Raw genomic sequence first — 72,089 nt, forward strand, 5'->3', positions numbered from 1 at the left:
GGCATGTACTATGTACTCTAAGTACAGCATTGGAAGTATAGTATTTAATGATATTTGGCACAGACAAACCAGACATGCCTCTGAACTTCAGTGGCCAATCAATGGTAGTTTTGAGATCCCTCGCATTGAATATTTGGAGTCAGTCTTGTTGAAGAAAAAGGCTAGACCTGCAGCATTTGATGTTTTGCAGAATTGGAAAAAAGAAGTGTTTCAACAACTTAAAGGTAGAGAGAAACATGCACGTCGTCATAAAATGAACGCTGAAAAAGCATTGTTATATGACCAAAACAAACAGTCCGAGGCGACAAAAAATATGGATAGGGCTTTCTCACTTGGAATTCAGAAAATATATCCTTCTAAAGATTTTCATATTTCTGGTGAGTTTATTGACAAAATATTAAATGAACGAAGGCCTGGTGCCTCTGCGCCACCTCCGTATGTTCCTCTTCCCACTGCTGTACCTCTTCCTGCTGTTATTCCTGCTCTTCCTACTCAAACGGTTGGTCGTACTCCTCCGGTTTTTGTCCATCCACCAGCACCTCTGCCTCTTTTTATCGCACCAGTTATAGTCCTCCATCGAATTTGCCTGCTCCCTCTCTTCCAAGTGGTCCTGAGCCGCTTGTAATCGATCGAGGTAGGGGAACAAAAGTTGTCACTCGCAATACTGTACCGCCGGAGAAGAAACGTGAGTTAATTTCATGGGCTAAGCATTGTATGGAGAAGGATGATCAAGCTTTTGCCACACTTTGTAATACGGATAATTTTCCTGAGAAAAATGTTTTTATTGAAGGTTTAGGGATTCAGTTATGTATAATGTGGGGAAGATTAAATAATACAGTTGTTCCGCAAGGGTTGAGGGATCTAAATACTCTAGCACTTTCCAGAGACACTGTGGAGAAGGTAAATGAGCATGTCGAGAGGTTATTTGGGTATAGAAAGGAGTTAGAAAAGATACAGAATGATGATGATGAAGAGGAGAATATGTATGTACAGAAACAGTTCCTTCCGTGTCGTAAACCAATATCGGAGGAAATGCGAATTTGTAAGAAAGATGCGATTGGATGGATTTCAGACATATCGATAACTCCAGTTGAGGTATATGACACATATAGTCAATATACGTTGGAAATGCAGAGGAAAGTTATACAGGTAATGGTAGAGTAGCTGCAGGATGAATGTGTAAAAAGGAAGATTAGTTGTCCCACAGAGTTATTGAGTATTTATAAGAGAGCTTTTTCACTTGACACTTCTTCGTCTGCTTTCGCACTCGACTTGGCTCGGTTGCTTAGTAAGCGTTCGGAGTTGCCTACATCTCAGTTGCCTATGAGAGAGGTTCCTCCGACATTTGTCCCGAAGGTTGAGGTTGCGGCCGATGCTGCACAGGGTATACTCGCTGTAAACATTCCTGCACATTATGTATCACAGTTTGTTCACGTCCCGTTCTCACGGCAGGAAGTGAACACCATTAGACAGTCTATTCCTGACATAAGGAAAAATCCGACAGGGTTCTATAAAGAGATGGAATCTGTTTTGCAATCCTCAGTGTTCACCTTAGGTGACATTGATTTGTTGTTTCCTGTACTCCTGCCCGTAGATTTATGGAAACAAGTTAGAACTATTGACGATGTACCCAGGTTGGGAGATATATGGGCGAATATAACTAGACTCGATGGGGAAAGACCACAACAGGTGATATTAACTCTGCCTGATTGAATCATTGCTAAATTAAAAACCACAATTCCTGAAAAGAGAATTATTTGGCACAAGCTTACGGCCTGTGTCCAAGGAAAGTCTGAAGGAGCTACCGAGTTCTTTAATCGGTTCAAACAGGTATTCTCAGATTTCAGTGGACAAGACTTAGGCACAAAGTCTGGAAAAAGATTATTTGTGGACAAATTTGTACGTGGATTACTGCCTGACATCCAGTCACCGATTATGTCTTCTGAGAGTGCTTGGCAAGCAAAATCACAATCAGAAGTACTGCACATGGCTCAGTACTATGAGAACCGTGTCAATAATGAAAAAGATAGGATTGAAAAACAGAAAGGCGATTTAAAAACTAAAGTGCTTTTGCAGCAAATTGTTAGGGGCCCCAGAGAGGGTAATTCTCAGGTTAGAGGTCAGTATTTCCCGCAGGGGAATGTGCCCTTGGGTCCTGTGAATATTAATCAGTGTGCTTATTGTCGCCGAGGGGGTCATGCCCCGTCCTTCAACAAAGGTCGAATAATACATTTGGTAATATGAGTAGGCAGATCCAGAGGTTGCCCGGGCTTTGGAGGCCCTGGTAGAAGTCAGTTTACACAGGACCCTCAACAATCTTTTTCGCAGGACAATCAGACTCCGAGTGCGGACACTAGGAATATATTTGATCATCCTTCAACTGCATATTTATCTGAAGAGCTTCCTTTTGATGATATTCTGTTTCATTAGGATTGCCGAAGCAGGACAATTGGGACCTACACCTATTCCCATCAATCAGAAAGGCAATTGGAACCTACACCTATTCCCGTCAATCAGAAAGGTCCCTACGTTGAAATGGTGGTGGGAAATAGGAAACATCAGTTTTTGATAGACACTGGAGCACAGAAGTGTTCCATTGATCATTCACGGGTTCCAAACATTCCACTGTCAGGACAAACCAATGTTTCTGTAGGGTTTTCCGGTACGCCAGTTGTTTGTCCGGTTTCTATGCCGGTACCTATTTCTTTGGGACCCTTTACGGACCAGTGTCCTTTTCTGTTGACTTCGGATTGCGGAGAGAACTTGCTGGGGTTGAATTTGTTAAAAGAATTAAATGCAGTGATTTTAATGTTCTTCTGATGGAGTGCGCTTGACGATTTCACCACAGCAATTTTCTGCCTCGCAATTTTTGACTAGACCTTTGCCTCCAGAATTCATTGACGTACCAGAGAGCTTGTGGGCTGTCGACGAAAATGATGTCAGTGTTTTACAGATCGAGCCTGTTAAGATAGTTTTGAAACATGGAATTGAGTTGCCACGCATTCCCCAGTATAAGATTTTGTTTGAGGGTGTGCGGGCTTTGAAATGTATTGTTTCCGATTTTGTGCATCGCGGTGTGATTGAAGAAAGTTCAGGAAGTTTGTGTAATAGTCCGATTTTAGCCGTGTACAAGAAAGGCGATAATGTAATTCCATTCCGTTTTATAATTAATTTACGTGCCATTAATAAAGTTGTGGCACCACAATTTCCAATTGTGCCTGATGTAACGACAATCCTAACCATGATTCCAGCTACAGCTACTTACTTTGGTGTTGTGGACTTAAATAATGCGTTCTTTAGTATTCCTATACACAAGGATAGTAGATATTTGTTTGCGTTCACCTTAGGGGGATGCTCGTTTACATTTACTCGTGCACCTCAAGGGTACACAGAGAGTCCTAGTATTTACAGTAGGGCTTTGAAAGAACAACTTGATACCCTTGAATTGCCCTCTACCTGTACTTTGCTTCAGTACGTTGACGATTTGCTTCTAGCTGCTGACTCTGAGAGTGCCTGTAAGGAGGGCACTGTGTTATTACTTATTCATCTAGCTAGGCATGGTCACAAAGCTTTGCTTAAAAAAATTCAATATTGTTGTCAGGAGGTCACCTATTTAGGCTATCTCCTGTCAAAGGAGGGATAAAGATTGTCACCTGAAAGAATAAAACACATTTCTGGCATGTCTGTCCCAAATACACAGAAGGAAGTTAGGGCCTTGATAGGTATGGCTTCTTACTGTAGGTTGTGGATCCCGAATTTCCCACTAGTGATCTAACCGATGGTGGCTTTGACAAAGAAGGACATTCCTTTGCCATTGCCATGGAACGCGGTACACCAGCAGTCGTTTGACTTGCTTAAGACTGCATTATGCTCTGCACCAGTTTTGGGCACACCAAACTATGAAAAGGCCTTTGTATTGTTAAGGCCTTTGTATTGTTTGTGCATGAATGTGATGGATGTGCTTTGGCTGTATTAACGCAGGAACATGGAGGGAAGAATAGGCCATGCGGTTACTATTCTTCCGCCCTTGATCCTGTAGCATGCGCTTTGCCAATATGTTTGCGCGCTGTCGCTGCTGCTGCCGCCTCTGTAAAACAGAGTGAGGGAATGGTCTTAGGCCATGAGCTAACCCTGATGGTGCCTCACTCTGTAGATGTTCTATTGAACCGAACTCAAACGCAACACTTCACTTCTACACGGTTGACAAGATATGAATTGATCTTGTTTGCACCTCACATTCAAATTAAGAGGTGTTGTGTCCTTAATCCGGCTGAACTCCTACCTTTTCCGCAAGATACTACTTACGGCGATGAAGAGTCACATGATTGTTTGTATACGACCGAACAAGAAACAAAGGGCAGAATTGATTTGAAAGATACTCCTTTGGATAATCCGCAAGGAGAGCTGTTTTGTGACAGCTCCTGCTTTAAACTTTCGGATGGTACATCCACAGCCGCTTATGCAATCACTACATTGAGCACGGTTGTGGAAACTAAGAGAATTATGCATAATTCTGCGCAGGCCGCAGAGATTAGAGCATTGACCCGAGCTTGTGAACTCTCCGAAGGGCTTGCAGTAAATATATATACTGATAGTCAGTATGCCTTTGGGGTGGTTCACAACTTTGGGAGACTTTGGTCAGAAAGAGGGTTCCTAACCTCGCATGGCACCAAGATTCAACATGGCTCCCTAATAGTGCAACTACTCTCAGCGCTTGCGCTCCCTACTCAATTAGCAGTTATGAAATGTGCAGCACTTCGAAAGATCGTGGATGATATTGGAAAAGGGAACGCTTTCGCTGATCAGATAGCTAGACAAACTGCCACAGATCTTTTCACGGAAATGTATGTTGCAAGGGAGACTGTAGATGCCTATGTAATGGATGAGGGTGTTGGGTCTGTATGGGATATCCAAGCTGCTGCCACACTGGAAGAGTCTAAGAGGTGGGCTGAAGGCTTGGGAAAACTTGATGATGATGGGTGATGGGTGGACATGGTCGAAGGAAAATGGCTGTTACCTGACGCCTATGTCATGATGATGGTTGTAATGGCACACGGCCCTACACATGTTTGTGCCCAGCAGGTTACGAAAATGTTAGAAAAAGTTTGGGCAAATGACAAGATTTTGAAAATTTCCTAGCACTACGTCCAGAACTGCATGATTTGCCTACAACACAATGTGGGAAAGGGGACATCAACTCCAAGGGGAACTTTTGGCACACCTTCTGTCCCCTTCGAGATTATTCACTTTGATTTCATTGAAATGGAACGGTGTAACAATTTAAAGTATGTCCTTGTGGTCATTTGTGCCTTTAGTAAATGGGTTGAGGCTTTCCCTGTTAAAGATGCTACAGCCATGACCACTGTGAAAACCATGTTAAAGGAGTACTTCCCCCGGTTCGGTTTGCCGAGAGTTATCTGGTCGGACAATGGTCCACATTTTGTCGCCGCTGTAATCCTACAGATATGTACAGCGTTACGAATTGACAAACGGTTCCATTCGGCCAGATATCCTCAGAGCGCCGGACTAGTAGAAAGACACAACGGTATCATCAAGAACAAGCTCACTAAAACGTGTGCCGGCACCAAACTAAAATGGGCGGACAGCTTATCGATCGTGTTACTAGCCATGCGTACAACCCCTCAAACTAAGACTGGGCTCTCTCCATTTGAGGTGGTAATGGGGAGACCTGCCAATATCTGGAATCTTCCAAAATGCTGAAATTTAAAGAATGTTGAAAATGTACTACTTTCAGATTATTGTAGCCATTTGACTAAAAACCTGTATTTGATTTACCACCAGGTATGAGAAGCTTTACCTATGCGATACGAGGGCCCGGGCCACGGCATATGACCTGGGAGCTGGGTGCTTGTCAAATCATTTGAGCGCACCTCCTGCCTCGCGCCTCGCTGGCGTGGGCCATACAAGGTCTTGTTGGTCACCCAGACAGTGGTGTGGGTAGCTGGACGAAAGAACTGGATCCACGCGTCACACATCAAGAAACTTCCTCGCCCTGTGCCACATGCTACAGAAGAAACGGAACCCCTCGCTGATACTGCAACCAATGATCCCAAAGCAGTAAGGAGCACTGAGAGTGTGTCGGAGAATATCTCTGAGCCCAGGAGGCTTGATGAAGCTGCCATTTTGTCTCCACACTCACCGCAAATTTTGCACCCGGAAACGACTGTTTAAAATTCAGCCTCCGCACTTGCCTCTGACACATTGCTTCCAGCAGGAAGTGACAACAGATTGTTTCTGGATCAATCAGTACCAGGAAAAGTATGATACAACTTGCGACCACAAAGATAGACTTACGGCACGGTTCGGCTGTGCATTCGGAGAAGGAAAAGAGTCATCAAGGGCTTGCTTTTGCCCAAATTTGAGAAAGGGGATTCTGTTGGCTAGGGTTGTGGAAGGACTAAGAAATCGCGCGACCGGGGGGTCACCAGCAACGAACATTGGGGTTTCCATCTGAAGACTACAATGTCTGCTACCGCCGCCACTCATATTAGACTTGTAAATAAGGGGGTGACCAACCGGGACAATGGACAAAATGCCTGGGCCCCGAAAACGTATTGCTGTATTCTTGTAATTATATTTGTTTTTTTTTATAGTCGCTGCCTTAGGATTATGGTACCTTGAGGAAACTCATTCTTTAGAACTTTTTTTGCCTACTGAAAGTGCACCCATTGTTCCTACTCCCTTTGTACATTTGCACACTTTATCCCCTCGGGATTCACAGCACAGACAAAGGTACCATAATAACACTCTACTACTTATCATAAATGCTAAACATGCCATTTTTAATAAATCCAATTGCTGGGTCTGCTCACATTTACCACAACACGGGGATAAGGGGCTAGGTTGGTATATTCATCCCTTACCGTTGACCACTGCCTGCTATGCTTCTCTTAGAGCACTGTTCTTTGGCCGATGGAATGATAGCATCTAAGGGAACTTTGATGGCACCAATTTGAATAGTTTTGAGAAACGTATTTTGACTCCCCTGGGATGCTCCCTTTTTGCAAATAGGAGTAAACCGAATGTTGCTTCTATTAGGCCTTCTGACAAACTGTCTCGTCCTTTCCAATCTTTGATTTCTTTTAAAATGGCTCCGATAGGCAATAAGGATGCCATGCCCCCTTCTTACACTGTTAACCACAGCCCCGATTCAGTTTCTTTTTGCATACAGAGGAATGGAACTCAGTCAATGGGAAAATGTTTAGGTTGTGCCAACGTTGCAAATTTGACTGGAAAGAACAGGCCTTTGTATGTAGGCGAACCTATCTACTTTGTCTGCGGTAATGTAGCATTCCCATAGTTGCCCAGGGATTGGCAGGGAACCTGTTATTTAGGAATCCTGCTACATGGGGTATTTATAGCTAGTACATAAGAAGTTTAGAAGGCTCGTCCATGGCGGGATGAGAATGGTGACACCCCGGCACAAGTATTGGGAGATATAGCAAAATCAGTTGTGCCATTTTGGAGGCAGATAGCAAACTCAGAAGATATCAGAAAACTAGCGAGAGTACTGGAGAGAACCATCAACCGGACCACGGACATACTCTGTAATATGACATTAGAACAAAAGGAGATAAGATTAGTAGCACTTCAAAATCGAATGGCATTAGATGTCATTCTAGCTGAGCGTGGTGGAGTATGCAAATTAGTGGGGTCCGCTTGCTGTGTTTTCGTACCAGATTCCTCCCCAACTATCTTTAAGGCAATACAAAATCTGCACGTCCCTAGTTCTGAAGTGCATGTTCCCGAGGGAAACTGGGATCTAAGCGCTTGCTTCTTGGACTTCTTGCGGTCTTGGAGTTGGAAGGTGCTTTCGGTCTTATTGATTATTTTGGGAATACTGTTGTTTCTTTGTTGTTGTATTCAGTGTCTGCCAGGTATGTGTTCAATACTAGGGGGATGTTGCGCACAAGCGATAGGTTCGATAGGACATAAAGTATATGCCCCAGATAAGACTGCCAAAGAATATGTATTGAAGGATATTTTAGCAAAAGACCTAATGGCAATAGATATTTCTGATAGTGATTCATGGTGCATGGAAAATGATGCATGGAGTTATTTGCAAGGAGATCCAAAATAGTTTTAGCACTTGGCATAGGCCAAAAGGAGGGTTTGTCGAAATAGAAAGTATAACGTGCCTCCTATTTGTAATAGATATATTTAATATGGGCCTACGCCAAGTTGCTCGAAAATCGCTTGCGAAAGAAATCTGTGTTGCAAGGTCCTGACCTTAAATCCATGTAGGCCGCCATTTTAGGTCAAACCGCCATTTTAGGATTCTTTGTGTAAAAGTCACCCTGTGAGCTAAAATGGTGGACGATGTCATTGAAAAATACAACATGGCCGTCTTGACCTCTGTACATAGCTAATGTGTAATCTGCCTACAGGCCACTTGTTGAGGTCATGAACTGAGACCTTGTCCTTCACTGACCTATGTGTAGAAGGATTACTTGTGCAATGAAAACTAATCCACGAGCATATGTCGAGACAATGTATTCAAATACTGAACAAAGAACATCTGTTTAACTACATTGTATTAATGTTTAAGAAGGCCTGCATGGAAAACTTTAAAATATACAGCTATTGCATACGCCTGTTGATACATATATTAAAGGCAAACCAGTTATATGCGGTTATTTGAGACTTGGCACAAACCCTAGATCAGTGATATATTGAAAGGAATATTAACCTGAAGTGGGGCTGGGCATCGCGCCCACAAAATGTATAAAAAGCAAATGCATTCTAATGTACAGTGTCTCTCACTGAACACACTGAACCACGCTGGAGTTTGTTGTGTTGTACTGAGGGCCGATAGCTATCTGACTTTGCACTGTTTTTGTAATTGGATTCAGTATAGAATAAAGTACTTTGTATGTTCCTTTGCAACCCGTGTCTGGTGTATTTTCCTTTTGGGGTACTCAGCCTCAATATTATTTTTCTGTTTTCACACTGGGACATACCAGCTGACAATTAATGATGATGGCATAAGGGACAGTCAACTGTCACAACCATACCAGCCTCAGATTGGTCACCTGGTATTGTTACATTGTGTGCATCCCTACCTGCTGAAAGACAACCAATGCCGTGTCACAAAAAAACACACATTTATGCTGCATGAATGACTACCCCATTGCAAAATACAACATGAAAATAGCGCCATGTCACCCAACCCCTCCCCAGCTCCGCCACCCAACACACCATAGCATGTCATGCAATGTGAAAGCAAACAAAGCAATGCATAAGACCTGACACAAGTGTCACAAAGTGCACTGTCACAAATGGAAACTGCCCACAGACAATATGCTCCCAGTAATCAATAACAAACAGCACACATGAGCAAATACTTACCACCAACACAATACAGCAACACACCATGAAACATTGCAAAAACATGACAGTACTAACTCAAAGTAGTGGTAGTCTTACAACCTGAATAAGCCAGCACATCGGCCCCTTCCAACTGTAGAGTGTTGCTGCCACGCAAATGTGTCAGTGTACTGCATACAACATTAACTCCATCTGCAAAGGAGACGGCCTTGTGAAGACATGAGGAAGGAACCTGCAAATTAGGAGGAAGACATGGATGCACAAGCACATATCAATACACCATGCAGTGTACAATACAACAACAATACCCACTAGGGATGTACACACAGTATTGACTACAGACTGCCCACACAGCTCATGGGAGCCCAATGCCACTGTGTAAGTCACTGTCACTTGGTCACACCCTTTACAAGCCCATGGAACGGGGAGCAGGAGGGGTGTGTGTGTCACGAACCCAAGCATCTACCCCAAACTCAGGACAAGCCTGCATGTGCCCAGCCGGAATACAGTGGATGCCCACGAGAGCCACACAAGGCAACACACTGTAAAAAAAAAAAAAAAAAGAAAATGGCCATGTGGGGGCCAGGGGGGGAGGCCACCCAGGAGGTTCGAGGACAGGGTGCACACCAACACCCACCTGCTATGCCATTGTGGGAGAACTGCTGTCGGTCTCTTCACCCTCTGCTGCTGCATCAGGAGGTGGTGGCACTATGGGAGGCAGCCCACGCAAAGCCCTGGTATGGTCCTCCATGGCAGCAAGCATGCGGGTCTGGAAGGTCTGATTCTGGAGGATTAAAGTGCGGAGATCCCCATGCAGCACGTCACGGGTTGCCTGCACTTCTGCACGCATGGCCTCGCAGGATGCCTGGATCTCCTCACGTGTTGCCTGCAGCTCAGCTGAGAGCGAACGTGTGAGCTGCTCCAGCTGCTGTTCTGCCCTAACATTTTGGGAAGACTCATGTTCAAGCAGACTCTGCCTGAGGTTATGGAGTTCCACCCTCAGGGCTTCCCTGTGGCCCTGTGACTCTATTGATATGGATTCGCACAGAGTCTCCAGTGCCGCCCGTCGGTCCCTGTTGGACGCCAACATGTCTTCCCTGTGTGATTGGCAAATGGAGTGTGTTGACTGCTGTTGTTGCTCCATCTGCCTTTCAGTGGGGATAATAGAAGTGGCCACCCTCTCCATTGCCTGAGCCATCATTTCTACTGATGCTGCCTGTTGGGTTGCCATACCATACATGGAGTTTTCCCATACAGTATTGCCTGGTGGCGCACGGCCACCGCGTCGGCGCCACCACACCTGTTTGGGGCAAGGGGATCTGCACCTTGCTGTGCTGGCACTGCCTGAGGCTGCAGGACTGCATTCTCTCAGGATCAGATGCTGTGGAGTGTGACCCTGCATCCGTAACAGCCAAAGGTGGACCTACCAACACTGACATCCCCATAGAGGGTTCTACCCCTGGTCCAGGTGGGTTGGACAGAACAGAATCCCTGTCAGAAGCACTGACCTGCGACAGCACATAAGTCTCATCATCCGACTCAGCACCTGAATAGAGGTCTGGGGAGCTGCACCCAGAGCCACCCCTCGACAGTATGGTCTGGTGCCTGGTCATGGCTGAGAATCCTACTGGGTCTGCACCATCTCCTGAACCTCACCAGCATCAAGTGCGTTGTCACCTGCAAAAACATGAAACCCAAGAAATGGAAACAGGCAGGGGCACCATAGCACACACATAGGCCTGACAAGACAGAGATCCTGTACATGGTTAACACATTTCCCACATTACTATAACCCTGGCATGCATGCACTGTCAATGATTCTGAAGGGGTGTCAAAAAGCCAGACAATGAGGACACCAAGATGGAAAAGCAACACATTCGCAGCATGTCATGTAGCACTGGCATCACACATCAGCCTGTGAGTGGCATGTCCAATACACATACATGACACATGCCAGCACACAGATGTCATGTTGCATAGCCATGGTAAATTAGACAACTACAGCGAAATGTCAGTGAATGAGTACTGTCACACATCCATGTCACATGGACATGATGAGAAGATTAATGCAGAATAGTGTTGCAAAATATGCAAGTGCCGCACACTGCAACACATCCAGTGTACAATTAGACAGTGATTGTAGGCAGATGTACACATCAATGGTTGCTCACTTCAACATGACAGGAAACAACTATCATGTTCCACTAGCAAACAGGCCCTAAAAATACATTTCAGCAGCCCAATACTCCCTCGCCCTGAATGGTTTAAACATTCACATAACCAGGTAACTAAAGTGGCACAATGTGGGGTGTAAACAATGACAGAAGCATGTCACATATGTGGCATTAGGGATGAAAAAAGCATATGAAAAATGGGATAATCTAAACAATCAGCCTGAATGAACACAGAAAAAATCAGAATAATGTTGTTGCAAGACGATAGTTCAAGTGCAACAGCAGTAATGTGGGGCTAATTGGCTACTGTGGGCAGAAGGGATACTGTCATACCCAAATCAAAGGCACATGAATGGATTGGAGGAAGCACATGGGTGACCCATTACACTCAGGAGTACACACCCTCACCTGGCACTCAATCAGAACCTGTCACCCAAACAACATACACATGGATTACACACACATGCATGGGCACTCACCAGACAATGCCTCATAATCAGGTAGCTCTCCCACGCCTTGGATCTGTTCCTCTGTGACGAAGGTCCCAGCAACAGACTCATGTTCAGTGAGTTTGTTGTCCTCTGATGGAGACCCACCACCAGTCACCAGAGTAGCGGCATGATTTTAGGCCAGCTTGTTCTTTGCTCTGTGCTTCAGGTCATTCCACCGCTTGTAGCAATAATCAGCTGTGCACCTCACAAATCCAAGGGTACGTATGCGGTCCGCGATGGTCTGCCAGTGTGCCTTACGTTGACCAGGTGTGGTCTTGCACCCTGCGGGTTACCACCATTTCACGGCTATGTGCCGACACATAGGTCACAAGTGCATCAAGTTCGGGGTCATTAAAGATAGGCTTCCTTGACGTGCCGGACTGTGTAGCCGTGTCTGAGGTCTCAGCCTGTAGTGCCAGAGCACCCTTCTTCCTCTTCTTCAAAGGTGGAGCAGAGCCTGAGTGGCTTTCGCCACTCTGGTCAGTAGGGGCAGAAGCGCAGGTGGACTGGGTACTGGGAGTGTGTGAATGCACAATGACCATAGGTCTTGGTGCAGGCATTGGCTGAAGTGTGATATTGGCAGGGGCAACATCAGTTTGATGGACCAGGACAGACACTGTGCAGGCTGGGAGACTCAGAGCTGGGGTGGATAGAGCTGCAGCGGCCCCTGCCTACTTGGGGCAGCCTCCCCACCCTGCCTACTTGGGGCAGCAGATGACATTGCTGCCCCAGATCCACGTGGCCTGGTGACACCAACTTGCACTGGCACACATGGCTTAGATTTGCTGACCTGGAAGTCAGCCTGGGAGTCATCCTGTGCTGGGTCAGGTGCCACAATGGGCTTGTCCAACAAGGGCTGAGCTGGGATGGTGTCAGCCACATTTCCCTCAACCATGGGGGGGAGCATGGGTGTCCCTGATTGGTCCTCCACACATGGGGGTCTAGGGGCACCCTGCAAATCATGGCCATGTCCCCTACCGCGCCCACCACACCCACCTTTTGGAGGTCGGCCACCTTTGCCTCCCTTACCGCTTGGTCGCCTCCCAACCATGGCACTGATGTTGTTGTGCGTATGGGAGTTGCAGTAAACAATTGTCCTGGGCAATTGGGGGTGAAAGGGGTAGGGTACCAGATGGAATTCGTACCCTAGTGCTCTAGCAGGCTGTCTGTGACCCCTGGGGGAAGATGACGGGTCACACAATGCATAGGCACCCCAAAAACAAAAAGTTACGTGCACGCAACCCCTCGTAGACCACGTGAGTGGAAAAATGAACCCGCACTATGCTGTGGCACCCAGAAACACAAAAACAAGCGTACGCGTGTTACACACAGCCTACAATAACCTCTGAAGGGGTACGCGACACACGGGGCAAGCACAGTTGGTAAATTCACGCGCGACTCACCGTCTGCCTGGAAAGATAACATGAAAAAAACGCGCGTGTGCGCGTAGGCAACACCCCCGCCAAAAGAAGAAGTGTACGCTGTCTGAGGAGACAGGACAAAAGAAGAAGTGAACGCTGTTTGAGGAAACAGGCCCAAAAAAGGTAAAAGGGAGTTACGAACTTGAAACGCTGTGAAGTAATCATGTGTTAACCGACAAGAAGTACAGAATTCACCCACTCGCTCTCCACGAAAAGCACGTACAAGGGAATGGGGTCCTACACGTACCTTTTAAAGCAGCCCACACGTACAGCGTCACTTACGCGAGTACGCGCTAAGGCCCTTTCCTCCAATTACACGAGCTGACACTCGGACTTGCAGTTTTTGGACGTGTATGATGAACATGCACCCGTGTTGATGGAAACGCCTGCGCGCGTCACGTCACTTACGCGCGTAGGCCCTTTCCTCAGATTACACGCATTCACACGCGAACGTGCAGTTTTTTCACGCGCGCTGAACCACTATGCCCACGTCACGAAGGAAACGCCCACGCGAGTCATGTCACAGAAGCGCTCACGCGCTAAGGGCTTTTGGTCCAATGAAACCGCGTACGTGTGCTAACGCGCGAAGGGCCTTTCCTCGAATTACACGCTGATGTGCAAGATTTTCACATGCCAAATCACTCCGTATCAAGCTGGCCACGCAACAACACACGGAAGACCATGCTCAAGCCCAGAAGGCCGAATTACTGGCCCGCAGAGCCCCGAGCACGCTCCAAACTGCCATCTGCTGCTGCCTGACTGCCTGCTGCCCACGTGCCCTGCTATTTGCTGCCTGCACATCACCCAGGGGTGCAGTTGCTGTGACCACCCCTGCTGGAACGAAGACTCCCGACTGGGATACTATCGCTCCACAGCCCAGCCCCAGGACACAGTTGCCCACCCACTCCTGCCTCTGGGGTTGCCATGTCGGGTACAACACCATCTGGCACCACTGGCAACCCCCAGTCAGAGAGGCAGAGGGCCACATAGCTTCAGTGCCAGGGAAGTTGGTGTCCTGGTGGAGCAAGTCTTGGGGCAGTATGATGCCCTCTTTGGAAGTTTGCGTGCCGACAATGAAGGACGGACCAGGATCTGGATGGACATTGTGACTGCCATCAACGCGGAGGGGGTGGCAGTCCGCTACTTACAACATGTCAATAAGCGCTGGGAGGACTTCAGGTCCAGGACCCTCAACAAAGCCCGGCACCTCTTGAAGACAGTGGATGCCAAGGGGCGCCGGGGCCACCTGTCCAACCACCAAATGAGGGAACTGGAACACATATGCGCAGCGCTCCACATCCAGGTCCTTGAGAGGCAGACCTGTCTTGAGTCGAGCGGTAAGTGCACATGCATACTGATTGGACGCTGTGCGTGTGGTGGTGTGCCAGTAGTGTGCAGGTTGCACATGTGTTTTCGTAGGGCCATGTAGGAATGTGTATGAACAGGGGCGTGAAGCTGCCACATGTGAGTCCTCTTAGGTGTGAGACACATCGATGGTGTATGTGTTGGTAAAAATGCTGTGCAAATGCAGGTGTGGGAGCACACATGTTTGATTTTCTGTGTATGTAGGTTGGCATGGTTGTGGTGTCACACATGGATGGTGGTTCCTGCTGCATCTATCTGTACTGTGTACATGTGCAGGGGTGTGTGTATTTGACAAGTGTGCAACTGTGATGCAATATGGATGCACATGACACTGATATGTAGAAGGCTAAATGCCAGATGTGACATGTATGGTGATCGCATCACTGCGACAGTTGGAGGAGATGTAGACATGCATGTAAGTGTGGTGGTGTGTGTGCATGTCACTCCCTGTGTTTCATGTGATGTCAGGCTCACCTTCGGCTGTCCATGCTGTTGTATGTGTATGGATGGTGCTGCCTGGTGCAATATTGCTGTGGAAATTCTCATGTGTGTGAGTTGAAATGCCATGTCTGAAGTTTGACACTGCCACTCATGTGCAACTGTCATGTGTGTATCAGTCCATTGTACAGTGCCCTGATGTCTGTGTTTTATCTCTCCCTGTCTGCAGCGTCAACTGATGAAGAGGGCGGAGAGGGTGCTGTGGAGCACAGCAGCAGGGATCGCACCACCTGCCAGAGACGCAAGGCCCGGCTCCCCTCCGAGATTGTCATCTCATCGGGGAGTGAGGAGTCTAGTGCCATGTCCCAGGCCGCAGCTGCCGAGGGTAGGTCTAAGGGGCGGAGGTCGGAGGGGGTCTCCTCGGCAGCAGAAGGGGCAGCTGGGACCCCACAGGGTCCAACGGAGGAAGATGGCACGGAGTCATCCAGGTTGGTGGGGGGTTTGGTGGAGGAGGAGGCCACGGAAGGGACACAAACGGGGTCTGGAGGTGGGGATTCCACTGGTGTTAGTGGTGCAGTGCAGGAGCAGGGACAGGAGGCAGCACAGGCTGCCGCGGAGCTGCCTGTGTGCAATCCTATCCCTGATCCTGTCACTGCATCATCTGGCACCAGCAAGGATGCCTACGTCCAGACCCGTTTTCTGGGAGGGGATGAGCACACAACAACTGGCCTTCCTCTCCCTGCGGACGTGGCTATCCGGGACCATGTTGAGCATGTCCTGAGTGGGATAGCGTTGCGTCAACGGGGCATGCAAGGTGACCTGCGGTCCTTTCGTGAAGCGACTGCACGTCATCTCGGATGCCTCTTTGACCACGTTGACCTGCTCGAAGGGGTCACCGGTGCTGGATTCCTCCGTGTGCTGGACCTTCTTGCGACCCCCTCCTCACCTGAACCCCCTACGCGCCATTCGTCCTCCATGCCATCTTCCCACCCATGTATCACCTGGGTACCCTGTGGAGCTGCCTCTGACCCAGCGGCCAGGCTGGTGGAAGACACATCCCTGCCACAGTCAGGAGTCAGACGTCCAGCAGGGGTGGCCACCATGACAATGCACCCCAGCCGGAGGAGGACGCGCATGCAGCAAGAGCCAGGGCGCAGGCACAGGCACAACAGCAGCAGCAAAATGGTGGGAGCAATGATGGCTCGGGGCCTTCAACATCGGAGGGGCAGGCATCGGCCAGAGGGCAGGAGGACCCAGGATTCCAAGTGTCTTCTGTGTGGCAGCAGTTGGGCCACGCCATAGATGCAGAGCGGCAGTGGGCGGAAGAGGCACGGCTCACAATGGTCAGGGTGGAGAACTCTATGCGGAGGGCACTGAGGTGGGCCGAGTGCCTCAAGGCAATTAGCAGGGATTTTGAGGTGAACATGTCGTCGTCCCTGAGAACCCTCGGGGCCATGGAAGAGGACTGCTTCCAGGACATTGAGCGGGAGTTCAATGATGCCCTGGCCCGGGACATCAAAAAGTGAGCCATCGGACTAGCCCGCTGCTATTGTAAATAGTTTTTAGAGTTAGATTTCCTTTTCCTTTTTCTTTGATTTGTGGTGAATGGACTATGCCACACACATTTGTATATAGTTTATTTATTAGGTAGTTTATTAGGTAGGTTTCATTTCTTTCGTTGGGCTCATGGACCCTTGACAATGGATTGTACATAGTTGGACAATGGATTATTTCGACCTTTTTCATTTGATTTCACCATGGATCAATGGATTTTTCTTTTTACGTTTCCTTTGGATTTGCGTTGTTGGAGGGAGAGTTTGGACTGTTTTTCTTTCAGATTTTTTTGGATTGGTTATACTTTTCATTTACTCATCTTTTGCACATGCTTTTCATGTCATGTTTGCTGTTTTTTATGCTTTCATGTCATTTTTTTTTTGTACATAATACATTTTCATATTTTAGTTCCATTTGTGGGATTCGCTCATTGGGTTGATGCATGTGAAAATGTGGGTTTACACAATCAATGCCAACCAGCGTGTGTGACGGACATGTGTTGATGTACATAGTTGACTATTGGTTTGTGTCTTGAGATAGGCATGTCAGTGTGGGGTGGATTGGGAAATCATTGCGTCTCAAGAATGGGGTGGCGTGCTGGGGTATTTTGGCGTAGAAGTGGGACATGATTGTGCATCTGTAATTCATGTAGGGGGGACATGAGTGGGGGCCTGCTGGCAGGTGCCCCTGACTGCTGGGGGGAGGGGGTGCTGGGGGACATGAGTGGGGGCCTGCTGGCAGGTGCCCCTGATTGCTGGGGGGTGGGGGTGCTGGTGGACATGAGTGGGGGTCTGCTGGCAGGTTCCCCTGACTGCTGGGGGGTGAGGGTGCTGGGGGACATGAGTGTTACATGAGTGGGGGCCTGCTGGCAGGTGCCCCTGACTGCTGGAGGGTTGGGGTGCTGGGGGACATGAGTGGGGGCCTGCTGGCAGGTGCCCCTGACTGCTGGGGGGGCTGGGGGTGCTGGTGGACATGAGTGGGACATGAGTGGGGGCCTGCTGGCAGGTGACCCTGACTGCTGGTGGGTGGCGGTGCTGGGGGACATGAGTGGGGGCCTGCTGGCAGGTGCCTCTGACTACTGGGGGGTGGGGGTGCTGGGGACATGAGTGGGACATGTGTAGGGTCCTGCTGGCAGGTGCCCCTGACTGCTGGGGGGTAGGGGTGCTGGGGGACATGAGTGGGACATGAGTGGGGGCCTGCTGGCAGGTGCCCCTGACTGCTGGGGGGTCGGGGCGCTGGGGGACATGAGTGGGACATGAGTGGGGCTCTGCTGGCAGGTGCCCCTGACTGCTGGGGGGTGGGGGTACTGGGGGACATGAGTGGGACATGAGTGGGGGCCTGCTGGCAGGTGTCCCTGACTGGTGGGGGGTGGGGGTGCTGGGGGACATGAATGGGGGCCTGCTGGCAGGTGCTCCTGACTGCTGGGGGGTGGGGTTCTGGGGGACATGAGTGGGGGCCTGCTGGCAGGTGCCCCTGACTGCTGGGGGGTACGGGTGCTGGGGGACATGAGTGGGACATGAGTACGGGCCTGCTGGCAGGTGCCCCTGACTGCTGGGGGGTGGTGGTGCTGGGGGACTTGAGTGGGACATGAGTGGGGGCCTGCTGGCAGGTGCCCCTGACTGCTCGGGGTGGGGGTGCTGGGGGACATGAGTGGAGGCCTGCTGGCAGGTGCCCCTGACTGCTGGGGGGTGGGGGTGCTGGTGGATATGAGTGGGACATGAGTGGGGGCCTGCTGGCAGGTGCCCCTGACTGCTGGGGGTTGGGGTGCTGGGGGACATGAGCGGGACATGAGTGGGGGCCTGCTGGAAGGTGCCCCTGACTGCTGGGGGGTGGGGGTGCTGGGGGACATGAATGAGGGCCTGCTGGTAGGTGCCCCTGACTTCTGGGGGGTGGGGGTGCTGGGGGACATGAGTGGGACATGAGTGGGGGCCTGATGGCAGGTGCCCCTGACTTCTGGAGGGTGGGGGTGCTGGCCCCAGGACCCAGTTGCCCACCCACTCCTGCCTCTGGGTTGCCATGTCGGGCACAACACCATCTGGCACCACTGGCAACCCCCAGCCAGATAGGCAGAGGGCCACCAGCTTCAGTGCCAGGGATGTTCGTGTCCTGGTGGAGCAAGTCCTGGGGCAGTATGATGCCCTCTTTGGAAGTTCGCGCACCGACAATGAAGGACGGACCAGGATCTGAATGGACATTGTGAGTGCCATCAACACGGAGGGGGTGGCAGTCCGTGACTTACAACATGTCAAGAAGCGCTGGGAGGACTTCAGGTCCAGGACCCTCAACAAGGCCCGGCACCTCTTGAAGGTAGCATATGCCAAGGGGCGCCGGGGCCACCTGTCAAACCACCAAATGAGGGTCCTGGAACACATATGCCCAGCGCTCCACATCCAGGTCCTTGAGAGGCAGACCCGTCTGGAGTCGAGCGGTAAGTGTACATGCATACTGATTGGATGCTGTGCGTGTGGTGGTGTGCAGGCCCGGCTCCAGGAATTTTTATCTGGGTGGGCCGGGTTTGTGACCAGGGGGGCCCACATTCCAATGGGTGTGGGTCTAGGAGTACCCTAAATAAAGTGCTGGCGTTGAACCAGATTTCCCACATCCTTGACCCAGCAAAAAATGTATTTCCAAGTCTGGAAAAATGCATTTGCACCCCTCTATAAAAAACAGTACAGAGCAAAAAGAGCAGCAAGGAACATAGTGTTGCAACATCAAGCTACCTATCTTCCCTTCACATCTGCTCTTCCCTTTCTATTATATCCATTCCTCCTTCACCTTTCACCCCAAGTCACCTTCCTTCAGCTCCTCTAACCACCATTCCCATTTACCTCCACTCCCCTCTACTCCCACCAGCCCCCAGCATGCCTTTCTTGGCCTGGCTGGGGAAAATCGAGGGTGATGCCTCCTCCTCCCCCTCTGAGAGGGCTGAGCAGTGAGGCCCCCAGTCTTTGTACCATCTCAGATGGTGTTCGCCCAACAATGCCTTTCTGAACACTGTGGCTACTCCCAGCAGGCCCAGGAGGAGGTGCTTGTGCTACCTCCATCTTGTTGTGAAAGATTGACCCTCCCCCCTCCAGAATACTGAAGCAAGGAATAGGAGATTTTGTTTCTTACAAAACTAAATTTTAAACATACCATCTTATATGTTGTTGCATTTTTGCAGCACATTTTAATTAAGTTGAGGGTGAGAGATAGTGATGGCATGTAGGATAGAATGCTAGGGCTTGGAGAGCTGCATCAGGAGGCAGATGATGCAGGTTGAGGTGTTTTCAGCCTCTTGGTATTGCTCCTGGTGGGGTGTGGCAGGGAGGAGACTGCCTGGCTCACCTGACATGCCCCTGTACATCATTGTCTGGTACATACTATATAAATACTGTTGATAATATGCAATTTTCCATAATGACTTTTTGTTTGATGTGTTTACTTTGATTTGTTATTGAATTACACGCTTTTGTTCAATAAATGTCGCCTGATATTTTCTAAGAAAGATGTGGATGTATGTTGTTGGTGGGTCCTAATGCCTGTGCTGCCCAACTATTAAACCTTTAGCAAGACTTTTTGGAATAGCTTATAATGCGAACTGAATCACTTCTAGGGCCACCTATTTTTAGTAGGCACGGCATAGTAAAATTAAATAATTTGTCCAGGATCACACACTTTGGTTATATGGTAAAGCCAGAATTTGAGCCTAGCCTGAAATTTAGATTCTTAACCACACATCTTCCAAGCTCAAGTTGGTACAAATATGTGTTGAAGTTTGGTTTTGAATGCCTAAAATAATACTCCATTTGATAAAGATTACTTAAAACATGCACAAGTCACTTGATAAATCAACCTGACAATGTATTCATCATTGTAGAAACGTGTTGATGAAAAGAGTAAGGGGGCATTTTATTTTGAATCTTAAATTGTACAGGAAGGGACCACTCCTGTTTCCACTTTTTTTCAAAAGGGACCATTCATTAATGTTCATGTTTCCACCAAGTACTGGAAAAGTAAAGAGTAAAACACAGGTGAAAATCGCCTTTGCTCTTCACCTTTTACCATGTGTCTGGAAAAATGTAAATCACTTCCACAATTAACGATTGTGGGAATCATCCACAATGAATTCCTTTGGAATCTGCCTGCTTTTACCAGTTATAAAAGTCAGGCAGATCCCATAGGAATCCATTGGTTTTCTGCCAACTTAAAAATACATGCTGCTTTCTCGGAACACTTTCTTTTACCATTGTTTAATCTATACTATTGTAAAGGTTTCACTGCATTATGTTTATGAAGTTATGACTTTATGATTGTATACTACATACCTTAATAAAAAAAAAAATTATCAAAATGAAAAAAAAAAAAAAAAAAACAAAAAAAAAAAATACATGCTGGTGGAAAGCCAATCAGATTTGGTAGGGGGGACTTGTTAACTCCCATCTTCTCTCCAACTTCGCCTGCCAAATCATACAGAATCCTGCAGCTCATAACAAGTGGTGATAAATACATCCACTCTGCTTGGCTTGGAAAATGACCCCCTAAGATTGTAGCTTTATTTTCCCTATCCTGAATGGAAGCCTACAAGCTGGAGCATAGAAATCAATGAGAACATACAAAACATCTCATACAGACACAATGAAATGCATGATATGGTTGTTGTTTCACACAGCTTGTTCTTTGTCCCCTTAGTTTCTAATCACCCAACAATCACACTTAAATAGCTTGTTAAAACCCTATATAATTTAAATAAAAAACGGCCACAACAATGGCCACTGCCTTTTACCTTTTGTCATCTCCAATCACTTCCTGTTGTAAATAATCTGTCTCTGATACACGTTAAAAAGATAACACCTCACTGGGTGGGCCTGTGCACCCTTGGCTGTTTGTATTTGAGGGGAGAAAGGCAAAGCAGGGGGGCATGGGCATTGTCCAAATGTTAAATCCATAAATGTAATTCGTAAATTACTAAAACAGTATGAGGTTATGAAGTCAGTTTGAATCATGAAAAATGTCTGCAGAGTAGACTAGGCTTCCACACAGACCAAGATACATTCTATTTAGGTCAGACCCCCACTGAAAAGTAATCATGAGAAGATCTGAAACTGGTCCATACTTGACATGCTAGCCTTATCATTTTCAGGCAGGGTCTTGTTGAATCAACTCAGTGAGGCGCAGCTTGATTTCCTAGGCGTAGCAAGCAAGGCACCCGCATCTGGGCATATACACGTTCACTTAGGGAGACAAACTGAAGACAACATGTATTGGTGAAGCGAACAGCTTTGGGGTTTGATTAGGCATGGATAGGCATTTGCCAGGCACTGCCATAAGGGTATGTGGCGTATGGAGTACGGAGATGGACAAGGTGGTATCATTTTGGCTATAGACTTGTATTCAAATAAGGAAAAGAACCTGTCTCTGCCTATTTGAAGAGGGGTTTTCCCTACCTCAAACACAAAATAACTTGAGTGCTCATCAGGATGTAAGTCAAAAGAAACCATAATACTGTTCTCTGTCCAAACCACCTACTCTATCCCCGACACTAACAAATAAACCAAGAAGAAAAGGGTTCAATGAACACACAGTCCACGTCCAGGCCACACCACTGCTGAATTCTTCCTGCTTCAGCAGCAAGTCGGGTTTGCTCTGGCTCATGTAATTCCTTTCAGCTTCTTCTTCGGAGACCAACTGTCTCTCAGCGCTTCGGGCAGAGTGGGTTTGAATTTCCCAGACCCTGCACTATGGACAGCAGAGTCCCTTACTACTCTTCCTGCTCCCGAACACACTTAGTCCTTCCTTGGTCTTTACTTTATATTGCTGGGCCTGCCCCAGCGTAGTGGCAATGTTTGTCGTAAATGTCGTATGATGCACCTTCTGCAGAAATCGGTGTTCAGGCAACATCACCTGTCATTGATTGTTTGATATGGTTAACCATATTATTAAGCATGATGTGAAAATATGCTATATACCCATAAAAGAGAAACTTACTTTAAATTACAGAAACTGAAATTGTGATTTTAGTTTTGAGAAAATAGTGGGCAGCATGCTTGAATAAATGTGCTACCCCACTTAAAGATGTGAATGGCCCTCCATCTCCCTGGTCATTTGTGCTTTCATGTTGCGGAGCATCAATCATTGTCTAGGGCAAACAAAATCCTGGCCGGGCCTCCTGCAGTTCAGCCTCTCAGAATGATGTCTCTGAAATTGGTGCAAGGCTCGGACTGGCCTATAGGGCAATAGGCCCATGGCCAAACCAAAAACGCAAAATGCTTGCGTGGGGCAGTTTTTTTGGGTCAAAGTGGGTCCGTTTTTGGCCCACTTGGGCCAGTTTGATGAGTTACTTCACTATGCGGTTAGAAGTTTTGACCAGTGTTGTTTGATAAATATTCTTTTAAATGCACAATTTGCATCACATTTTATCAACAATAAAAACCTTGGGTACTACTCAAAACAGTGTCAGAAAAGGAATGAATTCCCATTTTCCACTGTGGGCCACTTTTCCATTGGTGCCCGAGACAATGTTATGCCCCAGTTCGACCCTGGTTGCTGCTGCATGTGTAGAGTGAAATCCACCCCTCACTCCCATACTCCCTCGGGATTCCAGTGCTGTTTACCACCACTGGCATTGCCCCTTTCTAGGGGGGCCAAGGGGTGGCCTTGGGGGGGCCTGGCGCCCCTTGCTCCCCTGCTAGAGCCGAGCCCAGTAGTGTGCAGGTTGCACATGTGTTTTCGTAGGGCCATGTAGGAATGTGTATGAACATGGGCGTGAGGCTGCCACATGTGAGTCCTCTTAGGTTTGAGACACATCGATGGTGTATGTGTTGGTAAGCATGCTGTGCAAATGCAGGTGTAGGAGCACACATGTTTGATTTTCTGTGTATGTACGTTGGCATGGTTGTGGTGTCACACATGGATGGTGGTTCCTGCTGCATCTATCTGCACTGTGTACATGTGCAGGGGTGTGTGTATTTGACAAGTGTGCAACTGTGATGCAACATGGATGCACGTGACACTGATATGTAGAAGGCTGAATGCCAGATGTGACATGTATGGCGATCGCATCACTGCAACAGTTGGAGGAGATGTAGACATGCATGTAAGTGTGGTTTTGTGTGTGCATGTCTAGTGCACTCCCTGTGTTTCGTGTGATTTCAGGCTCACATTCGGCTGTCCATGTTGTTGTATGTGTATGGATGGTGCTGCCTGGTGCAATATTGCTATGGAAATGCTCATGTGTGTGAGTTGAAATGACATGTGTGTCGTGGAGTGTGATGCCATGTCTGAAGTTTGACATTGCCACTCATGTGCAACTATCATGTGTGTATCAGTCCAATGTACAGTGCCCTGATGTCTGTGTTTTATCTCTCCCTGTCTGCAGCATCAACTGATGAAGAGGGCAGAGAGGGTGCTGTGGAGCCCAGCGGCAGTGATCGCACCACCAGCCGGAGACGCAAGGCCCGGCTCCCCTCCCAGATTGTTATCTCGTCGGGGAGTGAGGAGTCTAGTGCTGCGTCCCAGGCCGCAGCTGCTGAGGGTAGGTCCAAGAGGCGGAGGTCGGAGGGGGACTCCTTGGCAGCAGAAGGGGCACCTGAGACCCCACAGGGTCCAACGGAGGAAGATGGCATGGAGTTATCCAGGTTGGTGGGGGGTTTGGTAGAGGAGGAGGCCGCGGAAGGGACACAAATGGGGTCTGGAGGTGGGGATTCCACTGGAGCTAGTGGTGCAGTGCAGGAGCAGGGACAGGAGGCAGCACAGGCTGCTGCGGAGGTGCCTGTGTGCAATCCTGTCCCTGATCCTGTCACTGCATCATCTGGCACCAGCAAGGATGCCTACGTCCAGACCCGTTTTCAGGGAGGGGATGAGCACACAACAACTGGCCTTCCTCTCCCTGTGGACGTGGCTATCCGGGACCGTGTTGAGCCTGTCCTGAGTGGGATAGCGTTGCGTCAACGGGGCATGCGAGGTGACCTGCGTTTTTTTCGTGAAGAGACTGCACGTCATCTCGGATGCCTCTTTGACCACGTTGACCTGCTGGGAGGGGTCACCGGTGCTGGATTCCTCCGTGTGCTGGACCTTCTTGCGACCCCCTCCTCACCTGAACCCCCTACGCGCCAGTCGTCCTCCCTGCCATCTTCCCACCCATGTATCACCTGGGTACCCTTCGGAGCTGCCTCTGACCCAGCGGCCAGGCTGTTGGAGGACACATCCCTGCCACAGTCGGGAGTCGGACGTCCAGCAGGGGAGGCCACCATGACAACTGCAGCCCAGCCGGAGGAGGACGTGCAGGCAGCAAGAGCCAGGGCGCAGGCACAGGCACAGCAGCAGCAGCAACATGGTGGGAGCAATGATGGCTCGGGGCCTTCAACATCGGAGGGGCGGGCATCGGCCAGAGGGCAGGAGGACCCAGGATTCCAAGTGTCTTCCGTGTGGCAGCAGTTGGGCCACGCCATAGATGCGGAGCGGCAGCGGGCGGAAGAGGCACGGCTCACAATGGTCAGGGCGGAGAACTCCATGCGGAGGGCACTGAGGCGGGCCGAGTGCCTCGAGGCAATTAGCAGGGAGTTTGAGGTGAACATGTCGTCGTCCCTGAGAACCCTCGGGGCCATGGAAGAGGACCGCTTCCAGGACATTGAGCGGGAGTTCAATGATGCCCTGGCCGGGACATCAAAAAGTGAGCCGTCGGACTAGCCCGCTGTTAGGCAGAAACCTGTGCAGTTCCCTCTGGGACCACTGCAAAAAGTTTAAGTCTACAGGAGTTAGCAGTAAACCCAATTGGTAGCAGTCTGCACCACCCAGATTTACCTGGTAGCTGTGGCTGAGCAGTCAGACTTCTCTCAAGACGAGTTAGGCAGTATTTGGAGTATACAAGATAGGGCAATTTACACAGTAGAACAAGCAGACACTGATCAGAGCTTGGGTGTAAAGAAATATAATTATTTATTTAAAAACACATCTACGAAAAACAGACTGGCACTAATATGGCAAACACTTTCAATCACAGTTACTATAAGTATATATCAATCCCATACAATATTTTGACAAGTCTAGGTTCAACGGCACCACTTATTTGCAGAAAGAGGTGAGTGCTTTCACCTAGATGGCACTCTAATATTTGTTAGAACGGGAGGGAAAAAGGCAGGGTATGAAACCAACTCAGTACCAACTTTTTTACGAAACAAATGCAAGGCAAGTAAGGCAGGGTCTGCTGTAGGTCAAAGTTCAGAGACCAGGCCCACTCGGAGAGAGGCAAGGCGATATGTTCCAAAAGATACCACAGTGGAAATGCACTTCAAGTCTTTGTAGCAAAATATCACAGAAAGGTTGGACCAGTTTTAGAACAAAAGTTAAGAAGGTCTGGAGGCGACCCAGTGGAAAGGTAAGGATTTAAGACACCTCACGCTAACCGTATCAAGGGAAGCCAGGCGGACACAGTACCTTGTAAGTGAAGAGACAGCTCCGGCGGGGGCAGTTGTTCCTGGTGGTGGATGCAAGTCAGGGCTTTGCCAGAAGATGAGAGGATCTCGTTGTCGAGGAAAAGTTGAAGATCGTTGCACCACCAGGGAAGAAACCAGCCGCGGAGTGCTCCATCACAAGGCACCACCTTTTGGTCGCGGTACAGTGGTTAGTGGTTATCCGGTTGCCGGGGTGCTCAGCACGGGCAATTCGACCACTAGACGTCCTGGAAGAGAAGAAAAAGCAAGGGACTGGTTGTTCCCACCTGTCAGGGGAAGAAGACTCGCCAGCAGGGATATCTCCTCTGTCGTTGGGAAGTGGTGAGTCGGTTCAGCAGGGCTCCACCGGAGGTGTCGTCGTTGCAGGTCGGCTCAGCTTTACCCTCGTCGGATTCTTAGGTCCTGTGGCGACTTCTGAAGTCCCAGTCCCAAAAGCCCTGTTTTTATGCAGAAAAACACCATTCATTCAGCCTAGCTGTCAATCAAGCATGCGGGGCTGCTCACCACTTGGGCCAATCACATCAGAGTGCGACTTGAGTTGGCAAGGCAACTCAGTCCAGGGTGCCTAACCCCCTCCCACACCCCCTGTGGTACCCAGACAGAATGGCACCACTCTGGAGGGCTTCTGTGGAGAAGCCCGCCAAAAGTGGAACAAAGGGCTCAACCTTTGGTTCGGAGTGACAGAGGCGAACACATACGCCATTTTAAAAACTGAGTTCTGGCAGAAAATACCAACCGGTGAATTTATTTAAGATAAATAAACCGGCGGTATGTTAGAAACTAAAGTATTAGCCTCCAACAATGGGAAGAATCCCATAGGAATATATTTGCGGTCGAATATAAAAAGTAGTATCCACTGCCACCAGCCAAAACTCGACAAGGGGGGACGGGACAGTGCCCCCTCGAATAACAGACCCAGGGGTAATCGAATTACCCCTACCAGTACGTCCACAATAGGATGGTTTGTACTGGTTCTGTTAGTAAATTTAGGCCTAATAAAGCCAATAGTGACTTTACATGCCCTGGGAGACAGTAGTCAGTCCCGGGGTATGGAGTCTATGGTGGGAGTCACCTAGGACACCCCAGTGTTACGGCACGGAGGGTGCTGTGTAACACACATAGCAAAACACATGAGGCCCTATGGAGTAAAAGACCCCATAGCCCATCGAACACATTGACATTCAAAGAAATCTACCACAAATCATGTCCAAGAGTGGGAGAAAAGAGTCTCACTCTTGGCAGGATGAAAAAAACAACCTCCAGAAATCCAGCAAAGCTGCTGGGGGACTCACTAGGTTAGGAAATTCAGCCTAAACAGAGAATTCTCCCTAACACTTGCCCCCCCCCAGACTAAGGGACAGGAGGATTTAATCCACTCCTGGATGAATCTCATACCTCTAGTCGATGACATACATCCTAGAGAGACCATCAGCATTTTGGTGGTGACACCCTGACCTGTGCTCGATGGTGAAATCAAACCCTTGCAGGCAGATTGACCATCTCAGTAGTTTTGGGTTTTCCCCTTTCATTTGCATTAACCATCTTAAGGGTTGGTGGTCAGTCTGAATGACAAAAGTAGAACCAGACAAGTATGGCCTAAACTTCTTCAGAGCCCACACGATAGCAAAGCATTCTCTTTCGATTGTTGCCCACCTTGTTTCAGGATCCTTCAGCTTGCGGCTGATGAAGCAAACGGGGTGATCCCTACCTTTCCCATCCAGTTGACTGAGTACTGCACCTATTCCTACATATGAAGCATCTGTCTGCACAATGAAAGTTTGGTGGTAATCAGGAGCTCTGAGTACTGGGGCTTGGCAAAGGGCCTTTTTCAGGTTTTCAAAGGCCTGATTGCACTCCTCGTTCCATCTAACCTTCTTAGGGAATTTTGGAGAGGAGATGACATTCAGAGGAGAAGCTATGGTCCCATAGTTCTCAATGAAATTCCTGTAATACCCAGTGAGACCTAAGAAGGCTCTCACCTGGGTCTGAGTAGTAGGTGTTGTCCAATTTTGCACAGCTTCAATCTTACTGAGCAAAGGCCTTATTTCTCCACCTCCTACCTCATGTCCAAGATAGACTACCTTACTCTGTCCAATTTGGCATTTACTCGCCTTTATGGTCAGATTGGCTTGTCCAAGAGCCTGCAAAACATCTCTTAGGTGGGTTACATGTTCTTCCCAGGAATTGCTGAACACTGCTATGTCATCCAAGTATGCCATGCAGAAGTCCTCCATCCCATTCAGAACTTGGTTTACCATCCGTTGAAATGTAGCAGGTGCATTTTTTCAATCCAAAAGGCATTACCTTAAACTGGTATAAGCCAACTGGGGTAGAAAATGCTGTTTTCTCCTTGGCATGGTCTGTCAGGGTTATTTGCCAATAGCCTGACGTTAAGTCAAATGTGCTGAGGAACTTGGCTGAACCAAGTCTATCCACCAACTCATCTGTTCTTGGCAAAGGGTGGGCATCAGTCTTGGTGACTGCATTAAGAGCTCTATAGTCCACGCAGAATCTAAGTTCTTTAGATCCTGCCTTTGGTACTAACACAACTGGGCTAGACCATGGACTAGTAGAGGGCTCTATTACCCCGAGATCAAGCATCTTGCTGACCTCACCTTTGATGTGGGTTCTTACATTTTCTGACATTCTATATCCTCTGCTTTTGACTGGCAGACAGTCACCAGTGAGTATGTCATGCTGGCCCCAAGGGGTCAAGCCTGGTGAAAGTGAGAACAGAGAGGCAAACTGATTCAACATAGATTGGCACTCTTCTTGTTGCTCAGGTGTCAGATTTGAAGAGAGATTTACTCCTTCAATCTTTTCGTCTAAAGGTAAGCCTCTGAGGAGATCAGGAAGAGCTTCACTCTCTTCTTCTTCCTCTGATGATGCTAGAAGCAACGCTCCTACATCGGGTCTCGAGACATACGCTTTGAGTCGATTGGTGTGGAAGACGGTTGGAGCCTCCTTGGGATTGCCCAAGTCCACAGGATAGTTGACCTCTCCAAGTTTACCAACAACTCTGAAGGGTCCCATCCATTTGTCTTGCAAGGCCCTCTGCCTTGTTGGGATCATAACGAGAACTAGCTGGTCTTGAGTGAACTCAACCATGTTAGCATTTTGATCATGCCAGTGCTTGACCAATGCTTGTCAAGTTTTCAAGTTATCACTTGCTTCCGCCATCATGTGTGACATTCTCCTCCAGAGACCTATCACGTAGTCAGTCACTCTGACTGGCTTGGGGGAAGGAGCACTCTCCAACCCCTCCTTAATCAGGGCCAATGGACCTCTGACGGGATGACCATAGAGAAGCTCAAAGGGAGAATAACCTACTCCCTCCTGAGGGACTTCTCTATAAGCAAAGAGAGGGCATGGCAGTAGAAGGTCCCACTTTCGTTTAAGGGGTTCCTCTAAAGCACCTATCAAGCTCTTCATGGTTCGGTTGAACTTTTCTACCAACCCATTGGTTTGTGGGTTGTAAGCTGTTGAGAACTTGTAAGTAACTCCACAGGTTTTCCACATGACTTTCATGCAGTGGGACATAAAGTTTGACCCCCTGTCAGAGATTACTTCCTTAGGAAACCCGACCCTGGTGAAAATACCAAGGAGGGCCTTAGCCACAGCCGGAGCCGTAACAGTCCTCATAGGAATTGCCTCAGGATACCTAGTAGCATGGTATACTACAACAAGTATAAACCTGCTGCCTGAGGAGGTTGGAGGATCAAGGGGACCAACAATGTCAATCCCTACTCTCTCAAATGGGACTCCCACAACTGGGAGAGGCACTAAAGGTGCCACATTCTTGGAGCCAACCTTACCAGAGGTCTGGCAGGTGTGGCAGCTCCTGCAGTATTTTTCTACTTCGGCCCCCATCTTTGGCCAATAAAAGTAGAGAGAGAGCCTTTCCTTAGTCTTCTTGAAACTCAAGTGACCAGCCAAAGGAATCTCGTGAGCTAACTGCAAGAACTGTTGTCTGTTCTCTTGGGGTACTACAAGTCGTTTGTAGTCTCCAGGTGCAGACTCGGTCGGTTCACTGTAGAAGAGGCCATCTTCCCAGTGCAACCTGTATTTCCCAGGCTCTTGCCCTTCAGCCTGAGCTTCTGCCTGATGGCGAAGACCTTCCAGAGTTGGACATTCTCTCTGTCCCTTACTGAAGTTGCCCTGTTGGGTCCACCTTCTGCCAGTAAAGACTGCAGCTCAGGATGGTCAACAGGATCCATATCTCCAATGAGTTCCTGGCCTTCCATTAGCTCTTCCTCAGAGTCTAATTCTACCACACAGGGTTGTACCACCCTCTCAGCCTCAGCTGGAGGGGGAGTTACGGGTGTAACTTTGGACAACCGAGGGGAAGTCCTTGTTGGCTGCACTGAAGTGCTGGCTGCTGGTTTATGTTGAGAAATTTTAGGTTTCCCTTTCGCTTCTGATTTTTTTTGAGACAGCAGCTGACAAATCCAGTGGAGCAGGAGTGATATCCTTCTTCATCATCTCCTCGGGAGTACCTCTCATGGTTCTCTCCCTTGCAGGTCTGGTTAGCTCCTGTAACCGTTTACTAGGAGGTCTGGGGGTATGAGACACAACTCAGAGAGTTTTTAAATCGTTACCCAACAGAACTCATCCTGGTACCTCACTTTGAATGCTGACAGGTATCTTCACAGTCATGTCATTACACTGGATGAGAACTGGTAATTGGGGAAGAATCTGCACAGGCCCTCCAGCTAACTTGGTGAGGCGTTTGGGTGCCTTAGCAACATCCTCAGCCTGAAAAAAGATTTATCCACCACAGTTATGCTGGCCCCAGTGTCCCTAATGGCAGGAGTCTCCTGACCATTCACCTGGACACTGCCCTTATAATACTCTTTAGTATTATCTGGGATAGAATTATAGACATCTAAATTCTGTTGTTCCCACAAACCCAGAGACACTAAAGAAACACTGGCTGAGACTCCAATGGGTTCATCAGCCAGCAGCAGAAAGTTTCAACTTGCCATTTGGACTTCCTCCTCTGGAGCGAAGGCTAAGGAGACAAGCTGGACCCCTGAAGGTTTACCCTTGCATCTGGGATCTCCTTTCACATTGTCAGTAGAGCCACAAACAAAGCATTTGCCAAATGCTTTCTGGAATGGTGGCTTGTTCTGGCCTCCCTCTGGTTTGGCACCAGAAGGTACACTATTCTGCTGTGGTGTTCCTTGTGGCTTATCCTTATGGTTTTGTTTGGGGGCCACTTTTTAATTTGAGTTATTAGAATTCTCCTTTGAGTCTTTTTTTGGCTGTTTTCCCTCATCCTTTTTCTGAGTTGCAATCCTTATGAGTAGCCCTGTTGGCAACCCATAAATCAGCAGCCTTAGCCAGCTTCCGGGAATCCAATTCCTTCGAATCAGCCAAGTGCTGTCTGAGCTCAGGAGAACAGGCATCATAAATAGACTCCAACATAAAAAGATTCTTCATACCCTCATAAGTGTTCACTTTGTAACCCTTAATCCATCCCTCTAAGTTTTTCAACCCTTCACTCACCCAGGTAGCCCAAGGGGTACCATCATGCTTTTTGAGGGTTCTAAACCTCTTAAGATACTGGGAAGGGGTCTTCCCGAATCTAGCTATCAAAGCTAGTTTCACACTTTCATAATCCTTCTTATCCACCTCCCCCAACTCCATTACCACATCAGTTGCAACAGGGGGGAGCCTAGAGAACAACCAGGGAAGTAGCTCATTCCCTGTGATGTCCTGGAGCCCATGATTATACTCAAACATTTTCAACCAATCCAAAACATCCAATCTAGGTTCATACATACCCACTAATTCCTTAGGCTTCCGGGGTCTTTTGGGACTGGAACTTCTAGAGGAACCAGAGGAGAGAGAAGCATTTTCCACAGACAACGTTTTCATTTCCAACTCATGATTAAGTTTGATTTCTCTGAGTCTTAACTCAGCTTGCTTCTGCTCAGCCTGGGCATTCATTCTTCTGAACTCTAGCTCTTGGTTTCTTTCAGATTGAGCTAAAAAACGTTTGTACTCTAATTCGAGCTTCATTTTTTCAAGTTCAAAATAAGCAGGGTTACATGTGGGACCTGTTATGGGCCCCGTAGGTACAGTAGGTAAGGCAGACAGAGGCTCAGAGTGGCTAACTTCATTAGGTTCACTTTCCTCTTCTGGCTCATTATCAAGACTTTGATTCAAATCAATACCCTCACTGTTTTCTACATTTGCTGGGGGGGGTAGATTCCTCTGCACCAGTACCCAGACTTTGGTTTTCCAGCAATCTTGCTATCAGTTCTATTTTCTTGCCTCTTACAGAAAGATTCTCTTGTCTACAGAGAGCTCTCAAACTCTCAGTATTTTCACCTGACAAGGACTCTTGACTGTAAACTTCCATAGTAGACATTTTTTTTAGAAAGTTGCTTTTTGGTGCTAAGCTTTGTGGTAAGTTATCCTAAAGTGTTGAAAAGCACTCTAAACTGTATACTCGATACAAATCCCACCGCTGTACATCAGTGTTAGGCAGAAACCTGTGCAGTTCCCTGTGGGACCACTGCAACAAGTTTAAGTCTACAGGAGTTAGCAGTAAACCCAATTGGTAGCAGTCTGCACCACCCAGATTTACCTGGTAGCTGTGGCTGAGCAGTCAGACTTCTCTCAAGACGAGTTAGGCAGTATTTGGAGTATACAAGATAGGGCAATTTACACAGTAGAACAAGCAGACACTGATCAGAGCTTGGGTGTAAAGATATATAATTATTTACTTAAAAACACATCTACGAAAAACACACTGGCACTAATATGGCAAACACTTTCAATCACAGTTACTATAAGGATATATCAATTCCATACAATATTTCGACAAGTCTAGGTTCAACGGCACCACTTATTTGCAGACAGAGGTGAGTGCTTTCACCCAGATGGCACTCGAATATTCGTTAGAACGGGAGGGAAAAAGGCAGGGTATGAAACCAGCTCATTACCAACTTTTTTACGAAACAAATGTAAGGCAAGTAAGGCAGGGTCTGCAGTAGGTCAAAGTTCAGAGGCCAGGCCCACTCGGAGAGAGGCAAGGCGATATGTTCCAAAAGATACCACAGTGGAAATGCACTTCAAGTCTTTGTAACAAAATGTCACAGAAAGGTTGGACCAGTTTTAGAACAAAAGTTAAGAAGGTCTGGAGGCGACCCAGTGGAAAGGTAAGGATTTAAGACACCTCACGCTAACCGTTTCAAGGGAAGCCAGTGTAACGCTCACCTGATTCCCACGGAGGCGGAGGTCTGGCTTCGAGTGCTGATGCTTCTTCAATGGTGAAGCGCAGGCCTCTGAAGATGGACAGGAAGGGCCCTCTACTCTGGCTTCTCCGGCTCGCAGGAATATTCCCCTGTGCGTGAAAAGGGATTATTACCTACTGACTGAGTTATGCTCAAGCCTCCCACTCTCTTCCAACCCTCCACAATACCCTTACACGATTCCCCGTGAAATCTCACCTTAGGGTATGAAAGGACGAGCTCTCCATCCTGCTTCTGACGCAGGGGCGCGTTGAATCCAGTTACTTCACTGGATTGAGGTTGGATGGGAGTTCAGGTAAGCTTGATTATACTGGTAAGGCGCTGTAAAAGTTCTGTTGCATGTTCAAAAGTTCAAGCTTTAAATAATAATGTTCATTGTCTTTTTTCAGGTGATGAATGAAGATTCCTTTGGAGACTTCTTGCAACAAAGCGCTGATGTTGATGTCTTTTCCCCATAGGGGCCGGGGTTCGGAATGCCGGAGATATGGCGCCGACCCGAAGTGAAACGTGCAGTTCCAGTAAAGATCTGGTAAATCCTACATGAGCGCTCAGGTAATGTTTTTGCATTCGCTCTTCTAATGTCTTTGTCTTTTTTCCCCATAGGGGCCGGGTTCCTGCTTGGAAGCAGCAAGACCCGAAATGAAATGGGAATGACCCAACAGGTAAGTCTTAGAAGGAAACTGAGCTTTTCCTATTCTCTTCCTTCTCTCACCTCTTATTCTTGTCTTTTTCTCTAGGCTCTGGGAAGTGGCTGTGTATCCGGATGATCGCTGCTGAAGATGGAGGAACCCAGGAAAGGTGAGTGAAATGCAGCGCTGCAGCGATCGTAACGAAATGCTTTTAAAAATGATGTCTTCCCTTTCAGGATCGTCGGTGATGTCTTTGTGGCGCAGATTAGCTGGTAGGTCTCTTATCTCCCTTTGCAGGTGACCCAGGATGCTGACAGGCGTGGCTGAAGTCCAGATGCAGGAGCTGACACGGTGAGCGTCCAGCTGCGAGTAGCAGAACAACGCGAAGCGTGAGTTGCTGATCGGGTGTGGTTTAAATAGCTTTGGAAGAAGTTCCAAGTGTGTATCCTTCCTCCGATCAGGTATGTATCCTTCCCCGACCACACCCGGGTGGAAAGTAGTCCCACAGGTAAAGTACTTCCTATTCAGGCCTCAAGAGGGCCTGGATGTGGCAGCATGGTCTGCATCAGGTAAGTGCACATTAAAACACTTGAACACATGCCTAGCTTTATTAGCCTGGCGCCTAAGGCGCCAGGACAGAGGTCCAACATGGGCCTGGCGCCTAAGGCGCCAGGACTGAGTCCAAAGGGCCCCAGTTTGGGCCCGCTGGCACTCCCCTGGGGGAAATGATGCCTGCCTCTGGGGTTGCTGGGTCGGACCTGGCTCCTTGGAGGTAGGCATCATGACAGCCAGGCGGACACAGTACCTTGTAAGTGAAGAGACAGCTCCGACGGGGGCAGTTGTTCCTGGTGGTGGATGCAAGTCGGGGCTTTGCCAGAAGATGAGAGGATCTCGTTGTCGAGGAAAAGTTGAAGATCGTTGCACCAACAGGGAAGATACCAGCCGCAGAGTGCTCCGTCACAAGGCACCACCTTTTGGTCGCGGTACAGTGGTTAGTGGCTATCCGGTTGCCGGGGTGCTCAGCACGGGCAATTCGACCACTAGACGTCCTGGAAGCGAAGAAAAAGCAAGGGGCTGGTTGTTCCCACCAGTCAGGGGAAGAAGACTCTCCAGCAGGGAGATCTCCTCTGTCGTTGGGAAGTGGTGAGTCGGTTCAGCAGGGCTCCACCGGAGGTGTCGTCGTTGCAGGTCGGCTCAGCTTTAGCCTCGTCAGATTCTTAGGTCCTGTGGTGACTTCTGAAGTCCCAGTCCCAAAAGCCCTGCTTTTATGCAGAAAACCCCCATTCATTCAGCCTAGCTGTCAATCAAACACGCTAAGGGGTGAGCTGGGCGGCTCACCACTTGGGCCAATCACATCAGAGTGCAACTTGAGTTGGCAAGGCAACTCAGTCCAGGGTGCCTAACCCCCTCCCACACCCCCTGTGGTACCCAGACAGAATGGCACCACTCTGGAGGGCTTCTGTGGAGAAGCCCGCCAAAAGTGGAACAAAGGGCTCAACCTTTGGTTCGGAGTTACAGAGGCGAACACATACGCCATTTTAAAAACCGAGTTCTGGCAGAAAATACCAACCGGTGAATTTATTTAAGATAAAGCTGGCGGAGTGTTAGAGACTAATGTGAAAAAGTATTAGCCTCCAACAATGGGAAGAATCCCATAGGAATATATTTGCAGTCGAATATAAAAAGTAGTATCCACTGCCACCAGCCAAAACTCGACGAGGGGGGACGGGACAATGCCCCCTCGAATAACAGACCCAGGGGTAATCGAATTACCCCTACCAGTACGTCCACAATAGGATGGTTTGTACTGGTTCTGTTAGTAAATTTAGGCCTAGTAAAGCCAATGGTGACTTTACATGCCCTGGGAGACAGTAGTCAGTCCCGGGGTATGGAGTCTATGGTGGGGGTCACCTAGGACACCCCAGTGTTACGGCACGGAGGACGGAGGGTGCTGTGTAACACACATAGCAAAACACATGAGGCCCTATGGAGTAAAAGACCCCATAGCCCATCGAACACATTGACATTCAAAGAAATCTACCACAAATCATGTCCAAGAGTGGGAGAAAAGAGTCTCACTCTTGGCAGGAAGAAAAAAACAACCTCCAGAAATCCAGCAAAGCTGCTGGGGGACTCACTAGGTTAGGAAATTCAGCCTAAACAGAGAATTCTCCCTAACACCCGCTGCCATTGTGAATAGTTTTTAGAGTTAGGTTTCCTTTTCCTTTACCTTTGATTTGTGGTGAATGGACTATGCCACACACATTTGTATATAGTTTTTTTATTAGGTAGTTTATTAGGTAGGTTTCATTTCTTTTTCGTTGGGCTCATGGACCCTTGACAATGGATTGTACATAGTTGGACAATGGATTATTTTGACCTTTTTCATTTGATTTCACCATGGATCAATGGATTTTTCTTTTTACGTTTCCTTTGGATTTGCGATGTTGGAGGGAGAGTTTGGACTTTTTTTCTTTCGGATTTGTTTGGATTGGTTATACTTTTCATTTACTCATCTTTTGCACATGCTTTTCATTTCATGTTTGCTGTTTTTTTATGCTTTCATGTCATTGATTTTTTTTGTACATAATACATTTTCATATTTTAGTTCCATGTGTGGGATTCGCTCATTGGGTTGATGCATATGAAAATGTGGGTTTACACAATCAATGCCAACCAGTGTGTGTGTGTGACGGACATGTGTTGATGTGCATAGTTGACTATTGGTTTGTGTCTTGAGATAGGCATGTCAGTGTGGGGTGGATTGGGAAATCATTGCGTCTCAAGAATGGGGTGGCGTGTTGTGGTATTTTGGTGTAGAAGTGGGACATGATTGTGCATCTGTATTTCATGTAGGGGGGACATGAGTGGAGGCCTGCTGGCAGGTGCCCCTGACTGCTGGGGGGTGGGGGTGCTGGGGAACATGAGTGGGGCATGAGTGGGGGCCTGCTGGCAGGTGCCCCTGACTGCTGGGGGGTAGGGGTGCTGGGGGACATGAGTGGGATATGAGTGGGGGCCTGCTGGCAGGTGCCCCTGACTGCTGGGGGGTGGGGGTGCTGGGACACATGAGTGGGACATGAGTGAGGGCCTGCTGGCAGGTGCCCCTGACTGCTGGGGGGTGGGGGTGCTGGGGGACATGAGTGGGACATGAGTGAGGGCCTGCTGGCAGGTGCCCCTGACTGCTGGGGGGTGGGGGTGCTGGGGGACATGAGTGGTGGCATGCGGGCAGGTGCCTCTGACTGCTGGGGGGTGGGGGTGCTGGGGGACATGAGTGGGGGTCTGCTGGCAGGTGCCACTGACTGCTGGGGGGTGGGGGTGCTGGGGGACATGAGTGGGACATGAGTGGGGGCCTGCTGACAGGTGCCACTGACTGCTGGGGGGTGGGGGTGCTGGTGGATATGAGTGGGACATGAGTGGGGGCCTGCTGGCAGGTGCCCCTGACTGCTGGGGGGTGGGGGTGCTGGGGGACATGAGTGGTGGCATGCGGGCAGGTGCCTCTGACTGCTGGGGGGTGGGGGTGCTGGGGGACATGAGTGGGGGCCTGCTGGCAGGTGCCCCTGACTGCTGGGGGGTAGGGGTGCTGGGGGACATGAGTGGGACATGAGTGGGGGCCTGCTGGCAGGTGCCCCTGACTGCTGGGGGGTGGGGGTGCTGGTGGACATGAATTGGACATGAGTGGGGGCCTGCTGGCAGGTGCCCCTGACTGCTGGGGGGAGGGGGTGCTGGGGGACATGAGTGGGACATGAGTGGGGCCCTGCTGGCAGGTTCCCCTAACTGCTGGGGGGTGGGGGTGCTGGGGGACATGAGTGGGGGCCTGCTGGCAGGTATCCCTGACTGCTGGGGGGTGGGGGTGCTGGGGGACATGAATGGGGGCCTGCCTGCAGGTGCCCCTGACTGCTGGGGGGTGGGGGTTCTGGGGGACGTGAATGGGACATGAGTGGGGGCCTGCTGGCAGGTGCCCCTGACTGCTGGGGGGTGGGGGTGCTGGGGGACATGAGTGAGGGCCTGCTGGCAGATGCCCCTGACTGCTGCGGTGGGGGTGCTGGGGGACATGAGTGGGACATGAGTGGGGGCCTGCTGGCAGGTGCCCTGATTGCTGGGGGGTGGGGGTGCTGGGGGACATGAGTGGGGGCCTGCTGGCAGGTGTCCCTGACTGCTGGGGGGTGGGGGTGCTGGGGGACATGATTGGGACATGAGTGGGGGCCTGCTGGCAGGTGCCCCTGACTGCTGGGGGGCAGGGGTGCAGGGGGACAGGAATGGGGGCCTGCTGGTAGGTGCCCCTGGCTGCTGGGGGGTGGGGGTGCTGGGGGACATGAGTGGGACATGAGTGGGGGCCTGCTGGCAGGTGCCCCTGACTGCTGGGTGGTGGGGGTGCTGGTGGACATGAGTGGGACATGAGTGGGGGCCTGCTGGCAGGTTCCCCTTACTGCTGGGGGGTGGGGGTGCTGGGGGACATGAGTGGGGACCTGCTGGCAGGTGCCCCTGACTGCTGGGGGGTGGGGGTGCTGGGGGACATGAGTGGGGGCCTGCTGGCAGGTGCCCCTGACTGCTGGGGGGTGGTGGTGCTGAGGGACCTGAGTGGGGGCCTGCCGGCAGGTGCCCCTGACTGCGGGGGGGTGGGGGTGCTGGGGGACATGAGTGGGGGCCTGCTGGCAGGTGCCCCTGACTGCTGGGGGGTGGGGGTGCTGGGGGACATGAGTGGGGGCCTGCTGGCAGGTGCCCCTGACTGCTGGGGGGTGGGGGTGCTGGGGGACATGAGTGGGACATGAGTGGGGGCCTGCTGGCAGGTGCCCCTGACTGCTGGGGGTGGGGGTGCTGGGGACATGAGTGGGACATGAGTGGGGGCCTGCTGGCAGGTGCCCCTGACTGCTGGGGGTGGGGGTGCTGGGGGACATGAGTTTGGGCTGCTGGCTGGTGCCCCTGACTGCTGGGGGGTGGGGGTGCTGGTGGACATGAGTGGGACATGAGTGGGGGCCTGCTGGCAGGTGCCCCTGACTGCCGGGGGTGGGGGTGCTGGGGGACACATGAGTGGGACATGAGTGGGGGCCTGCTGGCAGGTGCCCCTGACTGCTGGGGGGTGGGGGTGCTGGGGGACATGAGTGGGACATGAGTGGGGGCCTGCTGGCAGGTGCCCCTGACTGCTGGGGTTGGGGGTGCTGGGGGACATGAGTGGGGGCCGGCTGGCAGGTGCACCAGACTGCTTGGGGGTGGGGGTGCTGGGGGACATGAGTGGGACATGAGTGGGGGCCTGCTGGCAGGTGCCCCTGACTGCTGGGGGACATGAGTGGGGGCCTGCTGGCAGGTGCCCCTGACTGCTGGGGGGTGGGGGTGCTGGGGGACATGAGTGGGACATGAGTGGGGGCCTGCTGGCAGGTGCCCCTGACTGCTGGGGGGTGTGGGTGCTGGGGGACATGAGTGGGACATGAGTGGGGGCCTGCTGGAAGGTGCCCCTGACTGCTGGGGGAGTGGGGGTGCTGGGGACATGAGTTGGTGATCACTAGTGCAAGGTGACATGTGGCCTGGCTGGGGGGCATGCCCATGGTGGATGGACTGGCTGCGGCACATGACCAGGGGTGCAGGGTAGTCCCCTGTGCTGTGGGCTGCCTGCAGGGGCTGTGGAGGGGGTAGAGGGGACACCTGGGAGGACCTACAGTGCTAATTCACGTCTGGGACTCCACACGCACCCCACTGGATACATGTACCCCGCTCTGACAGCGTAATCGCTTGTGAAACTTCCCGTGCAACCCCAAAATACATGTACCCCGCTCGCACTGGGCCAATCGCGTGTGAATCTTCCCGTGTGATCCCCGTAATACACGTACCCCGCTCGCGCGGGGCCAATCACGTGTGAAACTTCCCGCGCACCCCCGAAATACACGTACCCCGCTCGCACTGGGCCAATCGCGTGTGAAACTTCCCACGCACACCTGTAATACATGTACCCCACTCGCACTGGGCCAATCGCGTGTGAAAGTTCCTGCGCACCCCAGTAATACACGTACCCCACTCACACAGGGCCTATCGCGTGTGAATCTTCCCGCGAACCCCAGTAATACACGTACCCTGCTCCAATCGCGTGTGAAACTTCCTGTGCACCCCAATAATACACGTATCCCACTTGCACACGGCCTATTGCATGTGAAACTTCCCGCAAACCCCAGTAATACACGTACCCTGCTCCAATCGCGTGTGAAACTTCCCGCACACCCCAGTTATACAGGTACCCCGCTCCAATCACGTGTGAAACTGCCAGCGCACCCATGAAATACACGTAGCCCGCTCCAATCGCGTGTGAAACTTCCCGCGAACCCCAGTTATACACGTACCACGCTCCAATGGCGTGTGAGACTCCCTGTGCAGCGGGGTACGTGTATTCGGATGGGTGCGCAGGGAGTTTTACAGGTGTTTTCGTGGTTGGGGGCCTGTGCGCCATGTACAGGATTTGTGCGCTGTGCATGGCGCACGGGGAGGGGTTGGGGGCGTAACTCGTGCTGCTGCATGGTCGCTGCGCCACTCTGCGCCACGGCTGGTTTTGGAAGCTAAAGTCACAAGCGCACACTGTGCGCCAGCCGCGTGCGCCACTTGTGCGCTGAATTCTATGAATTACCCTGTAAGTGTTTTACAACACATTAGAATAGGCTTGATAAATTACCTCCCGGGGATCATCAATTCTAAAACCGATAAAATCAAACTTTGTGGAGTAGAAATGTGCCTGGCTGGCTCTCAATTGAAGGTCAATCAGAGGAATTCTATGAAAATATCATTCAGATTGCAATAGCTTTCCCATCTTCAGCAGTGGATGCATATTTCAGCTTTACTTGATCGATCAAAAACCAAGAAAGGCAACAATGGATTATGCTGCCAAATGGTCCAGGGTCAAGATCATCCTCTTCATAGATAGAACTTGGCATATACGACTACTAATTCACTCAGAAAAGAATGACAGAGCATTGTTCATAACATAAGGCGAGCAGATGACCTGTCTTTTCCATTGACCATGGTCATGGACCTCAAAATGCTCTCAATTAAAGGTATTCACTAATAATCTTTGCATTTATTTATATTTATTTCATTGTGATTGTGTTACATAAAGTAACCTTACACAATTTAAAACCAGCTAAAACAATCAACCCATCATAATAATACATGAATACAACATACAACAGCATATACAAACATGAATATTATAAATCACTTCATCACAATAATTCTAATAAAAGCATTACAATCAAATCTTGACGAAAATCTCTCCATGCGTGGATGTCCTAAGCGGTCCATAATATCATTCAACATTGCTAGTAAGGCAATTGAATGAGAATAGGAATACACACCCATCAAACTGTCCCATAGTATCTCAGATCAGACCGCCTTGAAAAAAGTCAAACAATGTGCCAACTGGAAGAGACTTCTGGCAGTAAATGACTCACAATGCATTACTAAATGATACAAAGTTTCAGGTTTTTCCATCTTTCATGGTCTGTGTGTACAATCAGTAATATTCGAGCGAGGAGCAATCATTTGCAACCTTGCAAAACAATTACATTTAAATCAAATGATTCCATTTTGAAACGCTCTAGTGGCAGCTTTGAGAAAATGTGGCTGAGCTTTATGCAAAGTATGAGATACAGTGTACCACTCAGCCAAATGAGTAGAAAAGGATAACTTGCATAGATGTTGGACACATTAATTTCGATCCAAGACACATACATCTTTCTTAACAGATAAAGGGCTAATGGCTCCTACCCATTCAAATTCCTTGAGTAGGAATTGCGTTTGTACAAGAACAATGACAGAGCCAAGCAGGGTCTACTCTGTGAAACCGCCCCAAGTCTACCACAAATATAGGTTTGTTCTCCCTTGTAGATTTGATGAAGGAGATTTATGTTACACCACCTATGGTAGCCCCACCAGGATCGGAGGCCAAATTCGAGCCTGGTCGCTTCAACACAGTTATGGGGAGGTAAACTCAACACCTTATGCCACAACTTTCTGTCCCAATTTTTTTTTTTTTTTAAATGAACAGATTTAGGGAGTTGTTCACAATCATACATTATTGCTGGAGACACTTTCGTTGTATACCTTCTAATAATGGTAAAAAGAGTAAAAACAAAATATGTGCTGTATAACCAACATTGTTTTGTAAAAATGTCCATTTTCATATTCAACCGTTTTTTTACCCGCTCGATGCATTTTTTAGGTGCAAACTAGTACCCCAAATAAAAAGGAGACAGACAACAATTTATACTTTCCCTTATCACCTTCCATGAAACACACACATTTCTTTGGGATGGTGTAACCTAAAATTAAAGTTTTGGCTGGGTACACTACCAAGCAATTCTTGTGCAAATGGTTACAAGTCAAGTCCTGACAACTTTGCAGGCCTATAGGCGTTGCATCTAACAGAAGGATGTCATCGGCGTATGTTAGCCATCTAGCTTCCAAGTAACCCAATTTAGAAGGAAGCAGTGGGCATCAATAAAAGTCTATGATAGATCAGAAATGTATAAATTGAATAAAGTTGGGGCAAATACGCAACCTTGTCGCAAACCGAGCATAACAGAATCTTCACTAGAAAGTAATCCCTCGACATTTAGATGCACCAAAATGGAATTCTTACAATGGAATACAATCAACATAGACAGTAATTACTTAGGAATCCCCCAATTGTTAAGTTTAGCCCAGAGCTTTCCCTGTCGACTTTGTTGAATGCATATGTAAGATATAGGATGGATAGCCATATATACTTTAAAATGTTTATTCGTCTTTGCAGATTGTTGCAACTATGTGAGTAGAAAACCATTAATGGAGGTACTTGCCCCTCTACTAAATCTGTTCTGATAGATACTAAGTAAATGGTTCTGCTCCACCTAGCCATTAAAATCCCTTACATTGTAATTCCTTACATTATAATCGTTTAGACATGGTAGTTCACAATTGACCAACTTAAAAGCAATCTTTGGTAAGAAATGTTTGAACTAAAAAAAAACATCTTATCTAGTTATCTAAAAACAGAAGCACATAGAGCCCTTGCAATAGCAAGGAGGAATCCATTCTAATCTAATGAGTTGAAGAGAAAGCCAGGTCTTCAAGTTAACACTAAGTAAGAGCTTAACATCAAAGCAATGGAAATCGGAGAACAGGTTATCCTGAAATGCCCACAATATGGGACTTAAATAGGAACCTCCTTCAAACCAGCTTGGACCATGCAGGACTCTTTAAGCAGCACATTCTGTGATCTATATGCTATCTAGAGGTTATCTGGAGGGATTCAGAGTTCCTCAAAATTCAGATGAGGTCCCAAGTAGGGAGTTTATAAATGATCAACAGTCCCCAAAAAGGGCCCAAATTATGAGACCTTGTCTAGCCACAATCAGACCACCGTGAACCGTGAAGATCCACTTACAAAATGGCCCAGGACAATATAATGGAAGACATTCCAATGGCATTTATCCCAGTCTGATGGACGTGGACCATGTTGAAGTCTATCATAATGTATGGAATTCCTAAAGAAAATGTTATCATGCTTCCATCAACATCGTGTACTCCCTGGTTCTGCCCATCTGCTGGATCATGCTAACGGCCAACTAAAGGGAAGCATTAATTTGCTAATGTGAATAGTCCTGAAGGGGTTATTGGCCTTGAAGCAGAGCCCACTACTTCTCTTGACTGAGGGTTTGCCTATGTGAATAAGATCTACACTCTTATCTAAACATGGTATGTCCAACACATTAATATAAGATGATGCTCTTGTGGTTACCTTTGAAGCCTGGAAAGCTATGGTTGTAGCCATGTTTCACCTGTCCGATAATGAACCGCCATGAAAGATTTGTCCTAACTACCCTTTATAAGCTATACAAAGACTTGGATCAATTGGGCTCTCTACCCTGTGTACGTTGTTGGCCTGTGCTGCCCTGCCATTTATTCTACAGCTTCCACAATGCAATACTGTCCTGGTATTAATAATACTGGCCCGCGCTTAATTGTTGCATGAGCCCGGTATATGTGTGGAAATTCTGTTTGTTGTTTGGTTAAGGTGTTATGCTTGGAGTATAGCATGCCACAAAGCTCATAAGGCTGCAAAAGCGATTGCTTGTCTATTGTAACCAAGCTCTAACAACTGTATACATTATTCACTTGAAAACGAATAAACAAATGTAAAAAATAAATTAATATTAGACGTTAAGCTTTAAGCAACCCAAGACAACCACTCTCAGCAACGTGGAGACTAATGGTGCTGGACCTAGTTGCGATAACACTCGTGCATTGGGCGGTATCCCCGGGCATTTACCGCCAGGATATCGCCCAGCTTCTGATGAGGCACATAGTACTTTAGCCAGAACAAGGGCCACACATCCTTTCTGCAATAGAACCTTAACATACATGTTAAATCTCCCACTAGTAAAATGGCAACATGACATACTATTTGTTAGCAATCCAATCAAACAATTACAGATCAAGCAATTACTTGTTCAAGAGGCAAACAGATAATATTTTGAAATTTAGCAACACTTATGTGACGATTTATCAAAAGAAATGCTTTTGGGACAAGTCCTCTAACAACGATGTAGGTCAAAAAGCATGATTACTTGATATAAGCTACTGAAAACGGCTTAATGTGGACTCTTCTTTCAGAAGGGATATTAAAACCTCTTACTACGCGGAAGGATGCACGTTTTCAGTGACTCGGCTTTGCTCATTCTAATCTCCTTTGCAAGCTGACTCAGTGAAATGAGAACGTGCAGAGGTGTGCTCCTCCATCGGACTCTTGTGAATCAAATATGCACGTTTCATAAGTGAAAATGTAAACACTCAGGCCTTAGTACTCTACCGGCATGTTTGCATATGTAGCCGTTCATGAACATTTGAAAGAAGTCGACTCAACAGCAGTGATCTGGCTCCCGTAATAAACCCAAATGCCAGGCCCGCCGACCCTTTGGGCAGCGTTCAGTATGCCGTTTGCTGAAGTGCTTTGCGGATTCATTTCCTCTCAATTCAATGCACAGCGTGCAGCAAGAAGAATGCAGCTGCTTACCATTTTTCAAAGGGCAAAGTCTTTCAGAGTTTCGCTGCTGGCAGAGAGCTGCAAACCCTCAAAGCCAGGGTGATTGCTTGTGAGCAAGGCCTACTGGGAGAGAAGGGAGGCGGGAGGCTGGGGGAAACACAAACATTTGGACCTCTGAAACCATCTGAATCACTTAATGATCAGTGATGCTTGCAGCTGGTGAGATGCTTGAACAGGACTTGACTCGGGCGAGAAACGTGTTTCTTGTTGTTAGCAACACTGCTCCAGCTTTTATTGTATTTTATTTTATTTGATGGTTTAAAGGACAGACTTAGCTTGAGAGCAGCAGCACACTGTGCAGGGTGTGGGTAGGCAGCTTTTGGGCTGGCGTCTATTAACAGTAGTGCAGTACTGTGAATTGCCATCTGTGTGTCGATCTGTGCGCCCATCGGGATTTGTCCTTGGTCCGGTATTGTACAAAAAGCCAAGATTTCAGAGCTTTGGGGAACTGGAGAATTGTGGTGGTATTTCGAGTCAATACAGGGATTGAGTTCCAGAGGGTGGGTGCATGACAAGAGAAGGATTGTTTGCAGATCTCATCTTTGTGGCCATAGTCCAATTTATTATTAATTAGGCTATGATGGACATAACAAAAATGTATTTCCATTGAAAGAAATTGCTTGCATGGTAGGACATATTGTACGATCAAAAGAAAGGGACACATTTGGAAAAGAATGAGAGTTACAGAAAACAACAGGCGAACGCCAGATAATAAGGAAAGGGAAATCCCATATCAGTTCAAGGTGAAATATAAATGCATTTGTTTTGAACCAACATGTGTGATGTGGTTTGGTCCTTAATATACACATTTAAAGAATCAGTGTAATTGTTCAAATGCATCTCATCTCCTGCACACCGAGGTACATCAAATCTTGTTCTTTTCAATTTTTAAATGCCACTGCCTGTAATTGATGGAGCACTTGACAATGGGACCTGTGTTTATTGACTGGGCTACTGGGCTACAAGATGACCACGGGGTCCAAGCATGTGCGTCCTGTACCACATCTCTCTTTTGTGTGTTTTTGTATAAGAAATGCACATTAACCTGTGTAATAAACAAGTTCATTGTACTCCATTTAGCAACATTGTGTAAGCATGAAAGACTGTGTTGGCCCTGCCGAGCAATTCAAACATTTAAAATTACGAAGTGCAAGTTGAATGAATGTGAGAAATGAGCACTTAACTTGTGAGCTATCTATCCAGGCATGCGTGTGAATATAAGTGTACCAAGCTCTATATTAAGGAAAGCTATGGTGGGACAATTCCTCTGTAAATCATTAACAGATTTCTACCGTTGCCCCTGAATTTGTTTAATCCACTTTTGGGGTTCATTCTACTGTCACCTTTAAAAACAAGGAGGTAACTGCACTCCAGCGTGTGATCTTTGGAAGTGTGGTGTATGCAAATGTTTCCCAGGGCAGGCCAGCATTTTCTTAGGAGGTGTCTAGCCTTCAGAAAGCCACTATGAAATGGACAAGTTCAAAGAAATCTGGGGGTTATAAGTGCAGCTGATGGACTTATAGGATGAGAACTTTGTACTGTTTGCATTGGGTGATAGTCTTGCCCTGTTACTCTTGCTGCAGTGACCTGCTGTAAGATATTTTATCTGTTTGTTTTATGCTAACTAATATGTTTTTTTCCCTTTTCTTCCTTGCACGTATTTGATCTGTTGCAAACCAGTTGTGGCACAGTTGTTGTTATTCCGCTTGACTAAACATTAGTTCTATGTATATTGCATTGTTTGTATGCTACATTTTGCCTTCTTGTGAATGGTGTATTAAAAAAAATGTAAGACGAAAATAAATAAATAAAATAAAGCCACTAATAGCCCAAAAAGGTAGCTGAACAGAACAGGATGCACACATACCAGCACTCAGCTGGAGACATACACACTTTAGCCGCACTTAAGCTCTTTAGTCATTCCTCAAGTGAAAACGTACCCAGGTTCACCTGTACAGCCATTTGTAGAACAGGAGATTCCTGGACATTTGATCAAAGTGGAAACCCGTTAGTGCACTGATGAGCACTCGATTTACTATTGTTTCCTGACCCCTCACTACGATTTTGGCATTGCATCATGCTTATGTTTCTGAAAGTGGAAGAAGCAGCTGGAAGGGGCATTGTCGTCTATGTAGAACACTTAAAATCTGAAAATGAGACAAATATAGCCAGCACGTTCCCCAGATTTTAGATGCAATCTAAAAAAAGCAGGAGGAGCCAGTTTCCCAGTTGAAGCTGCCAAACGATGGAACTCTATACCCATCCCCCTCAGACAGGAACCCTCATTCCTTCCCTTTAAAGCCAGTATAAAAAATTGGCTGAGTAACAAAGCTCCTCAGTAAGATGTACTCACTATGCTAACCGATCACCCTTGATGCCTGGGCCCAGCCTCAGTAGCTTACCACTGTACATTTTCTCCTGTATATTATTACCTGACCCACCTGTAACCAGGGTCCTTTTGTTGGTGACAATCTGTATACCTGTCGATGTCTGTAACTTTTAAGTTTCCAGTTACCTCAGGATTCGGTGCGCGATACAAATATTAAATAAATACAAAATACAATAAAATCATTGCTAAATAAGTGCTACAGTTCAACTATGGTGTCTTCTCTTCTTGTAGAGCACACATCAAACACATTCTGGTGATGTTGTATGTTGTGTGTTGTCTGTGAAGTCCACCTTGTAACATGTTAGGGAGTGAAATCTCTGCATTTTCTGTAAGAAAGCATAATTCAAAAGTAACTTAAAAGTGCATTTCTGTATACATAAAATACTTTACCACACACATAGGCTTGTGCTCCCCAAAGAAAAATAAATGCTACACGTTTCCAAAATGTTGCTCTGTGCTGATAATAACGTTCTCGTGTTTCCCGAGTAACACAACCTTAATTATAGCTGCGTGTTGCCATTACCATGTAAGAATGTGTAAATAATTAAAAAATAAAGACTACACTTAGCCACAAAAAATAAACACTGTAAATGTCACCACCTTTCTGTGCCATTGTAAGTGTTAAAGTAAAATGAAAAATCTCAGGGTACAGTGTTTAACTTCTGCTGATATTACTCCTGAAACAGCATGCATCTGTCTACTGCAATAATAGGTACACGTTGAATAAACACAATTAAACCGCTGTCATTTTTATTAAATTCATTGGTTCTTTTTGTTTAGCTAATATCCATACATAAGTTGACAGACTTTATTACCAAATTGATATTTTTTATAAGTTCCTTTTTTTCAACCTATCAACATTCACAATTCCACTAGAGAGGCAAGCACCTGTTTCCAATCCTTAAGGTACTCAGTGTAACGATTGTACAGAACTTGATCACTGGAAATTAGAATGCCTAAACCATTTAGCTCATCAGCCTTTCTAGCCTTTATCCCAATCTATATCGACAATCCCATTTTCCATCAGTGGCCATTGGGGCATCCAGAAGACCTTCCACTAATTCTGTTTGATCTGTCTGCTCCTTACGTACAATACTATTTTGGTGGTACAGATGTGTCATGTTTAGTAGATACAGGAGCTTCTCTCTCACCATTAAAGACTTCAAATTGTCTACTTGTTCCACATTCAGATTAGGTTTTGACTGCTGTTGCTATTGGAAGTCAGCCTACACCTCACCCTTTGTCCCGTCCTTTAATGATATTTTAGGTTCTGTCTCTGAACATCATGTTTTCTTTTGAGTCCTTTTGCACCTGTAAATCTCCTGGGGCCATATCTGCAGTGTAAAATGGGATGTACTACTCATCGCTCTCAAGATAGTGTGTATTTGGAGGTACCCACACATATAGAGTTAGAGATTTTGACTGTGCTGCAGGACCCATCACCTTTGACTGCCAAACTATGGAACTGCCTTCTATCATTTCAACAGGTTCTCCTAGACCACGTACCTCCTCAATTATCATCCTCGTACACCAATGGGGTATGATGTATTCTGAATGTAAAACCTGCGTGCATCTTTCATCAACTCCGCTCCCCTGTGTGCCACAAAAGTGCCATTTCGAAAGAAGCAGAAGAACGTTTAAACTCAGTTAATGAATCACTGCTTCAACTGGGGATTATTTTACTCACTCAAAGCCCTTGCCTTATCCCGATTATTCCCATTAAAAGAAAGAAGACTTAAATGTTATGCATGATTTCCATACTATGAATGTAACTGTTATGCACAACTTTCCTGGTATCCTTAATCCTGCAGCCATTTTCTCATCATTACCTACTGAAGTAGCACATGTTGAAGTATTCTTAAATGTACCGGTACATCCTGATAGTCATTACTTGTTTGTCTCTACCGTCGAATATTTTCAATACACACGCACAAGGCCCCCTAAAGGTTTTTTAGCGAGTCTGGCCCTCTTTTCCAAGATTTAAATTAGATATGTAGACTCCTTTATGAAAGGTCTGTTATGATTCAGTATGTAGAGAATGTATTGTTATTTTCTACATCAGAAGAAGCATGTCACCAGGAGTCCCTTGATCTCTAGGTGCACTTGCTCTGATGGGGCATAACGCCTACAAAGATAAGCACAAATTGTGTCAAACCCAAGTCCATTACTTGGGCAAGGACATCACGGTGAGAGAGAGGCCGCTGTCTCAGGCCCAAATTGATGTCATCCTTCGACAAATAAATGAGAGGGTTCTTGGAGAGTACTGGTAATTGCAGACAATGGATGTGTTATATCTGTATTGTGAACATCTTACAAGCCCTTACTCTAGAATTAGCATGCTATTCTCTTCTATATTTCCCAAAAACAGGTTATGTATTCAGTAAAATGAAACAAAGGCAGGTTTACTCAGTTGCATGATGACAATCACCAACCTTTTGCCCATTATAGCTCAGCTCTGTACCCTATAGCAGAAGGACCTCCACCCTGTCTCCGATCTTTAGCTGCTACTGCCTTGTTAGCAGAGAAAACAGATACTCTTGTCTTCGGGAAGCCAGTGACTCCTGCAGTACACCATGCAGTTATTGCTTTATTTCTGAAAGGGTACACCCAGCACATTATCATTTCCTGTTAGGCGATCAGAGACAGTTTACAGCAGGATATTCCCTGTGTACACAGTATTACGTGTTAGGAGAGTATCCTTTTCCTAATGTCTGATCCACTCAGATTGCTGGTGTTCCTACTGTTATGTGTGCCTCTACTTTATTAAAGAATAGGTCTGACCCTAGTTATACAAACTATTGTTATGGCCATTGTGTTAACTATGATTCAGGATGGTTGTAGAAGGAGAAAGGTTTCCTTACCTCAGCCAGTACTCCTGTAAGCATAATGACCCACATAGCCCCACTAATGCATGCTTTATTGCTAAAACCGTCATTAATGTATATCTGAATATCACCATCTTGGTCCTTGGCCCTCAGCCCAATCTCCACCTTTTTGATAGGCTTCTCCTGCATCTTTATCAACTTCCTACCTTCTCTTGCTCCTCCTACCAGAACCTCTCTTGCTCCTCCACTCCACCATGTCCTTCTTCCACTGCCTCTGTGGCACCCCCCTCCTCCTCTCTGGCTACTTTTCCACCTCCTTCTACCACCTCTGCCCACTCTCGGGCACTTCTACCACTTCGGCAGGGGGTACCTCCAGCCTGTACCCCTCCACAGAAGTCTTTCAAATGTGGCAACCTGCTCCAAGTCGATACTCTCAACACTCACTCTGCTTTCAAACACTCTGACATTTGCCACCTCCTCGAAGACCTTGACCTGGATATCCTCCCTCTAACCAAGACTTGGTTCATGGCCGGCTCTGTCTCAAGTTTTGTCACTCTCATCCATGCTGGCTACAAGATCCTCTCCGAACTCAGAACCAACTGTCCCAGAGGTGGAGTAACTCGGGTCTTTCTGGAGTGGATCCCTGCCTCTGTCACTCCTACACAGGCCTACTCCTCATTTGAATGCCTGGTCTGCAGGCCCTCTATCTCTCCCGGCCTCTCTTTGACTGTGGCCACCATCTACAGGGCACCTGGCCAGGTCAATCTCTTCCTCTCAGAGTAGGCTGATCTCTCCTCTTCTCTCCTTGCCTCTACCTATCAACTTATCCTCCTTGCAGATCTCAACACCCACCTGGATGATTATAATCCCTTCTCTGGGCTCTAACGCAACCTCTGCAACACTCTCTCTCATTCCATTCTACCCTCTGGTCTGACACACTGTGACGGACATACCTTAGATGTTCTCATCTCATCAGACATCCCCCTCTCGAACCATCTCACCGCTCATCTGTCTTGGACCAAACACTTTCTGCTCTCCTCTCACCTGGTGCTCTCTATCCCCCAGGCTAAGCCCAGCACTGTCGCTACATTCTCTGCTTCTCCTATGCGTGCGGCTGATTTACACTCTGACAAAGCCCTCTCTAACCTGCATCTTTCTATCTCCAACACTCTGGACATCCTTGCCCTTGTCATGAGAATCCGTCTGAATCCTACCTCCAAGTGCAACTCTTGTTATGACTCCAACCTCGCCATGCTGAAACGCAAGTGTTGGGTGGCTGAGAGGAAGTGGAGGACATCAGGCGCATATTCTGACAAACTGGCGAAACAGAGGTCACAAAGCAAAATAGCCCTCTAACTGGTATTTGTCAAAAAAGAGACAACACAGAGTGAGTGTGGTATGCCCAATGCAAGGTAACCCAGTTTTATTGCAATAGACTGTGGGAAAGAGCATGATTAAAAGCCAAGCTCTCACTCAAGGATTCTCCGATGTTTGAACAGACAACAGAGGTTTATATAACATAAATGAGTCATTCTGATGTGATCATAATCACTGAGTCATGAAAACCCATCTCTACTGCTCATTGGTCCTAATTGCTAAGCTACATGTAGTATCTATATGTCCCACACTACTGATTGGGTAACTCTCTATCTAAGGCCCCACCCATAAAACATCCCATAAAATGTACAACCCCATCATGCTTGAATATTATTGGTAGGCCCTAAATTACTTCTGCGGTGAAAAAAGACATGTGTTCATAAGTTAACAGGTGGTCACACTCTCCATGAACTGGCAGTTAAAATAAGAGGAGAGAGAGGACAAGTATATTGCCTTGTTTTTAATAAAATAAAATAACCCATGTTATCTCCTGTCATGTTGTAGCCGAGTATCAAGGACCTATTCTTGCAACAGTGATTGCCCCATCCTGTTCTTGACACATTTATGAATAATTAGTTTGCGAGTCATTGCTGCATTGACAACGTGCGTGGTAATTACTTGTCTTTTTAGTCACATTGTGTTCCTCTGTCACGCCTAGTAGATCGCAGAGGCATTCATCTGCCAACTACTTCTGAACTTCCTGGGATGTTCTGTATGTCCCAAAGACTTGGAACGGTCTGCCGTGTTATCATAACTTAATTTACCTCGACAGCTGGATGCACACAATGGTGTCTTGTCCACCATGTAATACTCCCCTACAAAGTCTAGGCCTTTTGACATTCCTTTTAATGTAGCTACCATCTAGCTTGCCACAGTATTTTCCATGAATTGAAATGTATTTGTTCAAGTGTGCTTAACTGTTTTTTTTTCTTAAAGCTGCAGAGCTCAATTTCTGCTGTGCTGGTTCAAAATGGCAGCTGCTTGTCATGTTATTTTCCTCTGTAGGACACATTTGCTCTGCATGTATCCTGGTGCATGCCTGGCACATGATAGATCTACCTATAGGTAACCTGCAACCTAATTCTACCTATGGCCATTATAGCCATGCGCCCTACTTGTGTAGTGAGTCCCAATCCTGGCCACACACCTCCCCGTCACCTAGACTATTCTATTTTTTTTTTAAAACACACTAATTGTGCAAGCTAATGCCTTATCTGTCCCCTACTTGTGTAGCAAAAAAAACTATTCTTTGTGGCAGCTGCATTTCCAGGAGAATTTAAAGCACGGTTTCAAATGTGTCCTTTCTGATTTTACAATTCTGTTTCTTCTGAGGAAGGCAGGGGGGCACATGCTTGTTAGTCAACAATTGCCACACTACATTGCTCCCTCTGGTTGAGTCATCGACCATGCTTTCATTTTGTCTCATCATATTATAGCCATCCTTTAGCAGCCACACTCTGGTGACCACCCTCAAGTTACCTCCTTGTGCTACGTATTCTGCTGGACTGCATGTCATAAGCAAGCACTCGCCATTGTCATCACATTTCATCCAGTGCGCATTGTAGTTACGGGTATCTTTTGGCCATGTAAACAATGCTCCAGGTTGTCTAGCTGGTGGCCCCAATGGGTACATGGGACAGTAAACTTCATCATCAGTTTGAGTGTACTGATGTACGGGGTCAGCCACATTAACCATTACTGTCATTTGGAGTGCCTTCTTTGCAGTCTTTTTACACTGGCTTATTGCTATTCTCAAGTTGCAAAAAGCCATTATGACCAGTACCAAAATTGCCAACAGAAATTTGAATGTATCTGTCATCCAGGTAGGCATCCAGGAGAATAGATAACCGAACCAGCTATCATTATCAAAGTCATCCACTTCCTCCTCTGTTTTATCATGCATCTCTTTCAGGGAGAATATGGTCTCTGTCAAGGTCCCATTCTCCTCATCATGTGCAGTTGTTATGTACAGCAACGTGGCCCTATCTTTGCGCACACTCCTCCCTCCATGGCTGTAAGTAGGTCCAGAACATACCTGTTCTGTAGGGTCATCAACCTGACCACTCTTACCTCATCCTTGATGGCATTAAAGCCTTTTATTGTGTTATTAATAGTTTGTAACAGTTCCCACCTAGTTATCTGGATCCAATGTGCATTTGCTGTTGCAGGCCAGGCATTAGAAAGGATGTGAAGAACATTGTTGTTTTACCAAACAATTTATGGCTCTCTGAGATTTCATCGAATGCAGCATTAGCTTCTTTGGAAAAATAGTTTGTTCTTTTTATGCGTTTTAGGCCTAGGGAACTTTTCTTCCTGTTGTATACCATTGAAGGAAAAGTTCCAATGGCAAACTCACTTTGTGGCATTACTAATGCTGATGCATTTAGTAGCCCTATTTTACATATGCCACCCCAGTTGGGTGGAAGCTGCATATAAGCTCTTGTACCGCAGGCCCAGTAATGATCCATTAGTGCAGCTGTGCCAAACTTTCATACCTGGTAAATCCATAATGCGTTGGCACCCTTCATTGTCACCAAGCTTTACTGAAACATTATTTCTAAAGCATAATGTTAATGTTTGTAGTTTGGTTATGGGTCATGGTCCTGCTTCATCTTCCACCGATTTAAAAAAAAGTTGCAATTTCTTTCCATTCCTCATGGCACACTCTGTCTGCATTTCTTATCACTTCTATTGGGGCAGTCCATATTGCTCCTGCTTTGCATCCCTTTATTTCATCAGCCCTTCCTCCTGAGGCATATACCTTCCCTTTTATTTGCAATTGTGGTCTGTCGGCACAATAAGGTATCAAATTAAATTAGGCATCTGTACACCTTAGTATTTTATGATCCACTAGTTCAACATCTCCTCTTTTCGGACCTGATAGTATGTACTTGAGCACCTTACTTCATATATTCTCCATCATATGTGCCTCTTTTACATAGTTGTCTACGTATGGCAATTCTTATCCTCTGAGATACTTTATCATGGCTGATAGTCCCTGAAATTATTCTCTGGTCTGGCATTCCGCGAGATGTACCAAGCAGTGTGCTCTGTACTCAGGTACTTCTTGAGGTACAAATACTCAAGGGGCTGTCATGGCATAGAGGATAGGTGAGCAAACAAAGCAGCTTTCCCTTGATCTCTCCCTCCCCACCTTCTCCATTGACCTATACCATGAGTTTCGTTCAATATTTATGGAATCATAAAAATTCTTCTCGTGAAATACACATCATCTGCAATACTTCTCCTAGCCCTCGCTGTCTCCACAACTGGATGGAATACCATTCCCTGCTCTAACTGGAAATCTACTTTTTTTTAACTTCATTACTAACATTATGCCATAGGGAAAATGTTATCTTATCATAATCATTTAAATGCAGCGTGAGATGAAATAAAAACAACAAAAGAGAAAGTAAAACAGAAGGATGGCAATATCCATAATGTCAATTGTTTTTAGATGTGTCCTGTGGCGTATTGATCGGGGTATTATGAAGATATCAGGAACATAATGATATGAAAACATTCGTACAGTTTACTTAGTACCGGGCAATTTTCAATGGTGAGTGAGATGAGCTTTATATACCTTTTTCAAAACATTTTGCAACCAATTCTATTGACAATAATACAATATTTGATTGATGATTTTCAAACCACTTCCACTGTTATGTGGTTCATTGAAAAATAAAAAAATATAAAAATAGTGCTGATAAAAACATAAAAATATAAAAATGTGGAAGATAGAAATAGTCCCAACAAAAATGTAACGATAGAAAAGTAGAAAAAATCGTCTGTTGTAGATGTATGCTCTTCTGAAAAATAGTATAAATAATAGTCCCAATACAATGTAAAGATAGGAAAGTAGAAAACATAGTCTGATTGTTCTTGTGAAAAATAGTATAAAAATAGTCCCAATACAATGTAGAGATAGGAAAGTAGAAAAATAGTCTGGTATAGATGGTTGTTCTTGTGAAAAATAGTCTGCAGCATCAACACAAATACTGTGTTGGTGATGTATTCATATTTATTTATTTATTTATTTTTATTTTATTTTTATTTTTGTAACGCGCCAACATGCCCGCAGGCCTCAGGGCGCACACAGAACAAAAGAAGGATGAACACAACAGGCATGAATACAGAAGGATAGAAGAGTCAGATTATTCCAAGTTGAAGAAGTGAGTCTTTATAGCACGTTTGAACACAGTATAGCTTTGGATCTGCCGTATCCTTGCTGGAAGTGTGTTCCAAAGAAGGGGACCCTGAGCATCAAGGGTAGTACCTCCAAATTTGGCTGTCCTGAATTTAGGATGTTTGAGAATGATTGCAGAGGAAGAGCGAAGGTTCCTCATATTGGGTTTGGTGCTAATGCGGGATGACAGATAGATGGGGCTGCTTAGACTGAGGCATTTGTGGGTCAGGATGAGCATCTTATGTGTTATGCATTGTTTCACTCTAAGCCAGTGGAGTTTTTACCTGAAGGTGGAAATGTGTGTACGACGAGACTGATTGAAAATGTTACGCACAGCATTATTCCGCGCCACTTGTAGAGATCGGATATTAGAGCCTGAGGTGCCCGCTAAGAGACTGTTACATTAGTCCAATTCTCTTCTGAGATGAATGGTTGAATATATCTTATTCTCTTGTTTATAAGACCACAGCTGGATTTAATGCTGGAAACATGAGATTTCATGGAGAGTTTTTCATCAAGAACTACTCCTAATGTCTTAAATTTCTTTTGAACGATAATGGTGTTGTTGGCTATGTGGAAACTGTCGTAGTTAGAATCAAGTTTCGCTCAAGTGTTTTTAGATGCCACAATAAGGAGTTCGGTCTTTTTATCGTTCAAGGAAAGAGAATTGCAGGCCATCCAATCTTGTATGGCTTTGTATATTTTGTTGATGGTTTTCGTGTCACTGCTATATGAGCCACTTAGCTGTATAACAACCTGAGTATCATCGGCGTAATTTGTATATTGCACTCCTAATTTGTTCAGGAGATCAAGAAGGGGCCGGATGTAAAGATTGAAGAGCAGCGGCCACAGACAGGAGCCCGAGGAACTCCACAAGTCTGCGAGATTGGAGAAGATTGATTATCACCAACGCAAACCCTTACCATTCTGGGACCCAGAAAGGAAGCAATCCATTTGGATGCAATCGCAGAGCAGTTGGCGACCTCTCCGAGCCTTGACACCAGTAAGCTGTGATCAACCAGGTCAAAGGCTGCAGAGAGGTCCAATAGCATGAGCAAAGCAGCTTGGTTTTTATCAGCTATGCTGGCAAGTGTAGATTTGAGATCCAACATAGCTGTCTCAGTCCCGTGACAAGCTCTGTATCCCGACTGACGGGTACCCAAGATGTTGTGTTATTCAACATGGGCCTGTAGCTGTAAGTAGGCAAGTTTGTCAAGTATCTTGAGCACATAGGGCACGTTGGTTATGGGCCTGTAGTTGTCATTGTTGGTTGGATCAAGGTTTTCCTTTTTCAATAGAGGAGTGATCCCTGCCGACTTTAGCATGTCCGGCACCAGACCCTCATCAAAGGAAAGGTTAACCAGTTTGGTGATCCATGGAACCAGGGAGTCCTCAGCATCAACTTCTTTCTTACTGTTTCTTTCTTATTGTTTCTTACTGTTCCAGTGATAGTTCAGCCTCAGAGTTCTTCATCAGTGTCACAAGTTGTTCACTGTGATGTATATCTTCTTTATTCTTTATCTTCTTTATTCTCAAGTTCCTTATTCCTTTTATCTTCTTTCTCAGCATGCACTTGAGCTCTTCTCCTGGTTCTGGTTGTATTCTCTTCTCTCTCAAGATTCTGGTAGTTGGGCAGGGAGGCAGCACTCTTGTATGGCATCGGTAAAATGGACACACGCCTTTTTGTCCTGCAATGTTAGTGATGTAGGGGTACAATAGGGGGACCCGTGAACCTTGGGTGGTGCCACTTTCGCACATAGTTGCAGCACAGCACAAGGTCCCCAGGGAATAGTTGGAGAGGAGGAATAACTGTGGCAGTGTCAAATTCTGTCTCATCTTCTTCTTTGCTTTTTGCGATACCCCCCTGCCTTTCCTTTAAATGTCGAGAAATGAAAGAGGGAGATTTAGTCATGGACTTCAAATAGTCATGTAACTCATTTCCTAATACAGTTGCAGTGTTTTCGGCATCTTTCTACGTGCATGTGGGTGGGGTAATGGGCACATGCATCCTGCGACCCGTCACTAACTCGTGAGGAGTCAGGTGATGGTCGAAGCCTGGTTGATTGCGTAGGGTGAAGAGAGCCAGCGGAAGGTAATACATCCAGTTCTTATGCAGTGCGTCATGCAATCTTGTCCTGCAGTCTTTCAGGAGTCCATTTAGGCACGCAACAACACCATTCACTTGTGGGTCGTAGGCCGAATAGAGCTTATGCCTAATGCCTAATAGGGATGTTTTTTTGCAAAGAGCTCATTTGAGAAATGAGGTCCGTTATTGAATTTCACTGCTGACATGGCATCTGGGTGTGTGCATGGTCCTGCTTCTATCCATCTGGAGAAGGCGCACACCACCACAATTACATATTTGTATCCTCTGCATGTTTGGCCATTTCAATATAATCCACGTGCAGGTGTCTGAATGGGCCAGTTGGGTGGGTTATGGTTCCTCTGAGGGACCTAAGTATATGGACTGCTATATATTTCTGACAAGTTGCACAATTGATGATAAAGTTTGTCACATGTTCGTGCAGGTTGGGCATGAACCACTCACTGGAAATTTGTACTACAATACACTCTTTGGAAATATGTGCTGGGTAGTGTAACTGTTCTAATGCTACTGTGAATAATTCAAGTGGCATTACAGGCTTTTCTCTGTTTCCCTGGCACCACAGAATATCTGTGGGGCACAATAAACAGCCTCTTTTTCCCCACAACTTCTGTGCTTCTGGTTTGGCCCACCCTTGTACCTCTATTAACTGTGCTATTGGCAGTACATTGTAACCTTCAGTCACTGCCATCATTTTTGCATGTGATTGCATGGACTTTGGTACCTCCACTATTTTTTTTAATTGTAATCTTTAGTTTATACAAACTTTTTATTACACAATCGCTTCCAGGTGCTTACCATAAAAACCTTATCAAGTTTCTCTTTTTACAATTTCATCGAATTATAATACAAATTTCTCAAATCCCAGCTTAATCAATCATTTCCTTAAGATTTATGCAAGATATATAGATATATAGATATGCAAACATTTCAGCCAGATAATAGCTAATTCACATTAAGAATCGCTTCTATAAAGTCAACAAGTGCACAAGTTATTTTTATATTATGCCCGGCTGTCACCTGAATCCACCATTCTATCATATTTCCATTTTGAGGAGCAGAGAATCACAAAAACGATCTTTGATTTGAAATGGCCAAACATGCTGTTATCAAGTGTTTTAAAGATTCTGGGGATAATTCATAGAATTTAGCGCAGAAGTAGCACACGCGGCTGGCACAGAGGGAGTGTGCAGCACCGTGCGCCAGCCGCGTGTGCCAAAACCCATTTTCACACACAGAGTATTCATGGATACTTACATCCATAACCAGCTGTGGCGCAGAGTGGCACAGCGACCCTGCAGCAGTGCCAGTTACGGCCCCAACCCCGCCCTGTGCACCAAAAACATCGCACAAATCCCCTACATGGCCCAAAGGCCAGTGGACCTGCATACAGTCCCTCAACCACGAAAACACGCTAAAAATGCCACACAGCCCTCACACACCAGCGAAACCCTGCGCACCCCTCGGAATACGGGTACCCCACTCGCGCCAGCGAATTGTATGGAAAACTCCCTGCGCATCCCTCGGAATATGTGTACCGTGCTTGCGCCAGCGAAATCGCATGGTAAACTCCATGCGCACCCCTGGTATACGCGTACCCTGCTTGCGATAGCGAAATCGCATGGAAAACTCCCAGCGCACTCCTCGGCATATGCATAACCCACTCGCGCCAGCAAAATTGCATGGAAAACGCCTCGCGCACCCCTTGGTATATGCGTACCCCGCTCACGCCAGCAAAATCACATGTAAAACTCCCTGCGCACCTACTTTTTTTTAACTTCATTACTAACATTATGCCATAGGGAAAATGTTATCTTATCATAATCATTTAAATGCAGCGTGAGATAAAATAAGAAATAAAAACAACAAAAGAGAAAGTAAAACAGAAGGATGGCAATATCCATAATGTCAATTGTTTTTAGATGTGTCCTGTGGCGTATTGATCGGGGTATTATGAAGATATCAGGAACATAATGATATGAAAACATTCGTACAGTTTACTTAGTACCGGGCAATAGTAGATTACAAATTTTCAATGGTGAGTGAGATGAGCTTTATATACCTTTTTCAAAACATTTTGCAACCAATTCTATTGACAATAATACAATATTTGATTGATGATTTTCAAACCACTTCCACTGTTATGTGGTTCATTGAAAAATAAAAAAACATAAAAATAGTGCTGATAAAAACATAAAAATATAAAAATGTGGAAGATAGAAATAGTCCCAACAAAAATGTAAAGATAGAAAAGTAGAAAAAATAGTCTGTTGTAGATGTATGCTCTTCTGAAAAATAGTATAAATAATAGTCCCAATACAATGTAAAGATAGGAAAGTAGAAAACATAGTCTGATTGTTCTTGTGAAAAATAGTATAAAAATAGTCCCAATACAATGTAGAGATAGGAAAGTAGAAAAATAGTCTGGTATAGATGGTTGTTCTTGTGAAAAATAGTCTGCAGCATCAACACAAATACTGTGTTGGTGATGTATTCATATTTATTTATTTATTTATTTTTATTTTATTTTTATTTTTGTAGCGCGCCAACATGCCTGCAGGCCTCAGGGCGCACACAGAACAAAAGAAGGATGAACACAACAGGCATGAATACAGAAGGATAGAAGAGTCAGATTATTCCAAGTTGAAGAAGTGAGTCTTTATAGCATGTTTGAACACAGTATAGCTTTGGATCTGCCGTATCCTTGCTGGAAGTGTGTTCCAAAGAAGGGGACCCTGAGCATCAAGGGTAGTACCTCCAAATTTGGCTGTCCTGAATTTAGGATGTTTGAGAATGATTGCAGAGGAAGAGCGAAGGTTCCTCATATTGGGTTTGGTGCTAATGCGGGATGACAGATAGATGGGGCTTCTTAGACTGAGGCATTTGTGGGTCAGGATGAGCATCTTATGTGTTATGCATTGTTTCACTCTAAGCCAGTGGACTTTTTACCTGAAGGTGGAAATTTGTGTACGACGAGACTGATTGAAAATGTTACGCACAGCATTATTCTGCGCCACTTGTAGAGATCGGATATTAGAGCCTGAGGTGCCCGCTAAGAGACTGTTACATTAGTCCAATTCTCTTCTGAGATGAATGGTTGAATATATCTTATTCTCTTGTTTATAAGACCACAGCTGGATTTAATGCTGGAAACATGAGATTTCATGAGGAGTTTTTCATCAAGAACTACTCCTAATGTCTTAAATTTCTTTTGAACGATAATGGTGTTGTTGGCTATGTGGAAACTGTCGTAGTTAGAATCATGTTTCGCTCAAGTGTTTTTAGATGCCACAATAAGGAGTTCGGTCTTTTTATCGTTCAAGGAAAGAGAATTGCAGGCCATCCAATCTTGTATGGCTTTGTATATTTTGTTGATGGTTTCCGTGTCACTGCTATATGAGCCACTCAGCTGTATAACAACCTGAGTATCATCGGCGTAATTTGTATATTGCACTCCTAATTTGTTCAGGAGATCAAGAAGGGGCCGGATGTAAAGATTGAAGAGCAGCGGCCACAGACAGGAGCCCGAGGAACTCCACAAGTCTGCGAGATTGGAGAAGATTGATTATCACCAACGCAAACCCTTACCATTCTGGGACCCAGAAAGGAAGCAATCCATTTGGATGCAATCGCAGAGCAGTTGGCGACCTCTCCGAGCCTTGACACCAGTAAGCTGTGATCAACCAGGTCAAAGGCTGCAGAGAGGTCCAATAGCATGAGCAAAGCAGCTTGGTTTTTATCAGCTATGCTGGCAAGTGTAGATTTGAGATCCAACATAGCTGTCTCAGTCCCGTGACAAGCTCTGTATCCCGACTGACGGGTACCCAAGATGTTGTGTTATTCAACATGGGCCTGTAGCTGTAAGTAGGCAAGTTTGTCAAGTATCTTGAGCACATAGGGCACGTTGGTTATGGGCCTGTAGTTGTCATTGTTGGTTGGATCAAGGTTTTCCTTTTTCAATAGAGGAGTGATCCCTGCCGACTTTAGCATGTCCGGCACCAGACCCTCATCAAAGGAAAGGTTAACCAGTTTGGTGATCCATGGAACCAGGGAGTCCTCAGCATCAACTTCTTTCTTACTGTTTCTTTCTTATTGTTTCTTACTGTTCCAGTGATAGTTCAGCCTCAGAGTTCTTCATCAGTGTCACAAGTTGTTCACTGTGATGTATATCTTCTTTATTCTTTATCTTCTTTATTCTCAAGTTCCTTATTCCTTTTATCTTCTTTCTCAGCATGCACTTGAGCTCTTCTCCTGGTTCTGGTTGTATTCTCTTCTCTCTCAAGATTCTGGTAGTTGGGCAGGGAGGCAGCACTCTTGTATGGCATCGGTAAAATGGACACACGCCTTTTTGTCCTGCAATGTTAGTGATGTAGGGGTACAATAGGGGGACCCGTGAACCTTGGGTGGTGCCACTTTCGCACATAGTTGCAGCACAGCACAAGGTCCCCAGGGAATAGTTGGAGAGGAGGAATAACTGTGGCAGTGTCAAATTCTGTCTCATCTTCTTCTTTGCTTTTTGCGATACCCCCCTGTCTTTCCTTTAAATGTCGAGAAATGAAAGAGGGAGATTTAGTCATGGACTTCAAATAGTCATGTAACTCATTTCCTAATACAGTTGCAGTGTTTTCGGCATCTTTCTACGTGCATGTGGGTGGGGTAATGGGCACATGCATCCTGCGACCCGTCACTAACTCGTGAGGAGTCAGGTGATGGTCGAAGCCTGGTTGATTGCGTAGGGTGAAGAGAGCCAGCGGAAGGTAATACATCCAGTTCTTATGCAGTGCGTCATGCAATCTTGCCCTGCAGTCTTTCAGGAGTCCATTTAGGCATGCAACAACACCATTCACTTGTGGGTCGTAGGCCGAATAGAGCTTATGCCTAATGCTTAATGCCTAATAGGGATGTTTTTTTGCAAAGAGCTCATTTGAGAAATGAGGTCCATTATTGAATTTCACTGCTGACATGGCATCTGGGTGTGTGCATGGTCCTGCTTCTATCCATCTGGAGAAGGCGCACACCACCATAATTACATATTTGTATCCTCTGCATGTTTGGCCATTTCAATATAATCCACGCGCAGGTGTCTGAATGGGCCAGTTGGGTGGGTTATGGTTCCTCTCAGGGACCTAAGTATATGGACTGCTATATATTTCTGACAAGTTGCACAATTGATGATAAAGTTTGTCACATGTTCGTGCAGGTTGGGCATGAACCACTCACTGGAAATTTGTACTACAATACACTCTTTGGAAATATGTGCTGGGTAGTGTAACTGTTCTAATGCTACTGTGAATAATTCAAGTGGCATTACAGGCTTTTCTCTGTTTCCCTGGCACCACAGAATATCTGTGGGGCACAATGAACAGCCTCTTTTTCCCCACAACTTCTGTGCTTCTGGTTTGGCCCACCCTTGTACCTCTATTAACTGTGCTATTGGCAGTACATTGCAACCTTCAGTCACTGCCATCATTTTTGCATGTGATTGCATGGACTTGCAGCAGTGCCAGTTACGGCCCCAACCCCGCCCTGTGCACCAAAAACATCGCACAAATCCCCTACATGGCCCAAAGGCCAGTGGACCAGCATACAGTCTCTCAACCACGAAAACACGCTAAAAATGCCACACAGCCCTCACACGCCAGCGAAACCCTGCGCACCCCTCGGAATACGGGTACCCCACTCGCGCCAGCAAATTGTATGGAAAACTCCCTGCGCATCCCTCGGAATATGTGTACCCCGCTCGCGCCAGCGAAATCGCATGGTAAACTCCATGCGCACCCCTGGTATACGCGTACCCTGCTTGCGCTAGCGAAATCGCATGGAAAACTCCCAGGGCACTCCTCGGTATATGCATAACCCACTCGCGCCAGCAAAATTGCATGGAAAACTCCTCGCGCACCCCTTGGTATATGCGTACCCCGCTCACACCAGCGAAATCACATGTAAAACTCCCTGCGCACCCCTCGGTATCCGCGTACCCCCTCGCCCCGCAGGCAGCCCATCACCCCTGGGCATGCCCTGCAGGCAGCCCATCCACCCTCCCCATGCCCCGCAGGCAGCCCATCACCCCTGGCCATGCCCGCAGGCAGCCCATCACCCCTGGCCATGCCCGCAGGCAGGCCACATGTCACCATGCACTTGGGAGCCCTGACACATGTCCCCCCACCCCCAGTGATGGGCACCTGCCAGCAGGCCCCGACTCATGTCCCCCACCCCACCCCCAGTGATGGGCACCTGCCAGCAGGCCCCGACTCATGTCCCCCACCCCACCTCCAATGATGGGCACATGCCATCATGCCCCGACTCATGTCCCCCCACCCCCAGTGATGGGCAACTGCCAGCAGGCCCCGACTCATGTCCCCCCACCCAACGCATCATCACAATCCAGAGCCATGGCCCTTATCGCCACCGAAATCCCACCTAACGCCACACCAGTCCAAACACCCAACCAAGCATTCCATCCACTCCACATTGAATTCCCCATGTCATGATAGAAAACAAATAATCAGCATGCCCCTGAATACATGTCCCTCAAACCCACACAATGGCGACACATGACTGAGAAAACCCACATTGTGACATGCACAAAACGAATGAGAGAAGACCACACAAGTAAAGAAGAGAAAACAAAAACTGTATTAAATCATGAATAAAGCAAAAGCACACAAGAAGAAAAAAAAATAATCCAAGTCCGGAAGTCCAAAAATTATTTAAAAAAATGAATGCTGTAACCAATAAAATCCAAAGTAAAATGGCGCCTATGCATCCATCCATTAAACATATTCAAAGTTCCAAAAAAAGCAAAGTATTCCACCATGGGTCAAAATATAAAGTAAATCCAGGTCCATAACTATATACAAATTAATATCCAAGGGTCCATGAGCCCAACAGTCCAAAGGAAACCTAACCAAAATCCTACCTAATAAATAACTATATAAAAAAAGGCGGGGCATATTCCATATGCCCCAAAGAAAAATAAAAAATAAAGGAAACCTACACCTACATAACTATTTACAAAGGGATCGGGATAGTCCGACGGCTCACTCATTGATGTCCCGGGCCAAGGCATCATCCAACTCCACTTCAATGTCCCGGAGGCAGACCTCTTCCCTGGCCTCGAGGTCTTGCAGGGATGCAGCCATGGCCTCCTCCAACTCCCTGCGAGTTGCCTTGAGGCACGCAGCCCGCCTCAATGCCCGGCGCATGGAGTTCTATGCCCTGACCATTGTGAGCCATGCCCTCTCCACCCGCTGCCGCTCCGCATCTATTTGCCGGCCCAACCGCTGCCACACGGAAGGCACTCCCAATCCTGGGTCCTCCTGCCCGACGGCCAATGAATGCCCCTGGATGTTGATGGCCCCGAGCCAAGATCGCTCCCACCCTGAGCATGCTGCTGGCGTGCACGTGCCCTGCCTGTTGATGCCTGCACGTCCTCCTCTTGCTGGGGTCCAGTTGGTGGGGTGGCCACCGCTGCTGGACCTCTGACTCCCGACTGTGGCAGGGATGTGTCCTCCACCAACCTGGCCGCTGGCTCAGTGGCAGCTCCACATATACTTGGGCCGGAAGATGGCATGGAGGACGACTGGTGCATAGGGGGCTCAGTTGGGGAGGGGGTCGCAAGAAGTTCCAGCAAACGGATGAACCCAGTGCCGACGAGCTGTCCTAGTAGGTCGACACAGGCAAAGAGGTATTCGAAATGACATGCATTGTCCAGACGAGAACCCTGCACGCCATCCCGAATACCACGTTGGCGCAACGCCACCCTAGCTAGGACAGGCTCAATATGGTCACGGATTGCAATGTCCACAGGGAGAGGCCAGTTGTTGTTTGTGCATCCCCTCCCTGGAAACGGGTCTGGACGGAGGCCTCCCTGCTGGTACAGGATGATGCAGTTACAGGATCGGGGACAGGATTACACACAGGCACCTCTACGGTGGCCTGTGCTGCCTGCTGTCCCTGCCCCTGGACTGCACCACTAGCACCAGTGGAATCCCCCTTTCAGGCCCCGTGTGTGGGCTTTCCATGGCCTCTTCCTCAACCATATCCCCCACCAACCTGGATGACTCAGTGTCATCTTCCTCCATAGGCCCCTGTGGGGGCTCAGCTGCCCTTACTGCTGCCAAGGAGTCCACCTCCAAACTCCGCCTCTTGGACCTTCCCTCGGCAGCTGCGGCCATGGACACAGCACCAGACTCCTCACTCCCCGAAGAGATGACTACCCGGGAGGGGAGCTGGGCCTTGTGTCTCCGGCTGGCTGTGGGATCCCTGCCGCTGGGCTCAACAGCACCGTCACAGCCCTCTTCATCAGTCAACGCTGTAGACAGGGAGAGACAGAACACAGGCATCAGGGCACTGTACAATGGTCTGATACACACATGACAGTTGCACATGAGTGGCAGTGTCAAGCTTCACAGATGGCATCACACTCCCCAACACACATATCATTTGAACCCACACACATGCACAAATTAACAGTAATGGTGCAGCAGGCAGCAGCATCCATACACACACAACAGCATGAACATCCGAAGGTCAGCCTGACGTCACAAGCAACATGGGGAGTGCCGAACACATGCACACGCCACCCGACAGACATGCATCTGTACATCTCCACCACCTGTCACAGTGCAATCATCGGCAACTATGTCACATCTGCCAATCGGCTTCCTACATGTCTGTGTCACATGCATCCATGGCGTATCACAGTCACCCACATGTCAAACACACACACACGCACATGTACACGGTGCACGTACATGAAGGTGGAACCAGCATCCATGTGTCACATCCCAACCAAGGCATAGTACATACACAGAAATGCTAACATGTGTGCATCTCCACATGCATTTGTGCATCATGCTTTTCAACACATACACCATTGATGTGCATTACACATGACTGGACTCACATGCAGCAGGCTCATGTCCCTGCACATGCACATCCATACATGGGCCTTTCCAGACATATGTCCAAGCTGCACACTCCTGGCACACCTCAACATGCACTGCGTCCAATCAGTACGCATGGACACTTACCGCTCGACTCTGGACGGGTCTGCCTCTCGAAGACCTGGAGGTGAAGTGCTGGGTGTATGCATTCCAGGACCCTCATCTGGTCATTGGTAAGACAGACCTGACACCCCACTGCATCTGCTGCGTCCAAGAGGAGTGAGGGTACTGGACCTGAAGTACTCCCAGCGCTTATGGACGTGTGGTAGGTCACGGGTTGCCACCCCCTCCGCATTGATGGCAACCACGATGTCCATCCAGATCCTCCTCGTCCATCCTTGGCGGCGCGTGTTCTTCTGAAGAGGGCATCATAATGCACCAGGACTTGCTCCATCAGGATGCCAACCTCTCCTGCTGTGAAGCTGGCAGCCCTCTACCTCTCTGGCTGGGGTTTGCCAGTGGTCTCAGATGGTGTTTTCCCCAACATGGTAACACCTGAGGCAGGTGTGAGTGGGCAACTGGGTCCTGGTTCTTGGCTGTGGAGCGATGGAACTGCAGTTGGGAGACTTCTGTTCCAGCAGGGGTGGTCAAAGCAACTGGACCCCTGCAGATGGCTGCCGTGCAGGCACCAAATAGAAGGGCACGTGGCCAGCAGGCAGGCAGGCAGCAGCAGATGGCTGGTAGGAGTTGGCTCGGGACTCTGGGGGGCAGAAAAATGGCCTTCTGGGCAGGAGCGTGGTCTTCTGTGTGTTGGTGCGTGACAAGCTTGATATGGAGTGATTTGCCACGTGAAAAAACAGCACATCAGCGTGTAATTCGAGGAAAGGCCCTTAGCGTGTAAGCGCATAAGTGACGTGATGCGCGCAGGCATTTCCCTCGGCACGGGTGCATAGTGAATCCGCACGTGCAAAAACAGCACGTCTGCGTGTTAATGCATGTAATTCGAGGAAAGAGCCTAAGCGCGTAAGTGACGTGACGCGCGCGTGCATTTTCCGGCACAGGTTAAAGGTGAGTGGGGCCAGCAGTTTGCTGTACGTGCTTTTTGTGGAGACTGAAGCGTGTGTTGCTACTTCTAGTTGTTTCACACGCCATCACTACTTCACAGCGGATCAAGGACGTATCTGTTCTTTTGGCGGGGGTATTGGCTATGTGTGTTTTTCATTACCACGCTAGTCAGACGGTGAGTCGCACATGCTATTTTTTCCACGGCGGGTCCCCGTGTGTATCGCATACCTGTTTTCGAGGTCATAGAAGCCTGCGTGTCCCACGCATACATGTTTTTCTTGTCCCTGGGTGCAACCGCGTACTGCTGGAGGTTAATTCCACACCCGTGGGCTACCGGGGGTTGCGTACACGGTTTTACTACAGTTTTGGGATGCCTGAGTATTGCGTGACCCGTCACTTTATCACCGGGGTCACATACAGCCTTGCAGGCGCATAGGGGGGCTGTTTACATCTAGTACCCCACCCCCTTCACCCCAATTGCCCAGGACAGTTGTCGTGTACACTTCCCATTGGCACTACTACATCTGTGTCATGGTTGGGTGGCCACGAAAGGTGAGGGGCACCTCAGCTCGGCATCCTCCACATGGTGGGCGTGGTCAGGGACGTGGCCGGGTTGACCAGGGAGTAGGGGGACTCCAGGGTGTCCAGGGTGGCTGCACAGGGGGAAGAGGCAGGGGTGCGCCACTTCAGCAGGATGTTCTGCCATGTGTTGGTGCAGTAATGCCACCACCCCCTGTGGTTCCGGGAGATGCAGCTCTTGCAGCTCTTGCTTCTGACACTGGCGCCCATGTGACCCGGCAGTCAGTTTCATCGACTGCCATGGGTCCAAGGGTAGTGGTAGCTGCAGGTGCAGCTGTGGCCACCACCACCCAGGCTCAGGGTCGGCCAGTGCATGCTGCGTTGACACCTGAAGAGTCCCAGGATGATTTCCAGGTGGTCATGAGACATTTGGTAAGTGCACGCAGGGCTGCTCTGACTGAGGCATATGTCCCTGGGGCAGTGTTGTCATCTGCTGCTCCGAGCCTCCGAGTGTTGGCAACTGCATGGGCAGATGCAGCCAACATGAACCCTGCTGTGAGTCTGCCAGCCAGGACAGTCTCGGTCAATGACCTTGGCACAGCGGCTGTTGCTGCGCTGGGTCCAGTCAAGAGCACCCAGCAGCCACTGACGCAAGTCAGGGCATCCGTTCTAGTTCCACCTGCCACTCCCTTGGTTCAATCCACCAGCGCCACTGCCCCTACTGATCAGGACGGCATTTGCCAGTCAGGGTCTGGATCACTGCCCAAGAGGAGGAAGGTTGCACCTGCACCTGCACAAGAGGCTGGGACCCCAGACATGGCTCCGGCCTCTGGCACATCGAGGAAGAAGCCTTTCTGCAAGCAGGAACTGGACTTCCTTGTGGGCTACGTGTCGGAACACGACCGTGATATGCTAGTGGGCCCAAATTGTCACACTACGCCTGCCCAGCGTTGGGAACACTGGAAGCATGTTGCGGAAGATGTTAGTGCATTCGGACATGAGGTGTGCACAGCTCAGGAGTGCAAAAAGCGTTGGGATGACCTCCGACGCTGTGCTAAGCTAAAGCGTGCCTTCAATTATGCCATGACTCGGTTGACTGGCAGTGGGCCACCACCTGAGGAGGTAGAACTCACTCCGCATGAGGTGATCGCTGCGGAGTTCATCCCAGCAAAATTGTATGAAAGAGTGGGAGAGACGCTGGCTTTTGATGCCCCGTCCAGTGAGTGTTGTTGCGTTTTTGTCCAGGCCATGTGTGGTTTGCTTGTGCGATGTGTTGTGCTTGACTGCCAATACATGCTATGTGTACATGGTTCTTATGTGTGAGTCATGCAATGCTTCACTAATGCGTGCCTGCTGTGCAGCATGCTGGACATGTAGTGCAGACAGGCACTGTCCTCATCACCACACTTGCACCCTGCTCACATTCTTTTCACCGGGCTGCCCCTCCGGTCCATGCTCCAGCTCACTGGCCCTTCTGTATGTAGCCTGGGGTGTCTTTCCATCAGCACTCGGACTATGTCATCGCATGACTGACGTGCATGTGTGTTCTGCCTGCATGCGGGTACTCAACGTAGGCATGCCACCTTGTCCCTCCACCCCCCTGCACACCAATTTCATCATGGCACTGGTAGGTAACATGTTGGACTACTGCAATGGCCTGTTCAACACTCCTGTCTTCATGCACACCTTCCCCTGCCAACCTGCCAGACACATACTGTGGGGTACATTCTTTGTCCTTGATGCAGGGTGTCTCACTCGGACTGTGCAGATGGCAGCTGCTCCGCAGGGACATGAGTGCCCATTCATGCTCCATGTGCATTCCAGGCATGCCACTATGTGTCCTTGGCAGAATGATCATAGTAGTGCGTGTCCAGGATGACATTCATTTAATGGGTTTTGATAATCTATTCCATGCCCACTCTGGCTCAGTCCTGCATCACGCACATGTTTAGGGTGTCATAGTCTGTGTGGGGCACAGACCTCCCCCAGTTTCAGGCCCCTTGACTCTGTCCCACTGGTGTAGTGACTTCTGCACAAATGGGTGTACTACAGAGGGTTCATCATGTGTCCTGCTTACTGTTCCATTCTCATCTGCTGTGTTGTCAGTTGACTCTGATGATGCAATTGACGCTACACCACACGGTCTGCCAATACACAGTTCTCTGGTCAACCTTTCACTACCATGCTATGCCTCCCTGCATTTCTGCATTTTCACTAAGGGGGGAGGGTTGCCTGCAGCCATGCAACCCATTGCATGCACATAGCATGTGATGCCTGACCTTGCCCTTACACTGCCTTCATGTTTATTGATTTACATCATAATGTACTTGTTGATGTATATTGTCGTTTACGTACACATGTTCTGCACTGCACCAACCCACTTCTGAGCCATGTTACACCGTTCTACATGCCGACTTCAAATGACCTGGCATGTATGGTCAGATGTATCGTCAGATTGTCATCCCGTCACTGTCATGAAAGGCACGGGCACAGGTGCATCCTGTGACACATGTAGTCAGTATAGGAACACCTAGCGGGTCTTTAGCAAAGTTGATTGGTCAATCTGCGGCCTATACTAACTGGTATAGGCAGCAGATTGACTATAGCCTGCCAATCGGGTTGTAATGACTGTGGAGTTGCCTGCATGTGTGTATGTGTACACTTTCACATACATCAAAGCAAGTAGCGTAATAGCTGCTTGCTTTGCTGTATAGGATGCTGTTCATAATCACCATATGGGTCTATATGGACACAGGTGTTTTTGAACACTTTCACATGTACATATGCAAGCAGCTTCAAGGTTGTGTAGTGCAACATTGAGACTACTCACTTATATGTGTGTGATAGTGTTCATTTGCACATGTGTCCTCTGCAGCTTTTTTGTTGAATGACTAATATGTAGTTGATTAACGTTAATGCTGCTGAGATTTCAGCATTGTGCCCGTTATGTTCAACTGGCACAATCCTGAAGGTGCACTGTCGTGCAGCTATTCTGGTGGGGCCTGGCCATGATGATTTGACACACTGAATAATGCACAAACAATGCACAATGTGCTCAATCAGGCCCTGAGGGATTTCTGGAGGCGTTGTGGCTGGCAGCTCGGACTGTACTGGGCCTTATGGTCCCTCATGCCTGGTTGCAGGCCCTCGCTTTGCTCAGGACATTCACTATGTCTACATGGCCCATGAAGCCCTGTACGGGCCGAGCTGCAGATGGATGTAGCTATTTGGTGATGATGATTTAGTGATGCATGTGTACATGCATATTATGCGTGTCAGGGTGTGTTTGGATTCACTTGCAGCTGTGGCCATTTGGCAGTTCAGACATGCTTATGGTATGTGTCATCTCTTTGTTGCCATCTGTCCTTTCTGCCTGTGACATGTGCCTGACAGAAGTAGTGTGTGATGGAGGTGATTTACTACATTCAGTACATGTGTAGGCTTCCTTATTTACACACATCCATTTCTGCATTTGTGATGTGTTTGCATATCAATGCCACTGGATGCATGCCGGAATTTCATTTGTGTGTGACATATCATGTGTTGGCTGTCGATGTGATG

The sequence above is a fragment of the Ambystoma mexicanum genome, chromosome 6q (assembly GCF_040938575.1).
Source record: "Ambystoma mexicanum isolate Mex_15411 chromosome 6q, UKY_AmexF1_1, whole genome shotgun sequence".
In the NCBI taxonomy this organism is placed as follows: Eukaryota; Metazoa; Chordata; class Amphibia; order Caudata; family Ambystomatidae; genus Ambystoma; species Ambystoma mexicanum.